At 41.8% G+C, this 72,089-nt stretch overlaps 1 long non-coding RNA gene across 1 annotated transcript; it reads right to left on the bottom strand.

Annotated features, from left to right (window-relative positions):
* Window positions 1-14,927: 14,927 nt before the first annotated feature.
* On the bottom strand, window positions 14,928-31,600 carry LOC131382119 (uncharacterized). Its single transcript, XR_009211303.1, has 3 exons — window positions 31,498-31,600; window positions 28,984-29,037; window positions 14,928-15,006 (listed from the first exon to the last, which is right to left on the bottom strand). It is a non-coding gene; the product is annotated as an uncharacterized LOC131382119 (long non-coding RNA).
* Window positions 31,601-72,089: the final 40,489 nt, after the last annotated feature.

Genomic DNA, 72,089 nt, shown 5'->3' on the forward strand with positions numbered 1-72,089 from the left:
TTTGAACAAAGCCTGTGCCTGAATGAATGTCTCTAGAGAGAAATGTGTTTGTACATTGAACCGGTAATTAAAGGTTCCCAAAAAACTAAGTCTCATTACTCAGCTTAAGGAGCTGCCTGGATAGCATCTGGCATAGTGTCAAGTGTCTGCTTGGTGCAAAGTTGAGCCTGGAGTCGTTCCATAGGCTGGGGGCTCTTGGAGACCTGCATCCCGGGGCTCTCCTGCACCAGACTCATGTTTACATTGGGCTGATCATAAACCAAGCAGGTCCTCACACTTCTCAGGTTTCATTGTTCTCCTTTTTAAATATTTAAACAGGCTGTTAAGAAGAGGGCCATGTCAACTGCCTGATTCAGTGAACATTACAATGGTTAATTGTCGGGATCACAACAGACGTCACAAACTCCATGCAGGTTAAAATCTCTCAGCCTTGAGGAAAGCTGCTGCCAGTCATTCTTCTCTAGACTGCAAGAGTCTGTTAGAATCAAGTTCAGATAAGGTAACACTGATCACGTCAATTTCTTCTGCACAAAATAGAGCATGTGGTTTGTACTTTACAAATATTTGTCTAATTAATCACTTTCACTGAGGCAGGGAGGTAATAATACCTTATCTTTGTAAAATGCTTCCTATTTGCAAAGCAATTTCACCCATATCATCTAATTTGCTCTTTATTGTTAGGTATTATTTCTTAGCCAGACTAGGGATTATCTTAGTTATTAATATTAATATTAAAAGCAACCACCACCCCAACCATAGCAGCTGACTTACTGACAGCTTTCTATGTTCCAGGCACTATTTTAAGTACATTACAAGTAGGATGATCAGTGGAAACAGACACCAAAAGAATAAAAAAGATCATGCATTTGCTTTGCACATATTGAATTTTATGTGCTTGCTGGGTGGATGCTATCCTTGGAATGTTTTTCCCCTCCAAACCTCATGTTGAAATTTGATCCCCATTGTTGGAGGTGGGGCCTAACAAGAGGTGTTTGGGTCACGGGGTGGATCCCTTATGAATGACTTGGTGCTGTTCTCAAGGTAGTGAGTTCTTGCTCTATTAGTTCCCTCGGCAGCTGGTTATTAAAAAAAAAAAAGCCTGCCCCAGCCCCTGGCTCTCCCTTGCTTTCTCTCTCACCATATGATCTCTGTACAAGCCAGCTCTGGCTCCTGTTCACCTTCCACCATGAATGAAAGCAGCCTGGGGCCTTCACCAGGAGCAGATGCTGGCACCTGTTTCTTGTGCAGCCTGCAGAACTGTAAACTAAGTCAATCTCTTTTTCACAAATTCCCCAGTCTCAGGTATTCCTTTATAGCAATATAAAACTGATTAAGACAGAGGTACTCAGGGTGGCACATTTTTGGACAGTTTCTCCTAGGAAAAACCTTGCTCCCTACAACTAACTTCAATTCTCTCCATCATCCTTTCCATGGCTTCCAAGACGTTCCAGGATCTAGCTCCTTTTCTGTAGTATTCTGAATAAGCCAGATAACTATAATTAATAATAACACAACACTAATGGGGCATGCCTATATGCTAGGCTTTGTTGTAAGCAGTTTCAAGGCATTCTCTCATTTAATCCTCACATAGCACCATGAGGTGGGTAGAGTTATTGTCTCTATTTTCAGATCAGGATACTGAGGCACAAAGAGGTTAAGCAATGTGCCTGCAGTCACACAGCTATTAAGTGGTGTGCTGGGACTCTAGCTGACATGGTCTGGCTCTAGTGTCTGTGTTCTTAATCACCACACTGTGTTTCATGGCTGGTAGACCGTGGCATCCCTTTCTGCCAAGATTGGACCTAACTTGAGAAACATGGGGTCAGTGAGCCCAGTTGACACCTCTTTGCTCTAGATGAAACAATGAAGGCTCAAAGAGGTCAAGTGACCTTCTGAGGAAGTCCCTTCTCAATCTTCAATGTCCAAGTTCATTGCTATTTTTACTATGCCGTGCTGTCCTCCTGATATGGTTTGGATTTGTGTCACTGCCCAAATCTCATGTTGAATTAGAGGAGGGGCCTACTAGGAGGTGATTGGATCATGAGGATGGATTTCCCCCTTTCTGTTCTCCTGACAGTGAGTGAATTCTCATGAGATATGATGGTTTAAAAGTGTGTGGCATTTCCCCCTTTGCTCTGTCTCCTGCCACCACGTGAAAAAGGTGCTTGCTTCCTCTTCACCTTCTGCCATGATTGTAAGTTATCTGAGGCCTTCCAGTCATGCTTCCTGTTAAGCCTGTGGAAATGTGAGTCAATTAAATCTTTTTTCTTCATAAATTACCAAGTCTCAGGTAGTTCCTTATAGCAGTGTGAGAACAGGCTAATACACCTGCCAAGTTTTAGCATCCCAAACTGAGATACCAAAGCATAAGAGGCAGGTGTCAACTATTTTCTTAAATTAAGCTCTTGGGAGTTGGATAGCGCCCGCCCCCCCCACCATTAAAATTAATTTTTCACTTTCCTCCATTGAAATGCTTACTTTTGTAATTAATCAGAGAGGAAGAAACCACCAGAAGCCTTCATTTGCTTGGCCTTTCTGGTTGGCCAGCTGTTCTTTGGACATTTGTGTGTTAAACTCCTGGAGGCAGAGTCTGCTTTTCCAAGCTCTCCTGTCCAGGTGCTGACTGCCTGCACTTTTGCTGCCCCATGTTCCTGTTGGCTTGAGTTTCCAGAGGGGAGCTGATCTGGGGTATGTCCAGCCTATTCTGGACAATAGGATGCAACACACTATTACACATGTTGCCCACACACCAATTAGGCAAATAGTCTACTTTTGCAGGAATTAGACATTTCTTACATTGAGGAAAAGTTGATCTGGCTGAGGCCTCCTGGTTTGCTCCAGTGGGAATCAAATTATTGGTTTGTAAGAGAACATTTCTGCAATTATCCCTGAAGAGCACCATCTACCATCTTGTGGGCTACATTTTTTTTTTCCCACTTGACTGTCTCTGTAGTTTTGTTTTTAGTTTAGATTTTTTTAAAAACACAGCTTATTACCACTTTTTAAATCTGCATGAAAGTGGAAAATGGTTTTTCCTTACAAAAGACTGTATCACCCAGGGTAACCTCTACTCTGCCTTCAAACAGGACTGAGATTACTGGCCACACCCACTGCTGACCACTTTTGAAGTGCTTAGTGAGTTGCACATGTGAACCTGTTAGCGCCACACTCCAAGAGGGCCAAACATTTTCAAATGATCATAATGTGGTTGCTAAAGACACAGCCTCTGTGAGACTTGAAATGTCACAATTGTTTAAACAGTCCTGAGAAAATGACCCTGAAATCACATGCACCTGGGCAAAGCCCATTGCCCCCTTCACTTGAAAGCACCGCGGTGCACACACACACACACACACACACACACACACACACACCCCTCCAACATATACAGATGTTATCAGAACTCCAGAAAGCACCAAAACACTGCACTGCACACCACTTCATTTAATTAAAAAATCACTAGTTCTCAACCTCGGCTGCACATTACAATCTCCTGGGGAACATGGGTACTTTTTGAACATTCTGATGTCCAGGACTGACAACCCAGAGGTTCTGATTTAATTGTTTTGGATAGGGCATGGTGACCAACTGTCTCTATATGCCCAGGACTGAGAAGTTTCCAGGATGTAGGACTTTCGGTGCTAAAACACAGAAGATTCCAGGAATCTGGGACTAGCTAGTCACCCTGGTGGAGACCGGCTGTCTTTGTAAATGTCCCTGGTGATTCTATTCTGCAGTAAGGGTTGAGAACCATTGGGCTAAACTTTCTCAACTTTAACCCACATACTGAGGACAAGTAACTTAAGACTTCAGAAAATATTGTTCTTTTGTAGAGGATTTCTTTTTCCATACTACTACTAATAAAGAGACCCTCTGTAAATGAGTCCTGGCCAATTGGTGCCTTGCCTTCCCTTCAAGGGCCCCAAAAGAGTCCCTGTTCCTGGGAGCAGCTTGCTATTTCCTCCCCTCACTGGGCTGAAATCCACACAATGAGCCCCTCTGTTGAAGTGAGGAGGGACTATGGAGTTGATTATTTTATAATTAAAGAAGACTCTGGGGGAGATGTTTTGCTCAGGAGCCCAGCATTCCAAACTGGGTCACTGTGAGCTGGAGTTGTCATCAGCCCTAACCAGCAGGAAATACCAAGCAGAGCAGATATTCTTCCTTTACTTTCCAGTTGGCTTTCACATGACTTGTTTATATCCAGCAAGGCTTGTAGTAATGCCTTGTTTATATCCATCATCTTCCTCCTGAGTTGCCAAGCTGAGAATGGGAGGAGAGCATGTGTACCTGGGAAACTTCTAGACATACTGTGGCTCTCAACCCTGGTATCATATTCAATAACCTGGGAAGTTTTAAGAATCTAGATGCTCAGGCCCATCCCCCATTCAATTAGGTCAGGATCTCTGGGGGTGGGACCCAGGAAATGCTTTCTGAAATCTCCCCCGGGGGGTTATAATTTATAGCCAGGGCTGAGAATCACTGCTTTAGAGTACTGATTCTCAAGGTGTGGACTCAGAACTAGCTGCATCAGCATCACCTGGCAACTTGTTAGAAATGCACATTCTCAGGCCCCATCCTGGACCTACTGAATCAGAAACTGTGAGGATAGGCCCCGCCAATTGATTTTAACAAGTCTTAGGTAATTCTCAGGCACAGTAAAGTTGAGAACTAGTCTGGATGACAAGGCTGTAATATTATTTTTTTTTTAATCTGCTGGGATACTTCCACTGTGAGCTGTTGCCTCTTATTTTCTTGTCTGCAGTAAAATCCAAATTTCTCTTTTGATGACTGTCAGAAATAACATGGTTATTCCTGGCTCACCTGGGATGAAAAAACACAGACGACACACCTGGGTCTCTATGCTTATTTCTGGTCTGGGAACCAACAAAGCAATCTTATGAATAATCGTATGAAGCAGTGGAGGCAAATTATTTGGTTTCCTCTAATTAAGTCATCTGCTTTACTATTGTCTTATAGGGTACAACTTTCTAGTCTTCTGCTGTCTCATCATCTATCGAGCTCAGAGCTGCCAGAAAAAAAAATGTGGCCCAAACAGGTTTAATTAGAGAGATACTGAGTTAAAGTTCCCTAGGAAAACCTATGATACCATAGGTTGGGGTGTTTATTGTGTAGAATTGGGGGTAGAGAACCTAAATTTACTCTAATTAAGCAGGGTTTGTGTAAACACTGGAGGATGGGGAAGCCAGGCAGAGAGAAGAGGGTGATCAGCAGCAATCTGAGCCAAGAGAAGTGAAAGCAAAGATGACATGTTCTCCCGTCTGGAGAGTTACTTAAATTTGAGGATCTAAAATCTTTTGACCCAAGAGTTACTGAGAGGCACAAATGAGTATTTTTGTATTACGGAAGCTCAAAGATTGCCATCTCCTGTCTCTTCCTTCAATATACAGGACCAAATCACAGGAAAAGACAGCTGACTTTGTACATGTCTTTATAAGTCTCTTACAATTCGGGGATCCAAAATGTTATTTTTTATGTTTTAATTTTTTTTTTGAGGCAGAGTCTTGCTCTGTTACCCAGGATGGAGTGCTTCAGCCTCCTGAGTAGCTGGGACTACAGGTGCACACCACCACACCCAGCTAATTTTTGTGTTTTTTTGTAGAGACAGGTTTTCACCATGTTGCCGAGACCAGTCTTGAACTACTGGCCTCAAGTGCTCTGCCTGCCTCAGCCTCCCAAAGTGCTGGGATTACAGGCATGAGCCACCATGCCCAGGCCCCCAAATGTTATTTTTTTTAAATTTTTTTTTTTGAGACAGAGTCGCGCTCTGTCGCCCAGGCTGGAGTGCAGTGGCGCAATCTCGGCTCACTGCAAGCTCCGCCTCCCGGGTTCACGCCATTCTCCTGCCTCAGCCTCTCCAAGTAGCTGAGACTACAGGCACCCGCCACCACGCCTGGCTAATTTTTTGTATTTTTTAGTAGAGACGGGGTTTCACTGTGGTCTCGATCTCTTGACCTCGTGATCCGCCCGCCTCAGCCTCCCAAAGTGCTGGGATTACGAGCGTGAGCCACCGCGCCCGGCCCCAAATGTTATTTTTTTAAAGTAAAAATCAAAGAATATTAGGTGGTGAACTAACATGTATTCAGTTACACATATAATGTATTTTAATCCTTATGACAACACTATGAGGTAAGTATCATTGGCTTGATTTTACAGATTAGAACGCTAAGGATCAGAGACAGTAAGGATCAGAGACACTAAGGATCAGAGGATCAGAGACACTAAGCAAATAACTTATCTGTTAAATGACAGAGCTAAGATTCTAATCCAGTTTTGTCCAAACCTAAGGCCTTTCTTTGCTTCCTTGGACCAAAAAATATCAACGGGAGCTTAGACTTGTGTAGCCAGCTGGCAGTTCTATATCCAACCATGACACAAATAGATTAGTCCAGAACTTCACCATATAAGGAGACATTGTTGGGGGCAATTCTCTATGGTGCTTCTACGTATCTTGTGATAGATTCTATCCCAGACTATGTTTCCAAGGATGTTTATAGAGCAAAGAGCAGCAGAAGATATTAGTCTCTCCAGGGAAGAGGACAGATTGGTTTTCTGACTACGATAAAAAACATAACATATCTCTCTGGGACAAAGGTTGGGTAAGTTTACTAAGGCCTCCCCCTTATAAGTTTGGGGACTTCTGCTTGAGTTTTCTGAGACCCCCTATGTGTACAACACCCATCCACCTAGGCCTGCCTCCACACTGCCCCCACAGGACTTAAGAAGCAAGGGAAACCACTGTGGCCGTGAGTAATAAAGTCTTTTATCTCTAACCTAGGAGTCTCACATCTTCTGCCAGCGTCAATGAAACTGTGGCAGGCTCACTTGTTAGCTTGCAAACAGGGTAAAATCTCAAACCCTTCACAGTCCTTGATAGACATGGATTCCTCCTCTTTAGTGTATGTAGCAGCACATGGAATTCCTTCAGACTTCCTTGGTTCTGAGTGAGCGCAACTAGCTGACTGGAGTTGGTGTGTTAGAATCTTCCCACTATTCTCTTTCTTCCTCTGTCCCTCTTGCTGCGATTACTGAAGCTGAGCAGTCACTAGAATGGACAGTGGGGATTTAGGAAGATAGCGTCAGGCAGATGTTAACATCAAAAAGACCTGAGGCTCATGTGTATACCAAGTTGAAACCCCACTGTCATTGAATCAGATTGAAAGTGACTTTAGTAGTTTAGGCCACTTTCCACTCAAAGTGGCAAACTTAATAGAACCTCTTGTCATTAACCTCTCCAGGATGGAAGCTCATACCTGAAAAGGAAAGTGAAATTGACTCAATATTTACCTCTTTATGGTATCTTCTCTTTGATCTTAGTCCTGTTAGCAGCAGCAAATCATAAGGAGTCTGTAGCAACCTCAATTCTTGCCTCTTCAGAAAAAATAATTCAATGAGGGGCATAAGGCAGAGGGAGAGATGGAGGCAAGTTTGAGAGCAGGAGTGGAAGTTTATTATAAAGTTTAGAGCAGGAACGAAAGGAAGTAAAGTACACTTGGAAGAGGGCCAAGCGGGCAACTTGAGAGATTCAAGTGCATGACGATTTGACCTTTGACTTGGGGTTGTATACATTGGCATGCTTCCAGGGGGTTGCATTACTTCTCTCCTGATTCTTCCCTTGGGGTGGGCTGTCCGTGTGCACGGTGGCCTGCCAGCACCTGGGAGGGGCTGCACGTGCAGTGTGTTTACTGAAGCTGTGCTCGTGATCACTTGAGGTTCTTCCGTTACCAGCAGAGTGTTCCTAGAGGAACACTGGAGGTCATACACCAGGTAAAGGCTGCCATTTTGCCTCTTAGTGTGCATGCTTAAGCCCACTTGCTCAGCTCCTGAGATCTGATTGGGAAGCTGCTGATCACCAGTTTCAGGTGTTTTCTGTGTATTGGGAGACTGCCTTTCCCTGACGCTGGCTGCAACCCATTATTATTTTAGAGAGGCAGTTTAACAACCGCCTGACCATCACCTGATGGTCGCCTGACAATCCTGGTTCAGGGGACCCTTTCCTGCCCTGCTCATGTCTGCTTAACTACCTACTGTGACAGTCCTGTCTTCTAAATAAACATAGACTAAGGTGGATCTTCAAATACCTTCCATCTACCACCCATTTTCCCCATCCCCACACCCCCAAGTCTAGGCAAACATTTTCCAATCTATCAACCACTCCTTCTTAACATGAGGAATAGACCCTGTGCCCTTCCAGGCTTTCTCCTCTAAAGAGGCTCTATTTTGTCCATCTTTTCATCTAAGTCCTTTAAAAAAAATCATTTGGTTCTTGAATAGGCAATACCTGCATGCAGTACAGAATTCAAAAGATACAAGTGTGTTTCCTTCCCTGTCAAACTCCAGCCACCCATTCCCCTCCTCCAGTCACTGTTACTGGTGTCTTATTGTCTTATTCTTCCTCCTATTCTGTATATAGTCAAGGTTCATTGAATAGGCTGAACATACAGGGCACAACCAGAAAACAGCTTTGGGTTGTTTTTTTCCTCATTACTATCTTTAAACTCAGCAGACGGTTTTTGTTTTTTGTTTTTTTCTTTTTTCCAGCATATCAGCCAAAATCTTTTAAGCATTCAAATGCCTGTTTTAGTATGAGATCTAAGTTTTAGTCTTACATTTGACACAATGCTTCTCTCTCCCCTGCAGCTCAGATTGGACCTTTAGACCAGGGACCAGCAGCAAAGAAGTGGAATGTAGTTTGTTACTTCCCTGTGCCTCTATCTGCTCTCCACTATTTCTGATGCCTCCAGGATTAGGGTTGTTAAAGGCGTGATTAGAGGGGAAGGCAAGAGTCTTCCTTCATAAATACTGTTGTTATTCATCCTTGATGCCCTGTGTGGCCATGTGCTAATATATCAATACAGCCTCGAGGCAGAACACAAAATAGGTGCTCAACAAGTGTTAAGTGAATGAATGAATTTATGAGTAAATGGATGATTGTCACTCAGCAATAGGTGTGTCCCAATTGACAAAAGACAGAAAACACCAGCATATACCATTAAAAAGGACAAAAAAAATATGCATGCACAGCTCTGCTTGATATACCAAGGTCCAGGGGGGAGAAGAGATAAACATGTGCATTCAAATTATCACTCTGAACCAACAATGACCTTTTAGAAAATGTAATATCCAGGACTGTGTTAACATAATACTAGCACAAGGATAGTGGAACTCTGTATTCATATTGCTTATTTTGAATATTAAGAATTCTCAGGCAGGTTCTCTCAACTTGCAAACAAGCTGTAGTCATTTTTTAGCCCTAAGCCAGACTTCATATTTATCCTTATGAAATTTTATCTTTTTAGTTTTGACCCATGGTTCCCCTCTCTTGTGATCTCTTTTTAATACTTATCTATTATTTAAAATATAATTGTGTCTCCAAGATTTCTCATCTGAAAATATAGCAAGATCTTTCATGTGTTTATTAAGTGAACTAATAAAAATATTGGCCAAATGCAAAGCCATTGGAAATCCTCCGCTAGTCTGAGACATACTTTTTAACACAATAGCATCGTTTACATTCAGTATCATTTAGGGTTAAGTTCAGCTGCATGTAACAGAAAATAAATAAATAAATAAGATAAAAGTTTAGTTCTTTCTCACTTAAAGTAAACCTGCAAACCAGCAGTACACAGCTAGTATAGCAACTGTGACAGGTACTAAGGACCCAAGGGTTTACTTTCTTTCGGCTTCATAACATGATCTTAAGACCACCCAATGGGTTAAGATAGCTGCTGGAGCTCCAGCCATTACATCCCTAATCTAACCAATAGGAAGGAGAAGGATAGAGGCAAAGGGTGTAACTACTCAATGGATTCTTCCTGCCTAGTGTACAGATAAAATCAGACCATGGCATTGCAATAAAGAAAGTGTTTAATAGACATGAAGCTGGCCACACCACATGGGAGACAGAGTTATTACTCAAAGCAATCTCTCTGAAAATTTAGGGGCCAGGATTTTTCAAAGATAGTTTGGGCTAAGGGGTGGGGATGGGTAGGCAATGGGTGCTTGCTCTGATTGGTTGGGGGTGCAATCATAGCGGTGTGGGAAATGGTCCTCCTATGCACTCAGTCATTCTGGTGGGGCCACAGTAGTGGTTAGTGGGTCCAGGTGGAGCCAACAATTGTCAGACTTGCAAAAAACCTGAAAAGATATCTTAAAGGGCCAATCTTAGGTTCTACAATAGTGATGTTATCTGCAGGAGTAATAGGGGAAGTTGCATGGCTTGTGACCTCCAGAATAATGGCTGGCAATCATTCATGTCTACACCTTAGCAGAATTCAGGCTCTTCTATCCTCCTAGACTGGTGGTGTCTCATTAGCTTTACAAAGGCAGTTGAATTTTGGGGAAGGGCTATTATCATTTAAACTGTAAACTAAATGTCGCCCAAAGTTAGCTTGGCCTAAGCCCAGGAATAACTAAGGGCAGCTTGAAGGCAAAAGGCAAGATGGGGTTGGCTAGGTCAGGTCTCCCCCACTGCCATAATTTTCTCACTGTTACAATTTTTGCAAAGGTGGTTTTAATGGGACCCCTTCCTTTTAGGAAGACTTGAAAACATTGGGATTCTGTCACCCAGACTGGAGTGCAGTGGTGTGATCTTGGCTCACTGAAACCTCTGCCTCCCAGGTTGAAGCAATTCTCCTGCCTCAGCCTCCTCAATAGCTGGGACTACAGGCGTGTGCCACCACGCCCGGCTAATTTTTGTATTTTTAGTAGAGATGGGGTTTCACCATGTTGGCCAGGCTGGTCTTGAACTCCTGACCTTGTGATCCACCTGCCTTGGCTTTCCAAAGTGCTGGGATTACAGGCATGAGCCACCACGCCCAGCCCATGCTATACATTTTACTTAACTAGAATCAAGTCTATAAGAAGAATGTGAGAAAATTTTTGTTAAATTCCTTGTGAGTATTATGGTTATAGTAATAACTAATTCTTCTGATATATTATCTTAACACTCTTACCCCAAATCAAATGAGTTAGACAAAATTTATCTGTAATAAATCCATGTTTGTGTCTAATTATCATCATGTTCATTTTTTCCTTTGATTGTTCATAATCCATAGGTTTAAATTCTATTTGAGAATTTGGGGGGACTAAAATCTGCAAAACAAAAATAAAATCCTAAGCCCCCTAACCGATTATGAATCCCCCTCTGGGCCAAGGGGATCCCAGAGAAGTCTGAAAACCAAATTCCTGGCCATGATGGACAAGGAGGTTGGACACACCTCATCATACTCCCTCCCTTTAGGAGTTCAGGCACTACTGACCAGCATTAACATTAAAACAGACATCATAAGACTGACACAACAGACTCTTTGTGGCAATAAAATTCCAAATTCTAGCCTGACTCTGGTGTAGCATCACATGGCAGACTGAAGGAAATAAAAATATTTTACTACCAAATACATTTCTTTGACATATTTTGAAATGGCCCTGTGAAGCCATCTTTTGTGGAGAACTGCAGAGAACTGCAGAGAATCTCGCTTAATATGGTCCAGCCTTTCCCAGATCTAGAGGAGATTAAGACTCTGACCTCTTTAAGTGTCCAAAAGGAGACATTTACCACCTATTCTCTCTGAAAGCGGTTACCTGGAGGCTTCACCTATGTAACAAGAACCTTGGTCTCCACAACTCCCCTTAGAACTCAAGCATTCTTTTTTACTGACTTCAAGGCTTTACAAAGCTCAACTCTTAACCAGGTGCCAATCAGAAAATCTTTGAATCCACTTATGACCTGTCAGCCTCACTTCACCTTCAAAACATCCCGCCTCTTTAGGCTGAACAAATGTACACTTTTAATGCATTTATTTATGATTTTACTTACAATTCCTGTATCCCTAAAACATAAAAACCAAACTGTAACCTGACCACTTCAGGCATACTTTCTCAGAACCTGTTGATACTGTTCTCCATGCCACGGTCACTCATATTCGCTCAGAATAAACCTCTAAATAGTTTACAGAGTTGTTTTTGTTGTTTTCTCACTGACCCATCAAAATAAGTAGTTTTCTGAATCCAATTCCTCTTTTGGAAAGTAGTACACATGCTCATCTCTTCTATGCTGAGCTGATTTCTGAAATAAAATCAAAAGAAGTTCATCATTACAATTGCAACTTCTTTAGTTCCTTGGGTTATAATCTATATCCACTGGGATTCAAACTGAAAGACAAATACTAGGTGGAATCAAGAATTCATTCTAGGGATTTGACTTCAGGCACTTGTGGACCCTTGTCTTATATCTGGTGTTGGAGTCCGAATTCTGCAGGGCAGCAGGTCAGGGTGGCAAGGCAGAGGCAGAGCAGGGAAGAGAGGACAGACTGGAGCTGTCTTCTGCCTTGTGCTGTCTCCAAGTCTGGCCCCTTTGGCTCAAGGACCTAACCATGTCCTGCCTGGGTCTGAGAGCTGGAGGAATGGATCATCTGGCTGCTTCTGCAGGCCCACAACATGAGCCAGCAGACCAGCAACATGCCCCAGATGCCCTGATGATCCTCTTCCCACCTTCAGAGCGGGGAAAGAACTAGACTGCTGCTTCCCTTTTGGCTTCCAACTGTGGTGCAAATGTCTCTTTGCTGGGCCCTTGGAACCATGCAGGGTAGGGGATTCTGGGAAATGTAGTTCCAGCTGAGCTAAAAGGCCCCACAAAGCTGTCAATTTGAAGTCTTTAAGGTTGAAATCCTCCTACTATCTTGTGACCTATTTTTTCTTAATAATGCTCATCTTATCCTTTCTACTTTGAAGTTTATTTCCCTTGGTAGAGAAAATAGAAAGTGAATAGATAGAATAATCCTGCTTTCTCTCCGTTATTCGCTGGCATTGTGCTGTATGCACCCAGCAGTGGGCTACTCCCCTCTTGCTCCCTGTGACTCTGATGAGAGCTAAAGTGTCCTCTCTGTCCTTGGTAGGTCCCATGAGCCCTTGCTCTTCTGAAATGTCCCCTTCTCAAGCTATTGGATCAGATCCATTGTTGTTCTGAATGAAATTCATTGTTTCCCTTCTTTTGTCTGTGCTAAAATCTAAGAGGGTGTGGGCTCATTGTCTCAAGGCTTATACATTCACACTTCTCTTGCTTTAGAGTCAAAAGTAAGTCTAATGTAGGAATTCCCCTTCTTTCTCAACAATGGGGCACCACACTACCAAGGCCATGTAATAGGACAGACATACCCTTCTGGCTACCTGCTGCCCTTCTGTGATCATTTTTCCCTTTGAGACTGCCCTTTATGCAATTAAAAAAATAATTTGGACAAAACTGTGTATGTGTATGCAAACATGTGTGTGTCTACAGGATATAATTTGCCCTGGTAAGGCGGGCCTACCCAGTAGTTTGACTTCACAAACACTGCATCTCCTGGGGGTGGCTTGGAGCAGTCTGTAGGGAGTATGGAGGTGAAGAGCAGAATTGGCCAAAACCTCTAAAAAGAGAATGACACAGAGAGAGAGAGAGAGAGAGAGAGAGAGAGATGTATTCTTTCCCTCAACAAAGAGTAGAGGCTGACTTTAACCCTTGAGAAAGAGAGAGAGAGAGAGAGAGAGTGTGTGTGTGTGTGTGTGTGTGTGTGTGTGTGTAAGGGCTGCCAACAGCAGGAAAAGCTACAGAAACAAAAGCCTTCACTGCAGAGTCAAAAAATGAACAGGAAATGGTCATTAACGTCCTGCAAATGTTCTGATCTGCTGTAGAGGCCCTGACTCCTAGGTGATTAAATGTGAAAGAATTTTCAAAATCAGGCTGTGAAATGAGTCTCTTTAGTTAGGTGAGAAGGAAAGCCCTATTGGGTAATTCTAACCCTTAAGAACTGAAGGAGAGTCCCCAAATTTCAGTTCCAGTATCCTATTTAATGTAGATCTCCTCTGCTGCTTTCTTCAGACATAATCCCAAATTTCCCCCCAAAGCACCGAGTTAGTTACTAAGTATTTTGGTAGCCATTGCCTCACAAGGGGACAAGGCTCTTTTCTGTCCTCTTGGAGCTCTCTGAATTGTCCCTTCTACCCTAAGTCACCAGAGTCAGAAGACCCTCGAAAATTTTTGAACTAAAACACAAAAGGGAAAACAGTAAGAACAAAGGGTATTTTCTCCTCTTTCTTTATTTACTTGTTTTAATTGGTATTTACATTTACCTATGTGAAACCATATTGCTCTGACCTTGTCACGTGGCATGCATTCATATCTGGAATGAGGTTAAGTCTTCTGGAGCTATGCTACATTTTTATTCTTAACCTGAGGAATATGAGAATTCTGACACCCATTGGTGATGAGCCTCCATTTACTTCTGGATTTAACCTAATACCATGCAACAATCTCAGATCCACAGTGCTTGAGTTAATTGTACTGGACAAGGCAAGTGTGTGTCCAGGTGGTAGACATGTCTGTGAGCTGGATTAAAGATGCAACAGATACAAACATCTCTAATTCAGAGGTGTTTTATCTTGTACATGGTGGGGACAGCAATTGCATATCTAGCATGTGGTATATACATAATAGCAAACATTTAGCATATTGTACCCCTATTTAATCCTTCCAACAATCCTATAAGAATACATATTGTTATATTAATAATTTCAACTTATAGATGAGAGAACTATGTTCTGAGATATTAAGTAATTTCTTTGCCCAATGTCTGGGCAGTTTTAGAACTGGGATTTTTGATCTGGTCATTATAATCCACTGCTCCTCGGAAAGGTATGAAGCAGCTCCACTTTATAAGAGATGGAATTAGGCTCCAACTCTGGTTAACCTGCAGGAGGTTTCTGAACAGGAACAGTTCACAGCTTGCTCAGCTGCCATACTTCTCTCTGTGGTCTTTGTTTTTTGCTGTGTTTTGGTTTTCAAGACTATCATGAACCTCACCACAACTGGAAGACATCTCATCTTTGATGGACTCTGACAGGGCTGATGAGTTGGTTCCTGGACTCTCCATGGTTACTGTTGGGCTTTAGGCTAGAACTCTTCTGTACTTTCAGCTCTTTGAATATGTTTCAGGCAGCAGTTAAGCAGGTCTGAAATTACATGTGAAATCAAATTTAAAAACAACTGATTATTTTCTCTTCCTCAGTCTTTTATCTCCAAAATATAAATTGTGAGTCTCTTTTTTTTTTTTTTAGAACTAAACTAGGGTCTGTTTGCCCAGTGCAGTAAGACTAGATATCCACACCAAGTTTTGCAGCAGGAGAAAGAAAGGTGTTTATTTATCGGGCACCAAGCAAGGAGGACTATGCAGCTAATGCTTAAATCCTGATCTCCTTGATGGCTTGTAGGTTAGGGGCACATTTCAGAAAAGCAGAAGTTACAGGCACAATTATAAATCAACACATGGCGCTTACTCCTTGGTTTTGGCCTAAAGGGGTGCGATATTTTGGGGGGTGGCTACAAGTCATAGGTAGATTCAAGGATTTTCTGATGTGCAAAAGCTTTATTTAAAAAGTTGGGGTCAGCAGAAAAGAATGTTGACTCTAGCTCATGGGTGTGACTTTCTCCAGGCCCCTCAGGAAGAAATTTAGAACAAAGAATGGGGTTCAGATTTCAGTCCCTAGGTCCCCCTTATTTGAGCTCTATGGTGGGCAGATCCCTTTGGTGGGGGTCAAGTTTCTGAAAAGCAACTCTGGAAACATGTGTTAAGATATTATCTTTAGTTTCTATAGGGGAACCAAACATCCCATGATTCTAGCTTCCATGGCTATCGTTTTGGGCTACAATTACCTTCTTGCTTATCAAGTTGTTTATTTCCTTTTCTGGGCTAGCTAGGTACCTAGAATTTCACTTGAAGAAACTCAAGATTTTCCTTTATTTCCATGTTTGGAGGGTGGGCACAGGTCCCTAAGAGGGGAGTCCCTGCTCTGTTTCACGTTTTCATTTTTTCTGAAATCTACAGCACCTCTCATCAACCTCTAGTGTCAGTTTCACAGTGGTTCATATTAAGGCATGGTTGGCTGGAGTAGCTCATCATCATCTCTTTTTAAAAACATAAAAATGTGACAGTCTTAAAGTTAGACTGCTGAGGATAGGATGGGGTCCTTCATCAATATGGAGGCTTCTGTGACCTAATCTCATCAGAAGATCCTTGGCTTGGTTGATTCAGTGGCCGGGATGGGTTTTGCACTGGCCTCTTTGAGCAGTTTCCTCTTTGTGACAAGGCCAGTGAAGGTTAGGCTTGTAGTCTAGGAATGGTAGTTCTGAATCAAGGTCAACTCTTGGTCTAATTAGTGATATAATCTGTTCAACCAGTAAAATTAATAAATGGAATTTGCCCAAGAATAGGTGAAGCTGGTACCTTTTATTGGAGAGACTCCACTGAGGCCCCAGATATCTCAAAATACCTTTCCTTTTGTTTCACCTTGGCTCATCTTTGTCCTATTACCTGCAATAAGATTATTCCCAAGGTCTATTTATACAACAGATCTCAGAAGTTGAGCCACAGGATTTCGATTTTTTGCTGAAGTGTAAGAATGAAGACATATGCTCAGAAGCTCCGAAGAAATTGTCAAGACTTCTTCTACTAGTACATGTTAATGAATTAGAGTAGGCAGCGTAGCCTTAGAGAATGTATGAGTTAAAGTGTGTCCCCCCAAAAGATATGTTGAAGTCCTAATCCCTAGTACTTGTGAATGTGACCTTATTTGGAAATAGGATCTTTGCAGATATCACCAAGTTAAGACAAGGTCATACTAAAGTAGGGTGGGTCTTAATTAGTATAATCATTGTCTTTAGAAAAGGAGAAGAGACATGGAGACAGGGAGAATGCCTTGCGACAATGAACGCAGGCATCAGAGTGCCATGTTCACAAGCCAAGGAACACCAAGGACTGCCATCAACACCAGCAGCTAAGGGAAAGGCATGGAAAAGATTCTCCCCTAGAGCCTTTGAAGAGAGCATGGCCCCTCCTGTCACCTTGATTTTGGACTTCTAGCCTCCAGGACTGTGAGAGAGTACATTGCTGTTGTTTGAAGCCATCTGGTTTGGGGTAATTTGTTATGGCAGCTCTAGGAAGCTCCTACAGACAGCAAGGAGAGGCTGGCCTTGGTATAGGGGTTATGGGTTTCCATGGAATTAGAAAGCAGGCACTGTCTTCCTTGATGGCTATAAGTTAGAGGCAGGAGCCACCAGCAGCTCTGTATGGGTAATTTTTCAGGCCCGGGGTTCATTCCATGTGGGAGAAGCTCCTGCAAGCCAACCACAGTTGTGCTAAGGCTCTGGGCTGTTGCCTACAGGAGGAACCCACAGCACAGTTTGCAAAGGATCAGGTGCTTGGGTGGGTGCCGAAAGAAAGAAGAGTTTTCCCAAGAATGTCTGTTTCGCAGCTGTGCTCGGGGCCAGTTTCCCTGAAAAAAGATAGAACACATCAACTTGCTTCTGTGAAATGTAGGAGTTAATGCACCCAGTGCTTGTTCCTGGCCTATTTGATTCTGCGCCACCTTTCTTAGGGTTAACTGACATTGCCCATTCTGATTTTTCCAACCTAAGCATTTCCTATCTCTGTGTTTATGGCCTGCCAGCAAGACAGTTCAGGGAGCCGATTTAGTTACCTTTAGTCTGCTAATTCCACTAGGTGCTTAATAAATATTGGCCAATAAATGTTTATTTTTGCATCCAGAAAAGCAATGACATGAATGCTGTGGCGCATTATCCAGAATTCTGCTCAGGACTGAAGCGCTTACTTTTCTAGCTGTTGGGAGTGTTGGCTGCTGAGAGCTCATGGGCAAGTCTCTCCTTAAGCTTTGCCTGATGCAGGCTGCCTGGCCCAAAGTTACGTCCTTTGCCGGGCACTTTCTCCATTTAATGACTAGTCAATGCAGGAGTATAAAGGCCCAGTCCCCTTGCCTCAAGTAAGACCTCTCTCAAGGGTCATCCCTCCTCCAGAGCTCCCCATAGGATGGGCTGAGATCTTTATTGAAGCTACACCACAGTTTGATTTCTGCCGAATTCTCCTTCCCTTGCTTTCCTACAGGTCTTGTTCCTAAGAACATTCACTCCTCAGTGCGCACTCACTCCCTCACACAAATCTCAGTCTCGAGGTCTGTTTTCTGGGGACACTGATCTAAAAGATCCTTCTACTTGATCCTATGTAAGTGAGAAATACACTAACCACACTTATTCGATACAGAATCTGAAATGTAAGAGCTACAGAAGTAAAATAAAATGCCTAATGGCTGGGCCTTTAAGGGTCTACAGCTCATCAGGGTTTTCATGGGTTCCGAGCACAGTGCAGCTCTCAGTAGACATCTGTTGAATAAGGTAATGGACAAGTGTTCACGGAATTTACCTTGGCCCTGGAATCAACTAAATGGGCTTTTAAGAAGGTTGTATATCCCTTTGAGTCTGGGCACAGTGGCTCACACCTGTAATCCCAGCACTTTGGGAGGCTGAGGTGGGCAGATCACTTGATGTCAGGAGTTCAAGACCAACCTGGCCAACATGGTGAAACCCTGTCTCTACTTAAAAAAACAAACAAACAAACAAACAAACAAACAAACAAACAAAACAAAAAAGCCAGATGTGGTGGAGTGCGCCTATAATCCCAGCTACTCAGGAGGCCGAGGCACAAAAATCACTTGAACCCAGGAGGCAGAGGTTGCAGTGAGCTGAGATTGTGCCACTGCACTCCATCCTGGGTGAAAGGGCAAGACTCTATCTCAAAAAGAAAAAAAAAAAAAGGTTTTATATCCCTTTGTAATGGGGAGGAAGGTCTTTGGAGTCCATATTAGTTTCCTATGGCTATATTATTATTAAGGCCAAAATAAAGACAAGAGAAATTTATTCTCTCACAGCTCTGGAGGCCAGAGTCCAAAGTCAAGGTGGCCCAGGCCATGCTCCCTCTGAAGACTCCAGGGAAGGGTCTGTCCAGGCCTCTTCCCTGCTTCGGTGGTTTGCTAGCCCTCTTTAGCATTCCTTGGCTTGTAGATGCATCATGCTGAGCTCTGTCTTCATGTTCACATGGCATTCTCCCTATGTGTGTGTCTCTACGGCCAAATTTCCCCTTTTTATAAGGACACCAGTTATATTGGAATGAGGTCCCATCCTACTCTAGTATGACCTCATCTTAACTAATTACATCTTCAACAACCTACTTCCAAATAAGATCACATTCAGAGGTACTGGGAGTTAAAAACTTCAACATATAAATTTTGGTAAGGACATAATTCAATCCGTGACATGGTGCCTCCCACCATTTTCTATGGTGTTTTAAGTTTTGGGTTCTGAATCCCAGATTCTCCACCTTGCCCTGTGGTAAGAATGCTGAGGCTGCAGAAGGAAGATGGCAGAAAAAATGGGACCCACAGCAGCAGGTCCGAGTCAGAGGCGGTCAGGTTCTAGTTGTCAGAGGAGTGAGAATATTGAAAAGCCCGACCTCAACGATGGGGCCTGGCTGGATTGGGAAAAGGTTCTGTGCATTTTGTTGGTGGCTACAAACACAACTATGTTTCATTCTTTAATTGATGTATACTCCTCCCCCCAGAACAGGAAACTTAACTCCTCACTCCTTAAATAGAAGCTATGCATATAATTTCCTTCCAAAGTGTGGAAAGGGGAAAAAAAGAGTCATTTTGCAGTAGAGAAACCTGACAAACATCCCCTCAGCCAGGAGATCAAGGTCAAGGTCAACAGTGAGAAGTTATGTCGATAGTGCGTAGCCTTGATATGATGCAATGAAAATGGCACTTCACCTCTGTGATCTTCCTCCCCCAAATTCACAACCACATATAACCATGAGGAGAAAGATGAGACATGTCCCATCTGAGGGATGGCCTACAAAATACCTAGCACTCCTCAAAACCATCAAGGCCATCAGAAACAAGAAGGGTCGGAGAAGGTGCCATAGCCATGAAGAGCCTAAGGAGACACGATGACTAAACGTAACGTGGCATTCTGGAGAGGACCCTGGAACAGAAAATAGACATTAACTGTAAACTAAGGAAATCTGAATAAAGTATGGAGTTTAGTTAATATGAGTGCACCAATATCGGTTCATGGAGTTTAACAAATGGACCACAGAGATATGTTAACAACAGGGAACTGGGAAAGGAATATGTGCAAGCTCTAGCTCCCCAATTTTGCTGTAAATCTAAAATCCTTTTAAGATGAAAGAGTTTTTAAGAATATAATTTTAAAAGTACCCTTTGATTATTTTCTCTAAGCACTGATCGTTCCACCTTGTGTTGAAAGGATTTATCTTTGCTTTCACTGGACTTTCTTGGCTTCCTTTTATCATAGCCTTAACCACAGGCTACAGTATAATTGTTGAAAAGGCACCCATGCCCTTGTCATGAGTCTGTGCCTCTAAGGCATTGCTGCCTACATGTTTGAGATTTCTTTGGCCAGACATGTCTTTATACGTCTATTCTAATTTGTGGTTCTCAACCTTCCCTCTGCCAAGATACCTCTGCGGAGTAGTTCTCCACCTGGGCAGGACATGGAAACAACTGGGAAAGTTTTACAAATCCTGTTGCCCAGGCCTCAGCCAGCTTCAGGTGATCCAATGTGCAGCCCAGGTCGAGAACCACTGCTGTGTGCTCCTCCCCCATGGCTGTCCTCTGTGTTTCCGGGACTTCCTACCAGCCCCACTCACTCCAGTTCTGCTTTATACTCCTACTTTGGTAAGCTAGGTGATTTTTCATTTCAAAAACTTCAGTAAAGAGTTCTCTCCTTTATTTCTTAGCAAACAGTTTTATCTCACAGCTACTCAAGAACAGAAGGCAGGCTGGGCATGGTGGCACATGCCTGTGATCCTAGCACTTTGGGAGGCAGAGGGAGGGAGATTGCTTGAGCCCAGGAGTTCCAGACCAGCCGAGGCAACATGGTGAAACCCTGTCTATACAAAGATGAAAAAAAAAAACATTAGCCCAGTGTGGTTGCAGGCACCTGTAGTCTCAGCTACCCAGGAGGCTGAGGTGGGAGGATCACTTGAGCCTAGGAGGTCAAAGCTACAGTGAGCTGTGATCGTTCCACTGCACTCCAGCATGGGCAACAGAGTGAGACTCTGTCTCAAAATAAAACAAAACCTAAAACCAAAAAACAGAAGGCAGAGAAGAGTGGCCACTGTAAAAGTTTGTTTATTCCCAGGGATAATATTAAAAAGTGCATAACAAGCAGGACATTGACCAATCTGACCACTGGTGGGGGGTAAACAATTGGTAAGGGGCTTATTGGTTGAATACCAGCCCTGCTTATTCTTCCCCTACCTCTATTTAACCAGAGAACTTAAAGGAGGAGATATGGAGAGGGAAAGAGAAAATTCTTCATTCTTACTGTGCCTGGCATGCTGGGAGTAATGGGGACACTGAGGCACCCAAGAGGCAAAACTAGAGTTCCCATCAACTGCTCAGCCCCTCTCAGAACTTTGAGAAGGAAACAAATGGGAGCTCCTCCACTTTGGATTAATTTGCTCAAGGTGTTCTCCTAAGATTATGACTTATACTCCTTGGAAATTTGTGTAATTGATGCCTTTGGAAAATATGTCCAAGACTCACCTTTCACCCTCTTCCAGAATGAAGGCTGAATCCAGAAAAGCTCACCCTGCTCCCTTCTCAAACATGACACAGAATAAAGAGGGTCAGAGTACATGTCTTTTGTTGTTTTAACCTGAACCCTGGAAGCCAAAGCCTGCACAGGCTTATCTTCCACAAGTATGGGTCAATCACTTTGACCTATTGACTCTGCGTCTGGTCAAGCACTCCAGAATGCCATGGACAGCTATAGGATTCCCCACTGAGCAAATGTTGACTTACCCTGTGGGTCTCCTGACACTATTACAAAGTCGATTCCATCAGAGACTAAGTTGTTAAAAAACAAAGAACTTGGTTTTAGTTTACTGTATGTTGCTCAAGGAGTATTTATGGAAAATTGCAATATTACTACTCCACATGAACTAATCAACATACCGCCACTTTCAAAAGTTAAAAGTAGGAAAAAAGATGGTCTTTGTTTTAGAATGTGCTAATATCTTATTCTTTTCTTTCAATTTTCTGTTATGTGCTTAAGAAGCTCTTGTACTGTTCCTTAATTTTGCTATAAAATATTCTTTACATTAAATATTATAACAAAGACAAAAATTAATTTGGTCTGCATAATACCTTCTCTCTCAACCTAAGTGTACATTAACAGATGATTGGATAAAGAAAATGTGATATATATATATTTGACTTTCAATGTCCTTGTTATGCACACACACACACATGCACACACCATGGAGTACTACTCAGCCATAAAAAAGAATGAAATCATGTCTTTTGCAGTAACATTGGTAGAACTGGAGGACATTATCTTAAGTGAAATGACTCAGAAACAGAAAGTCAAACACCATGTGTTCTTATAAATAGGAGCTAAATAATGTTTACAGATGAACATAGAGTATGGAATAATAGTTACTGGAGACTCTGAAAGGTGGGAGGGTGAGGGGGTGAGGGACGAGAAATTACTTAATGGGTACAGTGTACATTATTCAGGTGAAGGTTACAGTGAAAGCCCAGACTTCATCACTACATAATATATCCATGTAACAAAACTACACTTGTACCTTTTACATTTATACAAATTTTTAAAAAAAGATTTCAAATGATTTTTAAATGAATTACATATATACCCTAACTTGTTTTATTCATTTTCTTTTTCCTTCCAATCTTGGAAAAAAAAACTTTTTATATAATACGAACACATTTCTAACATTAAATATCCTTAAAACCTTAAAGTTGAAGACAAAAACATAATAACAATAAGCAAAGACAATGTTTGATCCGAATAACACATCCTACATTTTTTAAATGAAGGTGTTTTTCATTGTGATTTGTGCAACTGGTTTACTGCATTTTCCAGTATTTCTGCTGCTTGACTGTATCCGCTGACTAAAGTTAATTCTGTTAACGGTTATTATCCTAAAGGTTTTTTTTGTAGTTTCTAAATTGGTTTAATTTGGAGACAGAACATTAGCTGTAGATAAAATAACAGTGAAAGAACATATTTTAGTAAAACTTACGTACATGCCATTCTATGTTATAATAAATGTTTCATCTAATTTTCAGATTGTTGTAATCTTTTCACTATCACTTGTTCATGAGTTTATGCAAAGCAGTAATACTTTGATAAATGATTCTTTACACACTTGAAATTTTTTTGTGCCTTCTGAGTGTTTATCATAATGAACCTTTTAAATAACTACTTTATTAAAGGCAAATTTAACTGAAGAATAGTTTTGCTTATGTTGAGTTGCATTTTGCAATATTGTCATGATAATGACTGGATGAGGCTTTGCTTTTCTGATTATTTCTTGAATTAGAAAAGTAATATTTGCTCATGTTTTCAAAAAGTTTCAAACTGCTCCTGAATCACTCTCTTTTAATAAAGTTTTTAAAAACTGCTTTTATTAAAGTATGGTCCATACAGAAAATGCACAAATCGTAAGAGTACAGCTCAGTGAATTATAACAAATTGAAAGCCCCAATGAACAACCATGAAGGTCAAGGTAAAACATATTACCAGCACACCCAAATTTCTCTTTGCGCCCATTCCAATTACTACATTCTCTTTCCTCAAAACTTCCCTCTCCTCAGAAAACAAAACAACAACAGCAACAACAAAAACCCACAACTGTCCTAACTTGTAATACTTTAGTTTTTTCTGTCTGAACTTTATATGAATGGAATCATACTATATAATCTCTTTCATGCCTGGCTTCTTCACTGGACCTAATGTTTGTAAAATGCATTGGTACGATGAGTGTAGGTAATTGCATTTATTATCTTTATTTTAATTTCATTGTATGACTGTACCACAAGTAAGCTATCTATTCTACTATTGATAGACATTTCGGTTATTTTCAGGTTAGGGCTTGTGATGGTTAATTTTATGTGTCAACTTGACTGAGCTATAGGGTACCCAGATATTTTGTTAAACATTATTCTGTCCATTCCTTGATGAGATTAACATTGCATCATTAGACTGAGTAAAGCAGATTGCTCTCCCTAATCTGGGTGGCCCTCAAGTAATCAGTTGAAGGCCTGAATAGAAAAAAAAGGCTGATCCTCCCCTGGCTAAGTGATAATTCCTCCAGCCTACTGGTCTTCAAATTGAGACATTGGCTTTTTCCTGCCTTTGGACTTGAACCGAAACATCAACTCTTCCTGGGTCTTGAGCCTGCCAGCCTTTTACTAGAACTGCACCATTGGCTCTCTGGGTCTCAGGCCTTCAGGCTCAGACTGGAAGTTGCACCATTGGCTCTCCTGAGTCTCCAGCTTGCCTAGGGCAGATTTAGGACTTGCCAGCCTCCATAATTGCATGAGCCAATTTCTTATAATAAAACTCCTTCTATATATACAAATTCTATTGGTTCTATTTCTCTGGGGAACTGTGACTAATTCAGGGCTCTTATTAATAATAGTACTGTGAGCATTTTTTTTTAAGACAGAGTCTCACTTTGTTGCATAGGCTGGAGTGCAATGGTGTGATCTTGGCTCACTGCAACTTCTGCTTCCCGGGTTCAAGCAATCCTCCCACCTCAGCCTCCCAGGTAGCTGGGACTACAGGTGCATGCCAGCACACCTGGCTAATTTTTATATTTTTAGCAGAAATGGGTTTTCACCAGGTTGGCCAGGTTGGTCTCAGACTCCTGACCTCAGGTGATCCACCCAACTTGGCCTCCCAGTGTGCTGGGATTACAGGTGTGAGCCAACACGTCCAGCCCTGTGAGCATTTTTGAACCTGTTTTTTGGTGTATTTGAGGCATTTTTCTTAGCTATATATCTAGGAGGGGAATATCTAGGTTAAAAGGTAAGCATAAGTTTGACTTTAGTAGATAATAACAGTTTTCCAAAATGGTTACACCAGCTCTTTTTACCATCTCTACCTAGCTCACCAGGAGAGTACGAGTGTCTTCCTCGCTCTACATTCAGACCAGCTTTGTGTTGGTTTGGTTTTTCAGTCTTTCAAGTTTTATCCATTCTGCGAGGTGTGTACAGGTATTGCATTTTGGGTTTAATTTGCATTTGTCTGGTGACTAATGAGGTTGAGACATTTGTCTATCTCCTGTGAAGTGTCTGTTCAAATCTCATTTTCTATTGGATTATCTTTACCTCCATATGTATAATAAATTTTAAAAACCACTTACTGATTTCCTCTTCCCTAAATTATTTAAGTTCTTCGCTTGTTAAAGGTAGTGTTTTTGTCTGCTCATTATCAAAGATGAAAATTTTACCTCACCTATTCTACCTCCAGAATTCTCTTCCTCTACCTCACAATTTGTGTTAGTTATAATTCTTCTAGATTCTGTCTTAAAATTTTAAGTAATACGCTTAAACTTTTGTTTTGTGATCAAATATAGAATCTGTTGATTCCTTACTATATAAAATAAGTCACCTAGAAAAGTCCTTGGCACATAGCAGGGCTTCAGCAAATACTTGCTGAAGAAAGAGAGGAAGAGAAAGGATAAGAGAGTAGAAAGGAGGAGTACATCCGTATTTTTCTCCCCCATTCCTATGCATTTATGTCAGTAATATAATTTTGTTTATATTTAGAAGGTTTGTAAAATTTACATTTTGACCTATATTATGGTTGCCTTCCATGTTTTATCTATAGGCTGGTTTAAAAAATTCAGACTAATGAACAGTATATGATCATGTGATCATGGTGACAGATTGTATCCCCCAAAATGTTTACAGCAGTATTTTCAGTCCCACATGACCTTCCAAAGCCTTGCCACTCTCTCATCAAGAGCTGGAATCTATCTCCCCTTCCTTTGAGCCTCAGTGGGTTTCAGTTGACTACCTGGCCTAATAAAGTCCAGTGCCAGTGATGCTTTGTGACTTAGTCCAGATATAACAGGCAACATAGCTTCAGCCTGATTCTTTCTTGGAGAGCTGAGCCATGTCTGGCTACACTGAAGCTGCATGCTGGAAAGGCCACATGGTCATAGAGAGATGCCAAAGAATTCCCGGTTGTCCCAGCCCTCAGCTGTCCAGCTCTCTTCTTCTTCCCAGTCCAGGCACTAGATATGTGCACATAGAAGCCTTCAAGATGACTCTAGGACCAGCCTCCATTGAACTGCAACCTCACGAGAAACTTTGAGCCAGAACCATCACCCAGTTGAGCTACTCCCAAATTTCTTGCCCACAGAAACCATGAGAGAGAATAAACGATTTTTGTCTGAAGCCATTAAGTTCTGAGGCAATGTGTTATGTAGCAGTAGATAACCAGAACAATCACTTACTATAAAACCAGTTAGTACGGTTGAACCCATAGAGAAAAATGAATATTGTTCTATTCTATTTTATTAAAGTTGTGCCACTCACAGAAAAATATTTTAAACATCAAAATCAAATTAATGCTCTCTTCTTACTCTACTCAAAACTATGCCACATTTTCATTTACTTCATATCTGAAAACAACTGCTTTGTACAGCTTAAAAAAATTTTTTTTTCAGTTTTTATCTGGCTTTCTTTTTCTTTGTAAACAGGAAAGATAGTTGCTTTATATTTTGTATTAGAATTTACCTTCTTCTTGAAGGCATTCTTCACAGAGTTCTCTGACCTATTCACACTGACTGCTACATAGCTGCTATCAAACTGGGATTTTATTTCAGTACTCTCTAGATTAGCACCTAGTATTTTTGGGTCTCTTTCTTGGATTCCTTTGTTCTATTAGAACGTACACTAAGCCTGTAATTTTACCAAAGTTAAGGTGAAGTTCCGAGGCCAGGTTTGAGCCAGCCTGGGCAACATAGCAAGACCTGTCTGAAATTTAAAAATAAAAAATAAAAAAACATTAATTTTTAAGGATGCATAAATCATAAAGTTTCTGAATCATTGCATATCTTGTAATCTTCTCAATTTTGCCCTCACTCTTCATTGTATAGCCTCCAATCATCTAGTCCCCAGTCATTCTCCCTCAATATTTTAAAGACATGACTCCACTGTCTACTAGCTTTCAGTGTGGCAGGACAAGGTCTGTTGTCCATCTTATATTTGTTCTTTGGAGGTAATTTATTTTTCTCTCTGAAAAACTCTGAGATTTTCTCTTTAGCCTTAGTGTTCTAAAATTTATACAGACATGTCTAAGTATGGGCGACTGTCATTTTATTCAAATGCTTGACATTTAATAAATGTCTTTTTTCAGAGCAAAACAATTTTCTTTATTGTGTCTTGGATTACATTCTCCCTTGCATTTTTCCAGAACTCCCTTAAGATAAACACCGGGACTCTGTATCTATTTTCACGGACGTAATTTTTCTTTTATATTTTTTATGTCTTTTTCTTTTTATATCTGGCCTTCTGGGAAATGTCCTTTATCAACCATGTCCCTAATTTGGTCTTCTGCTTTCATTCTATTTAGATTTATCATTGATCTAAAAAAAAATTTGACCATCATTTTAAATTTGGAATAAATTTTTCTTGTTCTCTAATTGATCCCCTTTGCCTTCAAAGCAGCCAGTACTTGTTTTATAGATGCAATAGCCTCTCAAATCTCTCTGAGGATAAACATAAGTTTAATCTTATTGTTTTTTCTCTTTCTTCAGAAATGATCAGTGTTCAGCTCCATATTTCTCTTGCCTCTCATTCATCAAATGCCTGAAGATCCTTTGTCAATCATTCACATGTATAATTGAAGAATTCTGTTGATTACACAGGTCATATAAGATGTATTTCATGAAGAGCTGTGTTTATTTGAAAGGCCATTTTCTGAATGGGAAGGCTGATCATGATTCTGTGTAAGTGGATGGCTCTGCCACAGTCAAGCTTTATCTAGCCAGCAAGTTCAGTGCTATTACAATTGCCCAAAGGGGAAGGACTTTATCTACATGCAGGGTGGAACTACACTTTGGACTGGAGCTGGGTTTCTGTTTATTGTAGAGGCTCTAAAGCCTTTCAGGCGGGACAATACTTCTGTCGCCACTCAAGCCGCACGTCCCTCCTATAGTCTACTTTCTACAGAATATACTCATTGGTGCTCCAGCTGTGGGTAAATAGCTTCTCTATACATGGAGTGGGGAGGGTGGGCCTGGCTGGCCCAACTGTTCTGTGGTTTATCTCTTCTGTGGTTACCTACCCTGATCACTGCTCCAGGTCCAAGTTTGTTCTTTTTTACTCATTGGCTCCAAGCTTGGAGCCTCTCTAGGTGAGGACTATGAGTGAAGCCATCTCACCTGCATGTTGATGGCTTGTATATCACTCTGCTTTGGTATATCGATATGGATCACACGCTTTCTGACTCCTGGAAATTTATCCAAGTCATTAAAGTTTCTGCTGATGACACTCTTTCTGTGTCAGCATTCTAATAGACTTATTCATCCGTTAGCTATCTTTATTCTCATTTCAATAGGCTCTTGGAAGAAAGAGTAGGCAAATACGCATGCTCTGTGTGCCTTGTTGAACTGGGATAGTCCAAAAAATTCCTCAATGTTTTAATTACCTGAAAATATTTTATTTACGCAATAAAGCATTTCTACATTTCCCTAAATTAGAGAAGATAAAATTATGTTACTGTTTCTAATGGAAAAATTGTGGGTTCAAAAAGTCAGAAGAATCATCTTGTCCACTATTGATATGGTTTGGACTTGTGTCCCCATAGAAATCTCATGTCAAATTGTAATTCCCCAGTGTTGCAGGAGGGGCCTGGTGGGAGGTGATTGGATCAGGGAGGTGGATTTCCCCCTTGCTGTTCTCATGGTAGTGAGTGAGTTCTTACAAAATCTGGTTGTTTAAAAGTGTGTGGCACCTCCCTCTTCGCTCTCTTCCTCCTGCTTCAGACATGTAGGATGTGCCTGCTTCCCTTTTGCCTTCCACCATGATTGTAAGGTTCCTGAGGCCTCCCCAGCCATACTTCCTGTACAGCCTACAGAACTGTGAGTCAGTTAAACCCCTTTTTTTCCCTAATAAATTAACCAGTCTCAGGTAGTTCTTCATAGCAATGCGAGAATGAACTATTACAACAATCATCTTTCTAACAATCAGAGTAGCATAGTTATTTAAGAATAGATTCTAGGTTACTTTACTTACTAGTTAGATGACAATGGGAAATTACTTGAACTCTCTGGGCCTCAGTTTTCTCATCTGTAAAATGGAGATTATGATACCTTCCTAGCAGGGTGTTATAAAGATCAGAGTACTCAACAGAGTGCCTGGCATGAAGTAATCTAATGGTATGCAGTAGCAGCAGCTGCTGCAATACTAGCACTATCATCCCAGTTATGAGACATTCTCCCTGTAATTATTCTACCTTCTCCTTGATATTATTGTTCTAATTCACCAGAGCTATAAGACCTTTATGGGTTTCAGTTTTGTTTGTACGACCTTCAATCCCAGCCTCTGCTTTAATTTCCAGATTGCAGAAAGTATGGCAAAGATAAGGGAGTACAAATTAAATACAGATGATGGAACAGCATAAATATAATAATAATGCCCTGTGTTAAATAGCAAAAATTTTCCAGCATTTATCTCACTTATTCTTGCAAAATATTATGATGTATGTAGTTTAGATACTTATTGGACATTTATCCAATAAACTTTTTTGAGCAAGTTAACTTTCTGGGTACCTGTTGTGGGGGAGAGCAATTGTTTTCCCAATTAACACAGGATTTTTAAAAGACACATTTAAATAAAATGTATTTCTGACAATACAGGGGCCCATGTTCTAAATGATAGAGGTACTCAGTTTTAATAACTGGCAGGTGTGCCTTGGAAAGTGGAGCGCTGAAAAGTACTGCCCTACGCTAAGAGTTTCTTTTCAAACATCTCTTTCTTTTAAAAAATGAGGCAGTCCAACACAGAATTTTGATATATAAAATAGACAAGGGAGGGGCTGCTCTGGTTGAGAAGGGGGTTTGGGGACCTGGAACTCTGCCCACTTGGGTATCCCCTTTCCCTTTAGCAGATGCCAATGGGAAGGCTGCAGAACCACATCTTTATCCCTCTAGAGCAGCGATCCCCAAACCCTGGCCGTGGACCAGAACTGGGCCTCACAGCAGGAGGTGAGTGGAACGCAGGTGAGCATTACTCCCTGAGCTCTGCCTCCTGTCAGATCAGTGGTGGCATTAGATTCTCATACGAGCACAAACCCTATTGTGAACTGTGCATCCAAGGGATCTAGGCTGTGCTCTCCTTATGACAATTTAACTAATAATGGCTGATGATCATAGGTGGAACAGTTCATCGCCAAACCACCCCCCATATGGAAAAATTGTCTTCCATGACACTGGCCACTAGGGACAAAAAGGTTGGGGACCACTGCTCTAGAGTTCTAAGGAGCAGCATTTGAAAACCATTGATCTGACTTATTCCAAGGACGAGTTCTCCAGTTTCCATCAAAAAGCTACTAGATTTACATGTCTTCTTTATGTGCCAGACGAATGTCTACAATAGTTTTCTTTTTTTTTTTTTTTTTTTGAGACGGAATCTTGTCCTTTGGCCAGGCTGGAGTGCAGTGGCACGGTTTCGGTTCACTGCAACCTTTGTCTACCGGGTTCAAGCAATTCTCTTGCCTCAGCCTCCTGAGTAGCTGGGACTACAGGCACGCGCCACCACACCTGGCTAATTTTTCTATTTTTAGTACAGATGGGGCTTTACCATGTTGGTCAGGATGGTCTTGATCTCCTGACCTAGTGATCCACCTACCTCGGCCTCTCAAAGTGCTGGGATTACAGGTGTGAACCACCGCACCCAGCCCTACAATAGCTTTAATCTTCCTAGTTACCAGTCCTGGAAGACATTACTATTCTGTTTACTATAATGTAAAGAAACCATAGTTTAGAGAGGTAGGTATCTTACCCAAAGTCCCACAGCTCATAAACAGAGGATTGGGCTTTTCAATCACAAATGTCTGACTCCAAATTCTTTGTCTTTCTGTTGCCTCAAAATGAATGAGAAAATCTCTAAGCTCCTTTCTGGCAATACAGTTCTACAATTTCAAAGTACTTTTTAAAGAGAGGAGTATAAAGCATTGATCAAAACATACACACTGCCAGATGCAGCAGCTCATGCCTGTAATCCCAGCACTTTGGGAGGCTAAGGTGGGAGGATCACCTGAGGTCAGGAGTACAAGACCAGCCTGGCCAACATGGTGAAAACCGATCTCTACTAAAAATACGAAAGCTAGCCGGGTGTGGTGGCAGGTGCTGGTAATCCCAGCTACTCAGGAAGCTGAGGCAGGGAGAATTGCTTGAACCTGGGAGACAGAGAGTTACAGTGAGCCGAGATCGTACTATAACACTCAAGCCTGGATGACAGAACGAGACTCCATCTCAAACAAAACAAAACAAACAAACAAACAAAAAAAACAAAACATACACGCTGAGCCAAAACTGAGATAGAGAAGGGAATCTACTAACAAAAAAAAAAGAGAGAGAGAGAGAGAGAAAATTTGAGTGCAGCCGGGGATGGATTTTGACTAGTCCATTTTCTAAAGTCATTGGCTCTTTCTAAATTTATTGTAGAGAGAAATATTTTTTTAGATGCTTCCCTCCCAGGTAGTTTTGCTTGGTTCCATCATTCTCAGTACAAACCCTGGTTACTTACTCTGCTATTCATGGCCATTGGAGTCTTGTTTAGTTTGTGATGATCTCCTTCTAGACCTGTTCTGTCAGTGATTCTGTTGCTGGATTTCCTGGTCTCTCACTATGTGCATCGTACTGCACTGAGTGCCAGAGGCAGAATCCCCGCCCTTAAGGCAGGTACACACAGGTTAGAATAAGAGAGACATATTTGGAAGGATAACAAGGAAGTCATACTACACATGTCAGTGAGAATCACAGAAAAGAGTATTCTAGAATGCAGAGGTGGGAGTGGTCACTGCTCTTGTCCAGTTAGGAAAGGCTTTGGGGAGGAAGAAGAGCTTGAACTGAGGCTCCAGGATAGATGGAACTTCAAGTAAGAGAGGAGAGGTGAGGTTAATTCCAGATAGAGAAACAGGCAATGGGTAGAATGATTTGGCTGGAGGAGAGGGTTGCGTCTGCCAGCACCGTTATCTACTGGCAATACCAAAGACACTTTCTGTCCACCCCACTTCACCACAGGAATATAGGCCCAGTAAAAGCACCTTATTCCATATGAGCCAATCTTGAGTCTTTGAAAAAATAAAAATAGTGTCTCACCAAAAGGGAGAAGAGATAACTTCTACATATGTCTTCCCTTGTGTCAGCACCTTGGGGCAGGAATTCTGTGGATCTAAATCCTTATGAAATAAAACTCTGGGTCAGGATTGTATTAGTTTTCTAGGGTGGGCATAACAAAGTACCACAAACTGGGTGGCTTAAAACAACAGACATTTATTCTCTCACAGTCTGGAGTCTAGATGTCTGAAATCAGGGTATTGGCAGGGCCACACTCCCTGTGTCACCTGCAGGGGAGAATCCTTCCTTGTGTTCCCTGACTCTGGTGTCTTACTGGCAGACCTTGGCATTCCTTGTCTTTGCATCTACAGCACTTCAATTGCTGCCTTCGTGGACCCATGGCTGTCCTCTCCCTGTGTGTCTCTCTCCACTTCTTCTTCTTCTTTTTTTTTTTTTGAGACAGAGTATTGCTCTATCACCCAGGCTGGAGTACAGTGGTGCAATCTTGGCTCACTGCAACCTCCGCCTCCTGGGTTCAAGCGATTCTCATGTCTCAGCCTCCTAAGTAGCTGGGATTACAGGCATGAACCACCATGCCTGGCTAATTTTTTTTTTTTTTTTTTTTGGTAGCGATGGGGTTTCGCCATATTGCCCAGGCTGGTCTCGAACTCCTGAGCTCAGTCAATCCACCTGCCTCGGTCTCCCAAAGTGCTAGGATTACAGGCGTGAGCCACTGTGCCCAACCAGTCTCTCTCCACTTCTTATAATAACACCAGTCCCATTGGATTAGGAGTCTACCCTGCTCCAGGATGGACCCAACTAGTTACGTCTGCAATGACCCTGCTTCCAAATAAGGTCATGTTCTGAGGTATAGAGCATTAGGACTTCAATGTATTTTTTGTAGGGTGATATAGTTTGAGTATTTGTCACCTCCAAATCTCATGTTAACATGTGATCTGCAGTGTTGAAGGTCAGCCCAGTGGGAGGCATTTGGGTGATGAAGGTAGATCCCTCATGAATGATTTGGTGCCGTTTTTGCAGCAATGCGTGAGTTCTCGCTCTGTTAGTTCATGTGAGAGTGGGATGTTTAAAGGAGCACGGCACCCCTCTCTCTCTTGCTCCCTCTTTCATCGTGTGACATGCCTGCTTCTCCTTTACCTTTTGCCACAATTGTAAGCTTCCTGAGGCCTCACCAGAAGCAAATGAGGCACCATGCTTCCTGTATAGTCTGCAGAACCATTAGCCAAATAATCCCTTTTCTTTATAAGTCACCCAGCCTCAGGTGTTTCTTTATAGCAACACAAAATGGACTAACACAGGGGGATGCTAGTCAACCCATCACAGGAATAAATAGGATGATTATAGGACCTGAGGAGGAGCGTTTTGGCTGGGGAGGAAAGGGCAGTGAGATTTTGAAGACCAGTTAGCATCTACCTTGGAGAGTGGTTTTCTGGATGCCCCCTCTTGCCCCTACGAACTTCTGTTTGACCTCTTGAAGAGTGTTTTTCAAGTGAAACTATGAATGATTTCCTCACATATTTCTGTGAAACTTTGGGGTCATGAGTCAATGAATGAAGCATAAAAGCTGGGAGAAAGAGAGGAAGGGAGAAGGGAGAGAAGAGGAGAGAAGCAACTTCCAAGAAGCTAGGAGCGCTTGTTTGGAGGATACTCAAGAGTGTCACTAGTAGGACTCTGTGGCCACAGAGCAAGATGGAGATTTTAGGCAGACTCCAATCCCATATCACTTGAAGCCTTATAAGATCTGGCCCAGGAAATTGGGAAGAAGCTGGAAAGAGTACACAATTCAATTCATAAGAAGGAGAATATTTGAAAAAATTTCACTTTCACTTGGAGTAAGAGTAACAGACTTCTGCCACAATACTAGATGACATTATCTGAAGCTGGGTCAACTTGAATCCAAAGGGAAAGAAGCAAAATCAGTCCTGACAGAACGATGCCTTATTATCAGGGTGTTCATCAAAAGAGCTTAGTAGGAAAATTATCCTGAACATCTGCAGATATGTGTCCTGGTCAAAAATTTCTAGTGGATAAAAAACATGAACTCACTTAAGGCATACAATAATAGCTTTTAGAAATATTAAAGGGTCTTTGTGGGAAGGTCCCATAATTGCTATGCAGAAATGAGCCTGTGAAAGACAACCTGTGTGTCTCAGCCTCTGGGCACTGAGCTCCTCAAGCATCTCTGCTTTGCCTGCCATGGTATTTGGAGCATGATGGGTCCTTCTTGCTTGCCAAATACATGAAATCTAACTTCAATAAAAATAAAGCAGAGTGTATGCAGAAAGGCAACAAAATAAGAAAAATTAATAAAGACTGGCGCTTCATCCACAAACATAGATAATTATTGACCTTACATTAAGAATGTCATTAAGAATGAATAGGAAGACAAATAGAACAAAATTAAAAGTCCACAAAGTGACACAAGAACACCTTTGCACAATAAAGATGATATCTCAAATAACTGGGGAAAGTTGGGCTTCTTAATAAAATGTATTGGGACAACTAAAAAGTCATTTGGAAAAATATAAAATTGTTTCCAAACTTCACAGAATACCAAGAAAAACCCCAAATGGACTAGCAGTCTCGATGTACAATTGAACCTGTTCATTTTTCCAAGAAAACTTGGGTGAATTTCCAACATAGCAGTTGGAAAGCCTTTCTGTGACTCAGTATTCAGAAGAAATAAAGAAAAAAATCAATATACCTGTCCACGTATAAATAAAACCTTTTTTGTGACAAAATAGACCACAAGCAGAGTCAAAAGGGAAATGAAAAACTGGAAGAAATTTTTGCGCTTATATCAGTAAGGACTAAGCTCCCTAATAGTTGAAGCACTCTAAAAAAATCAAGAACAACAAAACTAATAGAAAAATATGGGTAAAATGCATGAATAGACAATTCACAGGATAAGAAAGGAAATGGCTTTTAAACATGAAAAAAAAAATCAACCAGGCTTATAAGAAAGAGAGATTCAGACTAAAATATACTGAGCTATTATTCACCTACAGATTGGTGAATACTCCAAGAGTTGAACAATGCGTTCTGCTGGCTGGACTTGGAGCCTCTGGCACTTCACGCATTGCAGGTGGGAGAGCAAAATGCTGCAACTTCTGTGGAGGGGAATTTAGCAACAATTACCAGAATTACATACACGTTTATCCTTTGACACAGCTTCTAGGAAGCCCCCTAAAATACATCTCTGCCAGTACAAAACAAGTTTGCTCAACTCCATTAATTGCAGAATTATTTGAAATAGCAAAGGGTTGGAAATACAAATGCCTATCAGTGAGGCATAAGCGAATAGTAAGGCACTAGTACACAATGGAGTCCTCAGAATGAAAAGAATGAGGAAGAGTTGGGTAAACAGAGTGTCCTCCAGGATACACCGCTAAGTGGAAAAAGATGGGAAACAGTGATACAGTGTGCTGTATTTGCATATGAAAGCAGAGAAAATAAGCATGTAAATATACACATACAAACATATTACTTATGCATGCATATATCTATATGTTTCTATGTGAATGTTCTGGTTCTTTTGTAGAAAGAAATACTGGAAGAATAAATCAGAAACTGTAGTCACCTATAACAGATGTGGGGAGATGTGGGGCTGAAGTAATAGGAACAAAAGAGAGACATCTCTGAGAAAGCTTTTTTATATAGTTTTGATTTTGAACCACAAAAATGTACTATACCTTAAAAAAATAATGAAGCATAAAAGAAGAAGAAAATGACCATGCTAACTAGATCTTTAGACAACCATCGGAAATCAGGGAGATTTCTGAGTCAAACTTTTCTCCAAAAATTTATCACCACCACTCAACCCCCGTGGCACCCAGCAAATTCTGGAAAGATTGATAAAAATGGAGAATAAGAGCTAAGCCTGGGTGCCCAATGACAGGCTGACAGCCAGCTCTGGGGATCACCTGAGAAGCAGGATGGTAAGGACTGCAGGCTCCAGAGACAGGCCGACTTGGGTTAAACTGGCCACTTGTGGCTCCCTGAGAGGTGAGCTTAAGAAAGCAACTAGACATCTCTGGGCCTGTTTCCTCCTCTGTAAAGGAGCACAGTAACACCTTCCGTGCTAGGTACTATGAAGCTGAAATGAAATAGTGCACAGTCTAGTACCTGGCCTGTGGAAAATTCGTCTCATCCAACCTGTTGTAGAAGGACCTACCAATTCCAGGAATAAGAGGTGACCATGAGGTCAGGTGACTTAGACTTTGGGAAGGAGAGGGGCTCAGGCAGGAAGCACACTTTTCTTTGTGGCATATCTAGCTCTTTACGTTCTCCTAGACTTGAGGGCAGTAGAAACAGAGAGGTCCCAGAGAGGGCATGGATGGGCATTTCCAAGGGGTGTGCTGTGCAGACTGGGCCCCACAAACATTTGCCTAGGACCTAGAATTTAAACCACTGTCTGCTTCCTTTTCCTTTTCAATGTGGTTTCCCTTCTTCTCCAGAATTCTCCAGAAACTGCGGTGAAGGAATTTAAATTACTTTGTTTTCTTTTTATTGTTGTCAAAGAAAAATGATTCCATGAAGAAATGAGCTTTGAAAAATGCCTGCAGGAGATTGTTAAATATTTGAGCTCAGTGTGGCTGTTATTGGGGACCAGAACTGGAATTATTTTTTTCATTAATGTAATTTTTGTCTCCGGAAGAAGCAGAGACACAGAGGCACCTCTGGGTTCCTGAGACTGTCAAAGATGTCTGCAACTGAGGTACAACAAGGAACGGACGGGGACAAGGGCAGGAAGCAAGAGGTAGCCCTTGGGCCTGGGTTCCAAACTCACTTCCAATAGATACTGATCTGGGTATGTGACACTTTATTTCTAAGTAAGTCCGACTGATTAAGGTGAAAAAACAACAAAACTATAACATTTAGGTAAAATCAGTCTTAAAATCAGATTCATTCATTCATTCATTCATTCATTCATTCTATTTGTTATATAAACACATATTGAGTACCTGTTACATCAGCGTGCATTCTAGCTGGGGAAGGTAGAGCCCACGAAACCTGATTAAGGTAGCTGCTGTGGTTGAAAGGAGAACTAAAACAAAAATCAGGATGGGTTCTTGGGTTTGGAAGGAATCTTAGAGGTCATCTCACATTACCCTTCATGTTGCAGATCAAGAAACTGGGACCCAGGGCAGTCCCACCCAAAACTATCCAGTTAATTAAGGGCAGAATTTCCTAACTTGAAGTCCAGCACAAACTTCATCACAAGCTGCTGGTTCAGAGAACAACTTGCAAGTGCGTGAAAGAGAGACAAAAGCCTAGAAAATATTTAGTTGGTAAAATATTTATTTATTTATTTATTTATTTAGTGAGTTGATGACTTAATTTTCCTCCTTAAAATTCTGGAAGAGAATTCCTGGAGGGCAGGTGCTGGGCAGGTAGGGAAAATGTATTTAATTAATCGTTTCATAATTCACTCACAATTATGGGCTTCTTGGGATAACATCCATTAAGATCCTGAAGGGAGGCTTCGCTGTGCTAATGGAGGATGAGTCACCTTAGTATCTTACATACTGGTTAGCTCTTCAAAATATGTGCCTTTGAATAAAAAGGCCTCGCTATTGCGGCTGAACTTGGATTCACTTTGTCTCTATGGCAACCACAGCAAATCCCCACAAGTCACAGGAAAAGGGCACTTGACATCTTGAAGCACAACAGACAGACCCTTTATATCATAGCCATTCCTCTCACTGCTCGAAGGTAGAATAAAGGGAGAAGACACCATCAAACACGCATTCCAGAGCTGCAGAATCAAAACCTTTCTGCACCCAGCCTGATTGTTTAAGCTGTTGCTGAGTTCACGAGTCATTTATGAATATCGCTACTTAACAAGTGACAACTTCAACTTGCTCTCTGATAATCTCCTCAACTACCCTGACCCCAAACACTTGCAGAGTTGGACCTAGTTATAATTGACATATATGAGAAATTGATTTGGCTGCATAAGACAGACGAGCTAAATGAACAGTGGCTGAAACTTACAAGGTTGTATTCCTTCACAGAGAAAGTCGAGAGGAAGGCAGCCCAGTGCACCCATGGCTTTCAACAAAGCTTTTAAAAAAACAAGATTCCCTCCAGGAAACTACTCCACTCTCTTCCTCATGGTCCCAAAGCCATCACAGTCTCATTTCAGGTAGCAGAGAAGGGAGGGATGATGAAGAAGGAGCAATGTGTGTATGCTCTCTTTTAAAGAGGTTTTATTGAAGTTGCCATACAGCTCACTGACGAGTATTTAATTACTTGGTTATACCTGGTTTCGGAAGAGGTAGAGAAATACAGTTTTTATTCCTGATAGTCTTGTGGTTCTTTAAAAAGCAGGGGTTCTATTGTAAGGATGGAAGGATGGAAGGGAGCATAGATACATAGATACTTAGGTAGCCCACAGTCCTAGTACCCTTGAAGACCTGAACTAACCCCTTGATGCCTCTTGGTTCAAACTATAGCTCAATTTTGGCTCCCAGCTCTAGTCCATAAGTCCATTGGTTGAAATGGTCTTGTTATAATTATGAGCCAATGATCTTAAGGTTGCAATATATGTGGAGGTATTACCCCTTGGTGTAGAAGAAGTTGTATAATGAAGTTATCAGGCAGAGGGATATGGGGGCCTCTATGGCCTGGCTTGGTGCTGGCTGGACCTTGTTGGGGGACATGTTCTCTGGAGGATGTGGGATCCTGAGCTCAGCATTTTGAAGAGCAGCATGGTCAGGCTGGGGAATAACTGGACATAATATGAAGCAGAGAGATGTCATCTCCACCCTTGTAGACACAATGACTGCTAAAAGTCCAAGCTTGGGTGCCAGCTATGGGGTGGAGGGAGGCTGAGAAAGCTGGAGCCAGCACCTGAGGGCCTCAGCAGCCATAGAGCCTCAGGTGCATGAGAGGCTGTATTCAGGCATAGCGTTCTCTGCTGAGTTATTTATGGGAAAACCTCACTTGTCTCTTTCCAGGATTATAAAGGGTCATATTTTCAGGGAGCCTGGACTTATTGCTTCAACGAAGGAAGGCCATAACAGAACAACTTAGATTCAGAATATCACTTTTTCACTTCTGAGGTTCAAAAGAAACTTTCAAACTCCCAGAAGATATAATGAGTTGTCAGAAAGGGATTTTGTGTCTGAAGACCTGGCTCTTGGGTATTAAAAGCAAATATTTCTGCCATAAGTGACAGATTTGGGGAAAATGCTTGATCATAAGGATGTAAGAGCCAATTTTTCTCAGCCCATAAGTTTTGAGTCTATGTGGGGACAGGAAGAAGAGTCAGGGAAGAGAACAATAGAGAAGGACAGTGATGGGGATCTGTATCCTGCTGCCTCAGGCTCAGTCTGGAAGGAAAGGTGTCAGGGAAGCCCCAGACTGGTTTGGGGATTTTGTGCTCTGAATTTCCCTTGGGGCTCTGAGTGGAACTAAGAACCCCTAATATCTCCTGCTCCACTGTGACATAGGCAAAGAAAGAAAAGATGACAGCATGGGAGACGGGTTTGAGGTGGTGTTACATGAACCCTATGCAAACCACCAATTGTGCTGATGGAGATCAGAATATGCCACCCAAAAATATGCCACGTAGGCATAAGGATTATTTTGAGTTGAAGGAAAATGAAAAATGGCAGATGCAGGAAAAGCTCCCTACCCTTCCCCTTTCTGCCTAAAAGCAGAGTATAAATTTCCCTCTGTCAAGGTGTCGCCACTCTCCTCTCTCATAAAGAAAGAGAACTCTTATCACGGGGGATGGTGCCAGCTCAAATCTGCATAAACAAACCTTACTGAAATAACCCGGGTCTTCCATTTGTTTCCTCTCATATGTTTGCCTTCCCACAATTTGTCACCCTAGAAGCCCAAAACCTCCCCTTTGTCTTGTCACTTCTCCACAAATGTATTGCTCTTTGTTAAAATGGTCTATAAGCTCTGAGGCCTCACAGCTTCTTTGGGTTTTCACTTTCTTTTCTGTGAGACTGCTACGCACACATAACAAAAATTAAAATACTAATGTCAAATTAAATATGTATGCTTTTTTTTCTGTTAATCTGTCTTTTGCCAGTTTAATTTGCAGGGCCCCAGTCACTGAACATAAGAGGGTAAAGGAAACAGGTTTCCCCTCCCCTATAGGAACAAGGGCAGCAGTGTTTTCCCAAGGGTCCTAGAGATTGGTTAAAGGCAAGAGGTTGAGTGACAGAGTGTGTGAGTACAGTGCAGCGGGGCAAAGGGACACATCACAGGTCGGCAAATGTGGGTAGACTAGCATGCAATGGCATTTACACAAGCCCACACTGCCTTGATTTTTCATCAACTTCTCAGAATTTAGATGGCACCCTGAGGAGTGGGAGGAACAAGTTCTGAATGGACGGAGTTTAAAGCTAAAAGGGCTAAGAATACTGAATTAATCAGATCGAGTCATTTCTGCCATCAGAAAACATACAGGCTCAAGACAAACACTAAATTCAGGACAAAACAAAGAATGCCCACATTTGGCACTCCTGAGTTAAGAGCATGAGAAATTGAATTTGCTACAGAATTGTATATCATCCAGCTTATTAAAAAAACACTGGGCTTTACATCTACCTGAATGAAATAGTAAAAGAAAGATGCTATTATTTCTGACAGGGTCAAACACTATTCATTCAGGTATTATTCATATTTACAAATAAATAATTGCATAAAAACCTAATGAAACAAGGATCCTCTAAGGAGGAAATAGTTGACTTATCAAGGATTGCCCAAGAGGAGAGGTCCCTCACTGCTAGACCTTCACTATCTTTCAGCAAACCCTAAAATCTCACAGGTTGTTCTCCAAGACAGGTTCTGCTCTGCTGCTTCTCTGCTCAGCAGCTCCCAGAGGCTCCCACAATTTTATTCTGCCTCGCCCTTCATGACATTCTCTGGGGAAGCTGGGTGCCATTGCTCTAGGATAATTACGAGCAAAGTACTGGATGGAGAGTCTTAGTGGTGCTCTTACATGTGTGTTTTATCACCTCCTCCCTTCATTGAATTTCATTCTTTAGCCATGAAAAAGAAGCTATCTGTGAATGCCTTCAGTGGACGTGACCAGATGGTCTCCCCGGGTCTGTTGGGTTCCTGTCTCTGGTCACTTCACTGGGAATGATTCCCTCCATTTTCTGGCTGTCAAGTTTGGGCTCATTACATCACCTCTCTTAACTTCGACTTTCTCATGCATACAACTTGGATATTCACTTTCCACACAGAAATGTTGAGAAATCAATATCAATCTCTGGGCCTGGCACATAGTGGGTGCCCATTAGTGTTTCTTCCCTTTCTTTTTTTTTTGAAACAGGATCTCACTCTGTCACCTAGGCTGGAGTGCAGTGGCATGATCGTAGCTCACTGTAGCCTTGAGCTCTTGGCCTCAAGTGATCCTCCTGCCTCAGCCTCCTGAGTAGCTAGAATGACAAGTAGTCACCTCCTTATGAGTCCCAGATTTCTGTGTGTTTGTCTACATCTTCTTTTTTATTTTTTTGTAGAGACAGCATCTTACTATGTTGCCTAGGCTGGTCTTGAACTCCTAGGCTCAAGCGATCCTCCCTCGTCAGCCTTCCAAAGTGCTGGGATTATAGGAGTGAGCTGCTGCATCCAGATTCTTCCCTTTCTTGATACCTTTTCTGGAGTGAAGAATGTCTGAGCATTTCTTCACACCCAGCTTGTATTGGAATGTTTGAATAGAATTTGCTGCACGTCTTCTGTAACCAGTGCCAGATTTTGAGGCCATCTACAAAACTGTGTACTCATACGTTGCTCTTTAGTTTTAACAGATCTGAATATTTCACATCTATTTAGTAGGAATACTGGGAAAACTTGATTTTCTCAAAGGGAAAAGTGATTTTGTCAGTTGGATAAGTGTGTCCAAGCAATAGGAAATCTAACTGACATACACGAGCCCACTCTTTCTATGGTAAGTATTGAATTATGTTAGACAAAGACCTGAGAACTGTTGCTAAGTTCCCAATGGACGCTAAAAATAGGTAGGATACTGTGGTTTCATTATCTGGAGCAGAGGTGAGGAGACTTTAAAAATATCTAGTTAAGGGCCATTCATAGTCAATCAAGGTTTATTTAAATAAATAGAAATTAAATGTCGAACATTTATACAAAAATAGAGGAAAAATAGAAATCATGTTCTATATTGGCTATTAAGATAAACAACAGAACATAAAACTCTACTAAACAAATACAGTGAAAAATAAAACCACATACTGCAAAATTTTGATTATCTGGAGCTCTGTAGAAAGGAGCTGATCACTGACTTTTCTATATGGCTCAGGGTTTATATCTTCAAGAAATGATTTTTTTAAAGACTTCGAAGGGAAAGCTCTCTAAAATGGACCCCATCCTTCCAAGCATTCTTAAACATAGTATGAAGAACACAATCTAACTTCTTCCTGATATAGTTTGGGTGTGTGCTCCTCCAAATCTCATGTTGAAATGTGACCTCCAATGGGAGAGATGGGCCTAGTGGGAGGTGTCTGAGTGAAAGGGGAAGATTCCTAATGAATAGCTTGGTGCTGTCCTTGCAATAATGAGTGAGCTCTCATGCTATTAATTCATGCCAGAGCCGGCTGTTTAAAAGAGCCTGGGACCTCCTACCCTGTCTCTTGCTCCCTCTCTCGCCATGTAACATGCTGGCTCCCCTTCATCTTCCACCAGGACAACCTTCCCGAAGCCTTCACCAGAAGTGCAGCAAGATACTGGTGCCATGCTTGTAGAGCCTGCAGAACTGTGTGCTGAATAAATCTCTTTCCTTTATGAATTATCCAGTCTCTGGTATTCCTTTATAGCAATGCAAAACAGACTACCACAGGGTCTCAATTAATTCATATTAATATCTATTATTCTAAAGTCCTATGTTAATACAACAACGTCCTCTATATCTGCTTAAGTACATGGAGCTGTTTGTCTCTATTTCTTTTCTTTTCTCTTTTTTTGGAGACAGGCTGTGTAATCCGGAGTGCAATGGTGTGATCATAGCTTACTACAGCCTCCACCTCCTGGGCTCAAGCGATCCTCCTGCCTCAGCCTCTCAAGTGGCTGGGACCACAGGTGCTTGCCTCTTTTTTAGTCCCAGATTTCTGCGTGTTTGTGTGCGTCATCTCTCCTTGCCTGGCTGTGAATTCTCACTGCAGCCATATGTCTACCTCTCATACCCCTTATCTCTGTTAGTGATTGGAAAGTTGGGTCCAAGTTTGTGAAAATTTTTTATTTGTAAACTAAAAATATATTCATTCTGGTGAACATCTGACAGTTTAAGAGGAATGGATATGAGCCTTTTTATTTTTTATTTTTTGCTCTGCCTGTTCCAGATTATATCTTATTATCAATTGATGTATAATACAATAAAAGCTTTTTATAAACCATAAAGCATTCATACAGCTTAAAGTGGTGTGAGTATCTTTACTGATTTTTGTGCAACCTGCATTTCCCATCTAGCCAGCCATGCCCAGCCCTTCTAGGCCCTGAACTGAAGGCACTTGTCCACCTACTGGTTATCTTTATTAAGTGACTGGGCAAATAGACTGAGATGGTGCCAGTAGTGTAGAAATAGATTGTACCAGGATCTTGGATTTTATGTTCAGGAGTCACAGTTGGCTCATTTTTTCAACAAGTTCGACTGAGCATCCTGGCCACTATGCTATTCCAGGCCCCATGCTTGCTGGAAGCATTGGGGCGGGTGTTCAGGCAGAACTCTGTAATTTCTCTAGAGGCTGGTGGGGCCTGGGGCACCTGGAACCCTCAGGGCAGTCTCTTCCTGCTGAGAGCAGCCCTAGTAGTTTATCCCAGTTTGCTGTACAGATTTCATTTGCTGTGTATGTCATGGTGTGAAAAATGCTGAGAAGGCCAGATGTTAGTTGGTTATACTGAGTTGCAAGTTGTTGCATTGAAGGGTATGGATGGTGCATCCTCTGCCCTGCTTGGCAGGCTTTGCTGCGAATGCATTTTTTGTCCTTGTCACAGTAAACAGAGACATCTATATTTGAGAGTTCACTCTCACTAAGCTACTGATTCAGTTCTCTGCGAGACAACCAGGCTGGTCCTAATATATGAAAGTGTTTTAATAGTTAAATTCATTCAGTCTGGGTGTAGTGGCTAATGCCTGTAATCCCAGCACTTTGGGAGGCGGAGGTGGGCAAATCACCTGAGGTCAGGAGTTCAAGACTAGCCTGGCCAACATGGTGAAACCCTGTCTTTACTAAAAATACAAAAATTAGCCAGGCGTGGTGGCGCATGCCTGTAATCCCAGCTACTCGAGAGGCTGAGGCAGGAGGTAGGCTGAGGCAGGAGCCTGGGCTTGAGCCCAGGAGGCGGAGGCTGCAGTTAGCCAAGATCGCCCCACTGCACTTCAGCCTGGGTGACACAGAGACTCTGTCTCAAAAAAAAAAAAAAAAAGTTAAATTCATTCACTGGACATGTATTTCTTGAGCACAGACACTGTAATAAACTCTGGTGACACAGGATGAATAACATATAACATAAGACTCTTCCTCCAGTGGGCTCGGGAGGGAGATGGCTGGGTACACAAATAATCACCATCTGCTGTGATGAAAGCCCCGCACAATTCTGGCCTTCATAAGGGGACACTTACCCTGCCCTTTCTCTCCTGTTCCAAACATGACATGAACATAGCATGACAAGATTCTCAGTCTCGCTAAACACCTCATGGTATGTTTGACCTCCTATGTCATAGTTCTTTGTGGTATAACAGCTTATTGCATGATGAAGACTCATGGGTTTATTACATTGCTTATCCTCACATCCTATCTGCAGCCTCTAGTCCAAGGCTCCCAAGGGCCCCACGACATCTGATGCATCTTAGCACAGAGCAAGCTAATGCCGACTCATGCCACATCCCTGTTACACACAAGAGGTCAGAGAGGAAGCAGGGCAGAGCAGTTTTCCTCTGAGCCAGACCTCAGAGGTGGCCGTGGTATTTTTGTTTTTCCTTCCATCAAACAAAAGGTTTGTTAAGCCTACAAACTTTCCACTGTAAATGAGGTTGAGACTTTTGTTGAGAAAGATCTGGAATGGAACAGATTAGGTTTTTAAAACCCAATTAAGCTTGAAAAAAAAGTTGAGTCAACTATGATGATAAAAACATTTGACCTACAAGAATGAAAGGAAACTACACAAGTAAACAAAGCCACATTTAATGATGGAGGCCTAATTGCTTTGTTTTGAAAATACAGGATTATTTTGAGCTTCAAAAGGAAATGTGCTTTTGCACAGTTTGAAGGTTGTAGTTTCCTTCTCAAAGAAAAATGATTGGAGATTTCACTTGGGTAAAATTTAAGAGAGCTTTGTCCCTTGAGCACCTAAAATCTTCAGAGTTAAGTTGTGATTTGTCTTTTTTGTCTGAAAATGACTACAACTAATGTTAACTGAGCATTTGCCAAGGACTATGCCAATGAATTATCTCTTACTAATCAGAAACACAGCACAGTAGTGGTGAGCCAAATTTTATGCTGCTTTTGTTGTATGATAAAAGATTCAAGAGATACAAAAGAAAGAAAAATAAGGTTATCTCTAAATACAGCATGTGGCATCGCTGTTGTACCGGTGATTATGTGAAGGGCAAGATCACTTTTGAGAACATGCTCATTACTCCTCCAAGACCACATTTAGAGTCTGCGTGATCCAAGGACAGCAGCTGAGTTTGTTATCAATTCAGATTCTACTTTGTACTTTGTGGACCCCAATAATGTACCAGCAAGAAACTCGAGTCTCCTATGTTGAGAAAAATGTGACTTTGGCTGTAAGGAGGTTTCATGAGGCAAAGATTTTTGGTCTCCCTGAGCAAAATTTTGTGTTTTGTTTTTTTTTTCCAGGAGAGGTTCATATCAGTGCTTCGAATAGCTGAAGTACAGGCATTCTGGAATTAATGAATATATCACCCATTCAAGCAAGTCAGGGAGTTGTGTTGAAAATGGGAAGGCTTCTCATGAGCCTGGAGACCAGAAGGCAATTGCAGACCCCTTCCTCTTCCCAGGGCAGCCAGCTCACCAAGCTTCTGTCACACTGGCCTCTTTCTGTTCGTCCAATACATGACTCATCTTTTGCATTGGGGCCTTTGTATCTGCTGTACATTCTGCCTGCAAGGCTCCTTGAACTCAGCTCTTTTTTTTTCTTAGCTCAAAAATCAAGATTTTTTTCCCCTGTCTTATCTAAAGTAGACTTTCTCAAGTTAGGGCACCTATTCTAGTCTACAATTGTATGTTTATGGCAGGTCGTTATTATCTGGCCCCCTTCACCACCATGTAAGATCCATGACAGCAGGACCTGTGTCCCTCTTGTTTACCAGTAGGGTCCACTTGACATATTGTTGTTGCTCAATACACATGTGTGTGTATGTATGTGTGTATATATATATACACACACACACACAAATATACATATATATAATATATATATATTTAGAGACAGCATCTCACTCTGTTGGCCTGGCTGGAGTGAAGTGGCATGATCATAGCTCACTGCAGCCTTGACTTCCTGGGCTGGAGAAATCCTCTTGCCTCAGCCTCCCAAATAGCTGAGACTACAGACATGCACCACCACACCTGGCTTATTATTATAATTATAATTTATTTGTAGAGACAGGGTCTCACTATGATGCCCAGGCTAGTCTTGAACTCCAGGCCTCAAGGGATCCTCCCACCTCAGCCTCCCAAAGTACTGGGATTATAGACATGAGCCACTGCACTGGCTCAATGCATGTTTATTAAGTGAATGAATGAATAAGTGAATTCGTGAATAAATGAATAATATAAATTTAGCTATATTAGCAAAACGGGATATTACAGGACAGCACACAAACCTTATTACTGTTGTTTCTCTGAAAAATATGCTCCCTGAGAATGCAACTTGTGAGTGGGCGAGAGACTACATAAAGTGGTTAAAAAGGGCTAGGGCATAAAAAGTAGAAATAACAATATAGAGAGATGAAATTTGCCTCTGAAGAAGCATAAAGGAAATCTGCTTGCCCTGAATAATCTTTAAGTCTGAAAACGTTTCATCTATCAAAATCTTGTCACTCATCACTAGTTCCCACTCCCAATAACACTTTTCTTGAGAAGATAGAAATGTGCACCCACATTCTTGACTGTATCACGCTTCCTGCAAAAATTGCGGGTGGAGAGGCAGGGGAGAAAAAGCATCAGGGAGGTGTTGAAATAACTCATATTAGTGACCCCTAATTCCACAGTCAGTTTTAAATGGGCAACTCTGTCTTCAGAAGCCTTAGGCTTTTGAATCTGTAGAAATCTGCAGCTCACAATGGAAGCCGTTGGCTACCAGGAAATGAAGTGATGAAATACTAATTTGATGAGTAGAGGAGGGAGGATGTTTGCTCATAGAGTTGTCTGCAGGTTGTGAGAGAGTGCCAGAATTTGGGCTTCTGGAGGAGGGAGAGAAGATTGGAGGAAACTGAAAGAAAAAAACAAAGTCCTTTGGTCCCGAGACCTTCCTCCAGGGATTGAGAGGCTGGGGTAGAGGTTAGGGGCCAGAGGGAGAAGTGAGAGCTACAGTTTGGGGAAGTTCTGGGATCTTCTGCTTCTATCCTTGCACGTAGCAAGACACTGGGATTTTCCAAAGCTTCAGGATAGATGAGACAGTGCAGCCCAGAGTCTGAAGTGGCCTCAGCTATGTAGGCAGAAAGATGTTGGTGATGCCTGAATGTTCTTGTGTGAGCATGAGAGTAAGCTGGCAGCTAATTCCCTGCCACTGAGTCTGCCCCTTCTTGTCTTAGAGTTACAGTCTTGGGTTACAGTGTCACTGACATAATCTCCAAAGATCTGATCATGTCTTCTAATGCGTCCTAAGAACCACTTGAGACGTACCAAGTCCTGTAGAGATTCGGAGGAGGAAAAGTGCACTTCTTGCTGTGGGTCAGGAAAAGGCTCCAGGAAAGAGCTGGCTCGGAAGGATAAGGAGGCTTTTAGTGGATGGGGAAAGAAAAGCATTCAAAGATGAAACAGCAAGAGCAAAGTACAGAGGGAATGCAGAGGTGTTGTCAAAGACTGATGTGGAGACCTGCTGCACATAGTCGGGAGGAGAGGGAGGGGCTAACAGCCACTGGGGGCTATGGATGGAGGCAGTGTTCTCAAGAAGAGTACAACAGTAAAAACAAACAAACAGACAAACAAAAACAAAAAAAAAGAGGCTGATGACAAAAGAGGCACTCGAAAAACACCACTTTTGCCAGGGATTGATTGGCATCACCTTCTCCTGAATGAAGTAATCATTTCTTTGACAATAGATATTTATTAAATTCCCAGTACATTGCCAGGTGCCATCCTGACTTTGGGAATAAAACAAAGGCTAGTAAAGATGAAAACAAAAGTCCCTTCCTTCGTGGAGGTTACATTCCAGTGGGGAAGATAGGAAGTAAACAAATAACAAAGTCAATCAGAAAGTGGTAAATCCTATGGAGAAGAATACAGCTCAGCCGGGGAGCAAGGGTACCGTCAGTGGCACAGGAGCCGTGTTGTCTGGGACTGTGAAAGCAGACACTGCCTCCCAAGGTTTCATGTCCGTGCTCATTCATTCATTCATGCTCTTTGCTTATATTTTTTGCCAGGCACTGGAGCAGAGCTATAAACAAGATGAGCAAAATCTATTCCTCATGGAGCTCAGGGTCTAGTAAGCAAGTAACAAATAAGTAATATCATGATAAGTAGTGGTAGTGGTCATTGTGATAGAGAAAAATAGCAGAGCAAGGCGATAAGAAGGGACAAGAGGGTGGGTGGGGGGTAGTAAGGAAATGATACTTGAGCACAGAAGGAATGAACTATGAATATCCCAGGAGGAGAAAAGCAAGGACAAATGCCCTGAGAAGAACTGAGCTTTGAGTGTCACGGAATGGTAAATTCATGCATGACAGTGTCTTCTCTCTCCTCTTCTCTTCTTTCTTTTATATTAAACACATCTGCTTCTCAGCAAAGGATCTGTGTAAAGCAAGGCATCATCTTACTGCCAGGGGAGACATCGCTGGGGTCTGGTTAGAAGATCCGGCTCTGTTTTCTCCAATGAAGGTCTTTATGGGAAATCTGCATTAGTGCCTTGTCCATGTTCATCGACCCTCTACTTCATGGCAGAAGGGCACTGACTTGAAGGCCCCTGAGAAGCGAAGGAAGGGGAGCCTCTGTCCCCTCTCTAGCTGGCTTCCCTGGCACATGCTGGTTTCCCTCCAATTCTGTGGTGCACGTCATGACCAGGGGAGGAAAGAATTTGGCTGGACCACCTCAAGGCCTGTGTGATGGAGTTGAAAGCTTTGCTGATGTACATGTTGATGGTCAAGGAAGGCTTTCTGAACACTTACCTGGTGCCCACAGAGGCTGTGAGAGCTGGAAGCTGGAAAGAGTCAGTCTGGGGTCCTAAAAGGTATCTTCTCTTCAGTGCCGACATCAGGGGCATGTTGGTGATAGAAACAGGGTCTCTGCGTGGCCACAGGCACCATTAATTGGTTCAGTTTTCTTCCATTTCTTCTGAGCTCACCCTGACCCTACGCACTGCTGACCAGGAGTTCTAACCTGCAGCATCGTGGGTGGGCCCACCTTGCTGCCTCATTAGGGTTGAGTTTGTTACTCTTATTGATGAAGAAACTGAGACTCAGAAGGATAAAGGCCCTGACCCAGGGTTACACAGTGGTGGGGCAAGGACAGGAGCCCAGCTTCTCTCACTTAGAGGAAATCTGCAAGGACGATCATTGTGCTGAAAGAGGGGTGGGAGGGGGTCTGAACTTCTGAGGCAGCCTCACTTCTGCAGCGTTGTCTGTGGTAAGGACACACCACCCTGGCTGCACATTAGAATCACCTGGGCAGCTTTTAAAACTTAACTCAGGCCAATTAAAACAGAATCTCTGGAGGGGAGACCCAGGCATCGGGATTTTTTCCCAAAACTGCCCAAATGGTTCCAATGTGTAGCCCAGATTAAGAACCACTGTTTAATGGCAAAATCAGTCGCAGCTGTTGAAAATTTTTTTAAATGCAATAATCTTGGAATTCTCTTGTTTTAAAAAGGACTAATAGCTTGCTATTTCTTCCTTCTCTGGTCACTCCAGAGTAGTCATTTTTCAAGATAAGGACCTGGGTTAAGTGAGCATAAAAACATGAATAAAAATTAAAATAAATTACTACGTGAGAAATAAAAGCCATGAATAATGTAACAAGGGGAAGAGCTGGAAGAACTAGGGCAGAAAGCAAAGCCAAGAAAATAAGAAGAGGGTCACTGGGAAAGCCTCTGTGGAGTCGGAATACAAATGGAGGAAGGAAAGCTGGTGTGTAAATCCTGTCTTTTTGATACTCGGGCCCAGTAAGTACCTTGGATACCTGAGGGATTTCAGTTCTTGCAGATGATTGACAAGCTCCAGCCACGGGCTGCCAGCATCCCCCAGAAAGAGCAGCCATGCTCAGGTCTGTACAGCGTGTTCTAGACTGAGCAGGGCACAGTGAAGAGCAGTAGAATTGCAGTCACATGGCCAGGCATGGTGGCTCATGTCTGTAATCCCAGCACTTTGGGAGGCCGAGGCAGGCAGATCACGGGGTCAGGAGTTTGAGACCAGCCTGGCCAACATAGTGAAACCCCATCTCTACTAAAAATACAAAAATTAGCAGGGCATGGTGGTGCGTGCCTGTAGTCCCAGCTACTCGGGACGCTGAGGCAGGAGAATTGCTTGAATTCGGGAGGCAGGGGTTGTGGTGAGCTGAGATCAAACCATTGCACTCCAGCCTGGGCAACAAAGTGAGACTCTGTCTCAAAGGAAAAAAAAAAGACCACACACTCATACAGGTGTCCAAAAAAAAAAAAAAAAAAAAGAGAATTGCAGTCACGTAAGCCCCAGGCCTTCGTATTGGAATCCAGGGGGGAGGATGAGGAGGAAGGGGCCTTGTTTTGTTTGAAAAAGCCCCGGTAATTTGGTCACACTCCTTCCCTCTCCCTTCCCTTTTCTCCTCCACCCCTACATTGAGAATTACTGTCCCCACAAGGGCTCACCCGTGTGACCAGGTCTCCTGCAGGTTCAAAACAATCCCAAACTTTGGGTCTAGCATATCATTTGCACCTTCCAGGCAGCTCCTGAAAGAACACACTCCCACTGGGAAGGGTGGCAGGTAATGATTCCCAGAACCTGTCACTTAATGATGGACATTAGTCTTAGTCATGGTTACCACCAAAACTTCCCCAAAGGAGGGACATCTGGGTCCTTTGATTGACCGATAGTATATTCTCCAGGAAGATTTGCTTCCAACAAATTCCCAGCAAGCTCAAGCAATAGATGACAACATTTTATAAACCCAAATATTTTATCAAATGGTAACCAAGTTTTGAGTCTTCAGATAACACATTCTTTCTTAGACACAGTCCACTAAATACAGATCTCATCATGAACGATTTGTTTGTTTGAACTGGTGATTCTTCATCATCAGTTTATTATGGTTGAAAGTTGAGAAGGCACATACAATTGCCAGATATTTGGGGGACAATTGGAAGGCACAGAATTTCCTGAATGACCTCTATGAAATTGTAGTTGAGCTGGGGCAAGACAGTTAGGAGCATATTTGGATGAATTTTGTTCTCAGGTATTGTAAAGAGTTATGTATATGTGTATTTTTACCCCAACCTATTTGACCTGCAAAAATCTTCTCGAGGTATGGGAGTTTTGATTAACAAGTACTCATTACACTATCTGAAGACCTTGTCTGTAAATCTAGAATATATAAACAGTTACTATGAACATAGCTGAAAAGGAAAAGTTGACCTTGCAGGGCCTTCCTGCCTCCTGGATACACTCCAAGTGGCACCTTTCCCTGCTTTGTAAAATGGCATATTCCAGAATGTTATCAAAGTGTGTCTTAAAAGATAGCAACACGCTCAATGATTTATAGTGTCACTATGGTTTCTTGTAAGAAAGAAAAAAGAAATCCAAGTTGGCAAACTGGCGTAAATGGTGCATAATAATATTTTTTTGATGGCCTGGGACAGCCAATGGGTGCCTTTAATGTGAATGGCTGCAAAGGTGCTTTTGATACCTGTGGGTAAAGGTGGAAAGCCAAAGCTTTCACACCACATGGTGTAGGCCCAGCAGAAGTGGCCATAGACTCAGAAACTCCCAAACAAACATGTAACCTAACAACTCTATCAAACTAACCAAAATGTTCCCATTGAATCATCTAAAATAAGATGGGACCTTTCTTGCCTTCACAGAATTAGTCAAGTTCCTTTCCCATATGATTACATCTCTGGCAGAAGCTTCCTTCAGGCCTAACCCACTTTTTAAAGCATGGCTGGTGTTTTATATTTGTTAGTGGGAAAGGGACACCTCTTATCTCTTAGAAATACAATCAGGTTGTGAAAAGGAGAAATAGTCACAGACCATTTGATTGGTGAAGAGAAGGTGAGGTGAAGAACGAGCCACAGGCTCAGCATTTGGGTGTTTGACCAATCCCTGGGCTCAGCTAGAATAGCACAGAGAAACATGCTTGTTGACTAGATATTCAGAATCCCCAAAGCTACCCAACCCAAAGTCAAGCCATGTTCTGGGAGTCTTGCTGATATATTTTAAATGGATTCCAGCTGGGAAAGATCACGCCCTACCGAGAAATAGTATGAGGTGGCAAACTTTTTGTGAATAAGGGACAGATAATAAACATTTTTCTTTTTTTGAGATGGAGTCTCGCTCTGTGCAGTGGCGCGATCTTAGTACCATATCTTAGTACCATATTGTGGCAGAGCATGGAAGGTGCAATCTCAGCTCACTGCAATCTCTGCCTCCCGAGTTCAAGTGATTCTCTTGCCTCAGCCTCCCGAATAGCTGGGACTGAAGGCGCCCACCATCGCACCCAGCTAATTTGTTGTATTTTTAGTAGAGACAGGGTTTCACCGTGTTAGCCAGGATCGTCTCCATCTCCTGACCGCATGATCCACCCACCTCAACCTCCCAAAGTGCTGGGATTACAGGTGCGAACCACTGCGCCTGGCCGATAGTAAACATTTTAGGTTTTGCAGGCCACATGGTCTCTAACACAACTACTCAGTTCTACTATTGCAATGCAAAAGCAGCCACAGACTATGTGGAAACAAATGGATGTGGCTGTAGTCTAATAAAACTTTATTTATAAGGACAGGCCATGTGCCAGGTTTGGCTGAGGGCCATAGTTTGCCAAACTCCTCTCCCTATTTATATTACTGAGAATGATCTGTGTAGGTGGAAGATGGACGTGTTCACCAAATTATAGAGTATGACTTTTAGAGGCCAGTATAGGGTAGTGGTGAAGAATATGGACTCTGAAGCCTGAATTCAGATCCTTACTCCACAAGCTGGATATTATACCACTCCATGCCTCATCTATATGAGGCACATACTTTTGTCTATACAATGAAGTTTTATTCATCTATGAAACGAGGATAATAACAGAACTTAGTGTTGTAATTTGGGTTCATCCCAAAGTGGACTCAGATACAAGGACTTAGATAGAAGTGATTTTTTGAGAGGGGATCCCAGTAAGTACAAGTGAAGGAATAAGGGCAAGTGAGAGTGTGGGGAGAGAAGCTCTTGAAGAGGGCATAAAGGAGCAGTCATTCTCGAGGGCAATGAGGGCACCATCATGTTGAGGACCTTCACAGTATTGTAGGGGACAGGGAACTGGGATGTTTACCTGTGCACGCATGTTCCTCGCTGTCATTCCATGTCAAACTGTCCACTGTGACTGCAGGTGTAATCGGGAAGTGGACTGAGGGCACATGGATGGGCAATAGTGTCTGCCACACGATTTCACAGGGCTGCTATAAAGATGACATGAATTTGTATTTGCAAAGCGCATGGGGAAAAAATGCCTGGTCTTTAGGAAATGTCATTTAAGTGATTGCCAAATAAAGGGTGGGCATTCTTTGAAGCAGTAGGAAAGAATATTAGGCATAACAAAAATTAAATTGTTGAAATTTCATATCTGTAAAGGTAATATGGGTTGAACATTGAAACAAGTTCCACAACAGATTACGAAGGAACACTAGAAATGCCAGAAAACATGTAGGTAGATTATAAGCAGTGGCCTCTTCAACACTGTAAAGTTGTGAGTCAATACCATGTACTACATTAGCTGATGACAGTGATCCAGAGTGACCCTAGGAAGGCTGGGGACACAAGAAAGCAAATAAAATGTATGCCATATTTAACCTATGCTTAGTTGTTATAATTTGGCACTGTAATTAGGCACAAATGATATGTTCTTTACATGAATTATTATAATCTGAATTACTTTTATGCAACCCTATAAAAGGTTTTTCTTTTTTTGGAGACAGAGTCTTGCTCTGTGGCCCAGGCTGGAGTGCAGTGGCAGGATCTCGACTCACTGCAACCTCCACCTCCCAGGTTCAAGCAATTCTTCTGCCTCAGCCACCCGAGTAGCTGGGATTATAGGCGTGTGCCACCATGCCTGGCTTACTTTTGTATTTTTAGTAGAGATGGGGTTTCACCATGTTAGCCAGGCTGGTCTAGAACTCCTGACCTCAGGTGATCCACCCACTGCAGCCTCCCAAAGTGCTGAAAATACAGGTATGAGCCACCGCACCTGGCCCCATTAAAAGTTTTTCTTTTCTTATTTGGTTAGTCCTTCAGTATCTAAAATTAGGAAAAGACTATCCATTTTTCCTAATACAGTTTCATCATTTCAGCCACCTGTGTGCATGAATGTAAGTGTAGAAACATAAGCCACATACTCTGGCCTTCTGTTTACAACCTTCCTGACTCTCAATTCCATTCATTCTCACCCTTTCGGGTCTCTCCCACATGCCCCCATCCCTCCCCTGTTTTTCCTGTGATTTTAAGGCATATGCATGTATTTCCCCTCCTCTTTTCCTGAGTGGTCTCGTTGGTGGTAGACTCTGTCTGGGGAAGGGTGCTCTTATTATCTTAGTACCATATTGTGGCAGAGATGAAAGAGAGAGATCCCTGACCCAGGAGGCGATAGGAGGAGCACAGTAGATATGAGCCCTGGCTCTTTTGTGTCTAGAAGTTCCAGGTAGATGGAAAGTGAAGGGTTGGATTTAATGAGAAATAAGGCTGTGAGAAGAAAGTGCTCAAGAAAGTTGGTTCTTGTTTCCAGGATTTCACTGCAAAAGCCTAGACAACAATCTTTGGCATGGGTCAGTAGCTATAAAGAACTTTGAAGAACCAGGGGAATAATCTTGAGTGGGAAGAGGAGGAAACAGCCATGCCTCCTATCCAACCTCGCCAGGCTCTTGTGTTACTGAAATAGAATAGTCTTCAGAGACACTTCCAGCATGTGTTGCAGTCAAATGCTTTTGGCTGCAAGAAACAGAAACAAAACCAACTGAAAGTGGCTTAAAGTATAAGGAAATTTAGTATTACACAAAAGAAAGTGTCCAAGATTGCTAAATTCATTGGTTCAAAACATGTAATCCAGGATCCAGGCTCTATTCTGCCAACCTTCATGTATCATCCTTGTCCTCGGGCTGGCTCTCCCTGTGGTTGAAGGTGGCTACTGCCTGTTTGTGTATCACAACAAACACAACCACATCCAGAGGAAGAAGAAACTGTCTTCATATGTGCCTCTTTTAGGAGTGAGGAAACCTTTCCCAGAAGTCACCCAGCAGACTTTCTGCCAGAACTCTTTGGTCACAATAGACTGCAAGATCAGTTCTAAACAAGCCATGGGCAAGAGCAGGACCATCATGGCTGGCTCAGATAGATAAGAATTGACTGCTGGAACTAGGCTGGAGCTGGTGACTCCCTTGAGTCACATCAGGGAGGAATAGGTTCCAAAGCAACTTTGGAACTCTGCCAACAAAGAAGGGGGTGGATTGAATGTTGGCTGACTACCAACAGTAGGGTTGTGAAGATGTCCTGGAGCCCCACTGATACTGTTTCTTTTTCCCAGCCTTTCCTACTTATTAGCAAATGGCTAAAGCTCCTTTGAAAAAATATGAGCTCTTTGATGCCACAATTTCAAATGAAAAGCACTAAAGTGTGAATGTGGCTAGGAGGAGTGTGAGTTGGATGAATTTCCCTTTAATTGGAAAAGTCTAATATGCAGTCTTATTCTTCTTTGGAAAGAGGAAGAGTACTAGAAATCAGACAGGTACTTGGTACCTCAAGAGGTTGGCATAACCCTTTGTATACAAATTTATTGTAGTATTTACCATCTATTGTGGTTATTTACATATACATGTCACCCCTACCACTCTCTGAGTCCTCAATGGGCAGGGGACTACACTATTCTTCATCCCATCCCAGAAACTAGTGCAGACCAGCACATATTTCCTGTCCTGCCAAGCTTCACTCATGCTCACCTTGGTAGGAACTGTGATGAGAAACACTCAGCTCCGTCATGTAACCCAGACATACATAAGTCTGGCTCATGCTGGTCAGATGGTTCCAGCTGACTAGGTACCTTTTCTTGCTCCCAGTTCCTGATGACATTTTCTTGAAAGAATTTGTCCATATCTAATTACCCTCTCCCCACACATATTCCTGCCCCCTACATCTTGAATTACTGCTTCTCTCCTGCATTTTTAGTTATTGCCTCTCAATTCTTCTCCCTTTTAGGTCCCCAGCCAGCTTCAAGCTCCAGAAGACACTCCTCTGCTTTATCTTTAACTAAATGCCAGTCTATGGGTTATTTTAACATCTATTAACTACTGTAATACCACTATGGTTTTTGTCTTGGCTGCATTTGCCATTTCCTCTGATACCTTTTTTCTTAGGTTCATGTTTTCCTATTTTCCCCATCGATCTTCTCTCCTGAGACCCATAGTCCCCACTGTTCTATTTCTGCCAATTACCATCTTATCTAGTATACAGGAGCAGCCACCAAACTCCCATTTCCATCAACATGCAGAAGATGAATTATGTGTCCACAAAAAGGGGAACAAACACAAAAGAGGCAGTCCTGGATTTCCAAATGCCTCATACAAATGGGCAGTTGTACATGATCCCCCTGCACCCATCCCATCACCCTCTTTAGTGCATATAAACTAGGAGGCTGCAACATGCATAAATTCAATAAGTGCTTTCAGAAGCCTATCAAGAAGAAATCTAATGTTCTTTCCCCTTCTACAGTTGATCCTAGTTTGTACCCATGCAAATGATGCTGATATTTAGACAACTTTAAAGGGCTTATAAAGTCCACAAAGGACCCTGACACCCAAATTAAAGTTGTATCCTTAGTTCACCTCACTGTGCAAAAGTATTGCCAAATATTTGGTGAAGTTAATCCCCATCTGACCACCTCCACAATCGCTAACCGCAACAGGAGAATTTAAAGAAATGAATTCCAGGCATGCATTATGATTTATTTGCTGTGTGAGTTTTAAGCTAAATCCTTAACTTTTGATATATATTTGATTTTCAGAATAGGCTGCAGAAGAACAAACTTACTGTAACTGCTTCACTGTAGTGTGAAAGACTGTCTCAGGCTCTCTGAATCTGCTATCATTTCTATTGATTCATGAGATTGGGTTATATTTTGCAAATTTTCTTTGATTAGTGTATATGTGTATTGTATATACATTGCAGGTTCTTCTTTACTCCATTGTGGAGATGACTGTATAAGCTGTCAATGTGTATTCCCAGTGGTACATGCTTTCTATTCTGCAACCAAAGAGAGAACAAGTTGATCAGAGATGTAGTGTTAATGCATATGTAAGGGCCTAGAAACCAGTGGTAAGCACATGAGTTTATGGAAACACTGTGTACCAGCCCCTAAGGGAGTAATTACAGATAGACTTTGAAGCTGCTTAATAATTGGCAGCATCATAGATTTTTGTAATCACCTGAGAAGCTGCAGATTAGCCTAATACAGTTCCAAGTACACAGAGGGTGGACAAAAATCACTTGTTGAGCTGGCTTGAAGCTTAAGAAGAAAGGCTGAAGTGTGTGCACGTGGGAGGGGAGGAGCACCTAACTCGTTCTCAGAAATGACCGAAATCTCAGTGCTCTGTCTTCTAGCCCCTTTTGAGTTTGAAGTCAATTTCCCTAAGGTCAGTGTTTGAAGAGGAAGGAGTGGATTGGGGAAAAAGATCAAGGATGAGGTTATAAAGCTAATAACTTGAATTTACTAGGAACTTACTATAGACCAAATACTATCATGATGAATAAAAGGAAACTCTGGACTCAGGAACTTTAAACTAACTCTGCTATTTAATTATGAAATTAATTTATAATATGTCTTCATAGTATCCAATCTACTCTGGCATTTTAAAATAAAGCGAAGCCATTTTAATTTGCTCTTATACTCAAAAACTGACAATGAAACAATAGTAAAGGATTTCATTATGCCAAAAAAAAAAAAGACGACTGTGGATATAACCAGAATTGATGTTGATTTATAAAGAAAAGAAAATTGGCCAAAGTTTAGTACAGTTGTGGACATTAATCACAATATTCTTTTTTTTCTTTTTTTTTTTTTGAGACAGAGTTTCACTCTTGTTGCCCAGGCTGGAGTGCCATGGTATGATCTCAGCTCACTGCAACCTCCGCCTCCTGGGTTCAAGTGATTCTCTTGCCTCGGCCTCCCGAGTAGCTGGGATTACAGGCATGCACCACCATGCCCAGCTAATTTTGTGTTTTTAGTAGAGACGGGGTTTCTCCATGTTGGTCAGGTTGGTCTCAAACTCCCAACCTCAGGTGATCCACCCACCTCAGCCTCCCAAAGTGCTGGGATTACAGGCGTGAGCCACTGTGTCTGGCCTAATCACAATATTCTTGAAAAAGCCTTATTCCAACCAGACTGTCCTTCTCTTCTGTGGCAGGAAGAAGCAATGTGCTGTGGGCCAAACAGCAGAACAGGACTTGCTGTCTCATGTATACCTTAACAAATATTTATTGGGTCTTACTAAGTGCTGTGCACTGTGCTAAACGTGGAGGATATGACAATGAATAAAACGAACTCCCTATGCCCAAGAAGGTCATTGTCTGGAAGGGAACAGTGTAATGTCAAGGTCAATAGAATATGAACATTTTAAGAGAGGGAAAGTATCAAGCATAAGAAGCATATAAAAGGAGCATGTAGTCCAGTTTCAGGGAGGAAAGGAGGAGAAGAAGAGGGCCATCTAAAGCAAAGACCTGGAAGAGCAGCAGAAAGCACAGATGGGGCAGAAACGTTTCAGAGAGAGGGAAGGAACCATTGTGCAGGGCCCCAAGTTCAGGGCCGTAGCCAGGAAGGAATGAAAACAATGGTGGAGTCACGCTGGGAAATGGGATGTTGCTCTGGGCATTCAGACCATGTTCCTAAGGGCAATAGGACAATAACCATTATTCTAAGTGATGTAAATAATTGAAAAGTCTGCCAAAAGAAGGAAGACATTGAGCCTACAAAATGCATCTCATGTGCTTTGGGGCATTAATCTCACTACTTGAGGCTCACAATTTGCACTTGGACATAGTTCACTGTGTGAGCCAAATAAAATGTACACTGGCACCTAATATTTAACAATATGTGCACATGTATATAAGCATAAGCCTATTTACTATTGAGCTGCATGGTAATTGAGCTTCAATAACCATAATCAATAGTGCTGTTACAGAGTTAAGCCAATTTTCTTTTCTCTTCTCACTCTGTTAGCCTCTAAATGTGTATTATCATTAAAATATCATCGACTGTTCTTCACTTCATGCTCAAGTGATTAAATGCAAATTAAAAGGCAAAAATCCACAACTGTTTTTCCTGGGACATGGGTTACCTCCCATCACTCCACATACCCCATGTTGAAATAACCTACATGTGAATGAATCGAACAAGTGAAGTACTGTGTGCTCAAACAGCAATAGCATAATAAGGTGACAAGCAGACAGATTCTGAAACTATAATTGCTTTGGGAGAGGAGCGTTTTAATGGTGAGGCATAAGAAACAATCACCAAATGAAGGTTTCTAAGAAAAGTGCAGACACCATCCTAATTGCACAAAAACAGGAGGGCTTACATGGTCAATAATAGGCTTTTTGTTGTAGTCATTTTCCATCAGGCTTATTCCTTTCTTTTTGTGAGTATTTTCATACTAAAGGAGAGGTGTACCTTTTGCAATGGAATAAATTGTGCAGTGAACAATTATGAACAGAGATAGTAAGTCAATAGAAATAAAGTTGGTGAAACCTTTATTTCAGAGAATGCAAACTCAATGATTGCAGGCATGAAAAGAGAAACCTTTGTGACTTGTATATCGAGTCACACAAGCTTGATTAGGCCAACAGGAGCCACCATGAGACACACGCTGGAGGGGATGCAGAAGCGCAGGGCCCAGACCAAAGCCAGAATGAGCTTTCACCCACCACTCCTAGGAATGAGTTCCACCATCATCCTACTGGTTGGGGAGGGACAGAGGCACATTAATCATGGTAGAACAACACTATCATTGTACTTGAACATTATTTCAAGTGTGCCATGTGTCTCGCTGTGTGTGCTAAGATGGCATTCTCATTCTTCTTCCTTCCTTTTGTTTCTTTCAATACCCTGGTGATCTAAAGTTATGCAATAAATGGCAATCGGCATCAGCAAGAGACAATTTTCCTTGTCTTTTTGATGACTTTTGCTCAAAGTGTGGACAACAGACCAGCAACATTGGCATCACGTGGGTGCTGGATAGAAATGTAGGCCCTTGGGCCCCACCCCAAACCTACTGAATCAAAGTCTGTATCTTAACAAGATCCCAAGTGATTCCTATGCTGCGGATAAGCCACTCTAAAGAATATGGGCCGGGCACGGTGGCTCACACCTGTAATCTCAGCACTTGGGTGGGGTGAGGCAGGCGGATCACAAGGTGAGGAGTTCGAGACAAGCCTGGCCAGCATGGTGAAACCCCATCTCTACTAAAAAAAAAAAAATACAAAAAAATTAACCGGGCATGGTGGTGCATGCCTGTAATCCCAGCTACTCAGGAGGCTGAGGCAAGAGAATCACCTGAACCCAGGAGGTGGAGGTTGCAGTGAGCCGAGATCGTGCCACTGCACTCCAGCCTGGGTGATAGAGTGAGACACTGTTTAAAAAAAAAAAAAAAAATGAAGCATCTTTTGTGGCTCTCAGAAGCCACTATCTCTTCTAGGATGGAGCCAGGAGTGAGGTCTTCACAACCTTCACGACATGAGGCACCTGCTGGATGGAGCCAGGACACTGGGATGAGAGAAGCAGGGAGGAAAGAGAAATGGAGGGAGACAAATGTAGATGGGCCTCTCAGGTGCACACTGAGGCTGGCTCTGACTGCACTGATTGGTGACCCATGAGGTAAATAACACATTGCACAATTCTCTGGACTTTTCTAAAAGTGCATTGACTCGGCCTGTGCTATTTTATGTTGTTATGAGGCACAATGACTTTTCTTTCGAGTTTTCTGACAGTAACCTAACTTTGTTTAAAAATGGTAGTTGGGCACTAAGTGCCCATATTTTGCTGACTCTCACTGTGGCTTGTAGGTGCAAGACCCAAGCCCTCTGCAATGGCTCCCCCAAGACTATTTGGGGGGGTTCTGCAAGTGACTTATACATGTGCTCCCAAACAATTACCATGTGGCATCTGGATGATGTCATGGTCTCTTCTGGGTAGACCCATCATTTCTAGGGAGAGTTGCCCATGTTGGGCATGGCTGTCATTTTTTTTGGGTTCCACTGTGCCCAAAGGCCCTGTAGCCCCTGCTGACCAGATCCTCCACCACCAATGCCAGAGCCCCTAGGGGGCCAGAGCCAGGCCGAGAGGGTATACACTGTCAGAGAGCTACCAAAGCTTGGCTATGGCCAAGTCACTTACTGCTTTGAGGCTTGTTTTCCCATTTGTAGTTCCCATTTATAGTAAAGAACAGTGACTTCTACCTTGCAGTGTGAGTATATAGATAACCAAAGGACCTGGCTCAGAATGGGCACGTTAGCTTGCTAGTGTGGTCATGGTTTTACCTTGAATACATTTTCAATGGACTTTATTTGACTAGGCTCTAGGAAGCTATTCGAAGGCCCTTTTTACTATCAAGAGCATGTGGATTTCTGTGGGCTGCAGGATGTAGGCTGTGAAGACAATCTGAGAGTGACTTCTAGTAACTCCACTGATCACCAGCATGAATGGGGCTAATCTGGCTGGCTTCCTTCTCGTGCTCCCCATGAGACCATTCCTAACTGAGAAAATAAGGCAATGAAGGGAATGGGGGAGCTTGCCCAAGCAATCCCCTCCTGACCTTGCTGTACCCTCCCCCTGCATGCCATCTGTCCTCCCTGAATCAATTGCCTGCCTTTGAAAACTGGAGCTGCCACTGTTCACATCCTACAGGCATCCTCCAACCACCTCCTCCCTTCAGGCCCAAGTGTTCCCAGTACACCATCCTCATACATAGACACACAATACTACACACACACCACCTTTGCACACAGACACACACACATTACCTTCACACACAGGCACACCCACACTATACTCACACCACCCTCACCCACAGAAACACACATGCACTCATGCCCAGGCTGTGAAAGGAGAATAAATCCCGGGACCCCCAAATCACAAAGCCAAAGGGAAAAGTCAAGCTGGAAACTATGTCAGGCACACCTGCCTCTCATATTATTCCTAAATAAGATATCTACAAAGGTAAAAAAGTCACATACCTCCCTCACAATTTCCCCACAAGAAAATTCCTTGTGAACAAAGGACAGACAGAACTCAAAGTCCTCCCTCTGCTCACCTGGGACAAATACATACCCAGTGGCTTTTCTGCCCTATCATTTCACTAAGCCAGACTAAGACATAAGTGACTATTCCTGTATCTTGTGTATTCAGTGAAAGGCTAATCAGAGACTCAAAAGAATGCAACCCTTTGTGTCTTATCTACCTATGACCTGGAAGCTGCCTTTCCAGCCTGCAGTTGTCCTGCCTTTCCCGAGCAAACCAATGTACATCTTACATATATTGATTGATGTCTCGTATCTCCCTAAAATGTATAAAACCAAGTCGTGCCTTGACCACCTCGTGCACATGTCATCAGGACCCCCTGAGGCTGTGTCACTAGTGTGTCCTTAGCCTTGGCAAAATAAACTTTCTAAATTGTTTGAGATCTGTCTCAGATACTTTTGGGTTCACAAGACACACACATACCACATCGTAGGCGTACACATACCACCTTCACACGTAGACACACACACATGCACTTATGCACACACAAACACATACCACCCTCAAACACAGACACACACACATGCACACACACACACCACAGCATACACACACTCACACACCATGAATTGCCTTTCATTGATAATGTTGACCTCCCTTTTATTATTACCAGTCAACCATGGAAATTTGAACATAATGCTTCAGAAAGCTCATAAATAACAGTAATGTAGTTTTTTCCTGGTTTCAAATCCCAATTTTCAAACTTTACATCAGAACTTAAAAAGAATCAATCTCATGATCAAATATAAGACAAATGTGTTTCCCTTAAAAGGCTAGCTCCAAGCTACAAAGGGCCCCATGATATTAAGAACAATGTTCCATCACAGAGTATTTTCCCTTCCACATTTCCAGGGCTCCTCCCGACCCCTCCTCTCTCTCTGGCTTCTGTTCTTTTCCATCATCCACTGGGCAGAAACAACACTACTATCCGTGTACAGGTCATTTGTCTCAAGTTCTTCCATCATTTCCACAAAAGTAGGCAGGAGAAAACTAGGAAGAAATGCAGTTGATTATCTATTTATTTATTTATTTTTTGAGACGGAGTCTAGCTCTGTTGCCCAGGCTGGAATGAAATGGTGTGATCTCAGCTCACTGCAACCTCCATCTCCCTGGTTCAAGCGATTCTTCTGCCTCCGCCTCCCAAGTAGCTGGGATTACAGGCATGTGCCACCACGCCTGGCTAATTTTTGTATTTCTAGTAGAGACAAGGTTTCACCATGTTGGCCAGGTTGGTCTCGAACTCCTGACCTCAGGTGATCCACCTGCCTTAGCCTCCCAAAGTGCTGGGATTACAGGCATGAGCCACAGTGCCCAGCCAAATGAAGTTGATTTTATTTAAGTTATGCCATTTAGAATTTGAAGTCTTAGGTTCTAGACTCAGATCTGCTACGGAGTAGTTGGGAGATTTGGAAAACATATGTAATCTCTCTGAGCCTCAGTGTATTCATCCAGCAAAGAGGGTTAGTAATATCTACTTGACAAGGTTTGGGATATGAAAAATGAAATACTATTTCTTTTTCTTTTTTTTTTTTTTTTTCCTTCAGAGAGAGTCTCACTCTGTCATCCAAGCTGGATTGCAGTAACACGATCTCAGCTCACTGCAGTCTCGACCTCCCGGGCTCAGGTGATCCTCCCACCTCAGCCTCCCAAGTAGCTGGGACCACAGGCATGCACCACCACATCTGACTAATTTTTGCATTTTTTTTTGTAGAGATGGGGTTTTGCCATGTTGCCCAGGCTGTTCTCAAACTCCTGGGCTCAAGTGATCCACCCACCTCGGCCTCCCAAAGTGTTGGGATTATAGGTGTGAGCCATTGTGTCCAGCCATGAGATACTATGTCTACGAGTACTTGAATATTCACTGGCACAGGTGATGTATTATTTGTGAAAGTCCTTTGTCATCTCTAAGCCAACATGTGTACATACACACACACATACACACACACACACATATAATATACAGTATACTACATATTTTAAGTATAAAAATATATAAATTATAATAAAATATATACTATATAGTATATAGCATTTTACTATAACATATTTTTGCTATTTACTACATTTTACTATTATAATATATCATCTATAAGAGTTGTGTGTGTGTGTGTCTACATATACACACACTACCCATTTCGTACATCGATTTCTCTAAGGGTCTAAGTCCACAGTCTAATAATTGCTTGTATTTTGTAAGTTTGCAAAATAAATAGCAGCATTTATTTTAACAAAAATTGTCCATTTTATAACTAGAAGCTAAATAGCCCTGAAATGAGAAACTGGGAATATGCTGTTAGGACTATTCAAATCTTTTTTTTTTTTTTTTTGAGACAGGGTCTTGGTCTGTCGCCAGGCTGGAGTGCAGTGGCTTGATCTTGGCTCACTGCAACTTCTGCCTCCCAGGTTGAAGAGATTCTCCTGCCTCAGCCTCCCGAGTAGCTGGGACTACATGCATGCGCCACTATGCCCAGCTAATTTTTTTTTGTATTTTTAGTAGAGATGGGGTTTCACCATGTTGGCCAGGATGGTCTCGATCTCTTGACCACGTGATCTGCCCGCCTCGACCCCCCAAAGTGCTGGGATTACAGTCGTGAGCCACCCTGCCTAGCCTCAATTCTTACATATAATAAAACCCTTTAAAAATTTTTTTTAAACTAATGCAACTAGAAAAATTCTGCAACTAGAAGTGATTCCTGCCCCTGAATTTCTTCCAGTCAGGTCAATCAGCAGATTACTATATTAAAGCAGATTTCATTCAAATAAATTTAAAATTGTGAAAAGATCAACACGTTTTGGTTTGTTTTTTGGTAATCACATTATAAATTGAACTTCATTCACAAGTATTTTTTTTCTCAAACTTTAAGAGTGAGCACAAACATCTATTTTCTTTTGTTTTGGTTTTTTCTCTTGAATATCCCATGGAAGTAAAATCGATTTGACATAAAGTTCACCCTTTTTGCCACCTCTAGTCTTATAGTCTGATAGACAAGTCATACGTTTCTTCTCTCAGTTTTAAAAATATTGAACCCCAAGATCCGAGAGTTAATTATACATATTTGATTAGAGTTCTCAGAGAAAGAATCTCAACTCAGAATTGATTATTTGGCTATAAAATTAGGTGGAAGGGGAAAACACACTCAGCGGCTCCATTCGGGTGGACCCCACCCACTCTCTCCCTTGCTGAGGTCTCTTTGGCTTCCTAGGAGCAAAATACCCCTAGGTCCCTGGCCAGCTCACACTTCAGCACTGTCTCATGACTTCTTTCTTCCTTTCCTTCCTTTCCTTTCCCTCCCTCCCTCACTTCCTTCCTTTCTTTCCTTCTTTCTTTTTTTGGAGACAAGAGTTTCGCTCTTCTTGCCCAGAGTGCAATGCCGTGATCTCGGCTCACCACAATCTCTGCCTCCCGGGTTCAAGTGATTCTCCTGCCTCAGGGAGTAGCTGGGATTACAGGCATACACCACCACGCCCAGCTAATTTGTTGTATTTTTATTGGAGGAGGTTTCTCTATGTTGGTCAGGCTCGTCTCAAACTCCTGACCTCAGGTAATCTACCAGCCTCGGCCTCCCAAAGTGCTGGGATTCCAGGCGTGAGCCACTGCACCCGGTCCCCATGACTTTTTCTAAGACTAGCATCTGGAAGGCCAGGAGAATGGGTCTTTTAATCAGCAAGCTGTGATTTACATGAGCGGAAATCCACATCGTAGAGTTCCTTGGTTGTCTCACAGCCTAAGGAAGGTTGTTTAGCCTTCTACTATCTTTCTATGCTAAGTGCGGAACTGTAACTCGATTAGCATTTTAATTTCAAGGAATTAGTGATCCTGTTTTTGACCTTGTACTCAGAGACCTGCATAATGAGGGGTTAATTTAGCTGGGAGGTATAGATTTTTGCCATAGTCATAACTAATCTATTAGAAGTCTTGGGGGAAAACATTAAAAGCTGAAGGCATGTAGAATTCATGTTCAGGTACCTAGAGAAAGCTAGAATTAGAGATGACTTGGGGGAATGGGCTGGGTCTTAGGAAATATATCTGCTGCTTCTCGGCTGGAATGTGAGTTGGAGGGCAAGGCTTCAGGGGTCCTTCATTCTCGCTGACCAGCGTGCTTAGGTTTCACTGAGCATGGATGTCTCCTGTCTTCACCGATCTTTCTTTCTATCCCAGTGATCCTAGAGACTACACATCCCATTATATAAAAGCCATCTATTGGGCCAGGCACAGTGACTCATGCCTGTAATCTCAGCACTTTGGGAGGCCAAGATGGGCAGATCAGTTGAGGTCCGGGGTTTGAGACCAGCCTGGCCAATATGGTGAAACCTCATCTACTAAAAATACAAAAATTAGCCAGGCGTGGTGGCGTGTGTCTGTAATTCCAGCTACTTGGGAGGCTGAGGCACGAGAATCTCTTGAACCTGGGAGGCAGAGGTTGCAGTGAGCGGAGATCGCACCACTGCACTCTAGCCTGGGAGACAGCACAAGACTCCATCTCAAAAAAAAAAAAGGCCACCTATTCAGCGTCAACATTAGGCTACATTCTCCATGATTTATGGTATGTGGATTTTTCCATGTTGGTAAAAGCTCTTTTTGATGATCCCTTGCAGATTTTTTAATATACAAAACATTGAAATTTTCTTGAAATAACAAACAGAAGTTGAATGTTAAAAATACCCATGGCATAATAATAGTGTTGCCATTTTTTGCACTATGAAGTGAAATGTATTGCAGTATAGGATGTTGTCTCTGGACTTCTGAGATCATCTCAACCCTCTCACTTTACAGGTAAGAAACGGGGTCCAGGAAACTGTTCATGATGTGCCAGAAGTACTTCCTTGTCTCGAATTCTTCTGACAATTTAGTAATTTCATGTGCCATAATTATATAATACAATAATTTCTCATATAAACATTATTTAATAAATATAAACAAATTTACTATAAGTAGTACTTATTTGATGATATGATTTGCCTTATACACTTTTGACAAAGATAAAAACTAAAAAATGTATTATTACACAAAGTGTCTTTCCTCCGCCCAAAAATCAGACTTGACTGAATGGGTCCTGAGTTGTTGGTTTTCTCCTCAGGTTCAAAGCAACAGGAAATGTCCCATTGCTTAGAATAATAAAGCACCTTATTTTATTTTATTTTTGAGACGGAGTCTTGCCCTTTCTCCCAGGCCAGAGTGCAGTGGCGCGATCTCGGCTCACTGCAAGCTCCGCCTCCCGGGTTCACGCCATTCTCCCGCCTCAGCCTCCCGAGTAGCTGGGACTACAGGCACTCGCCACCAAGCCCGGCTAATTTTTTTTTGTAATTTAGTAGAGACGGGGTTTCACCGTGTTAGCCAGGATGGTCTCGATCTCCTGATCTCATGATCCACCCGCCTCGGCCTCCCAAAGTGCTGGGATTACAGGCGTGAGCCACCGCGCCCGGCAGCGCCTTATTTTTTTAAGAAAAAAAAATTTAAATGGCTTACTAGAAACCTTTTCAAAACTGAGATATCATCGATGTAAATAGTTTGTTGAAGAATAAATATTTAAAATAAAAGATTGCTGGATTTCCATTTATCACTGCAGTATGGTTCTCAGGACTCTGGAAAAGGAAAATATATCTTCCTCCCAAAATCTGGAGATAAAATTTCACTTGTAGTTTTTATGAAAGTTACAAGGTCCTTTAAAAGTTTTGATCAATCCCGCCACTTCCCCTCTCCTGTGAGAGACAATTTAGTGAGGGACAAATGAGGATGATACCCCTGGGGTGAGGGGAGGGAACAGAAGGGCTGAACATGGAGACTGGCTGGCATTAGCTTGAGGAGCCACAGCCTGATTCCCTTTAGAGGAAATAGGGTCAGGGGCTGCAGAGACAGGAAATGGAGGTTCATTGCAGACGAGGGACAGGACCCTCAGGTCTGAAGAGCTCAGTTCTGGTCCCAGTTCCCACACTACCCACCTACTAAGCTTGGGTAAACACCTTCCGTGGACCACAGGCTGCAATGATCTACAGGAAAGGGCAGACTGAATGATCTGCCATTTGTCTCCCAGCTCTCAAATTTTATGATTATGTCTCTCAGTCGCCCATTGCTTTCAAGAATGGGGCTGTCTGAAAGCAAGTCTGTCTGAGGGCAGCTGGGAAATTGGAAGATAGAACAAAGATATTAGTTCTATCCTTATTATTTAAAAAACAAAACAGGAGCTGCCAAGATTGCAGAAACTTCCAGGAGGACCTACATACAGATTCCTGTCAAACTTCTCATTGAGGAAGCCTGCCTAGTTTCATGGTCCCCATTTGTAAAATAGGAACCTGCACTAGATGTTTTTAAAGTCTTTCTGAGTTCTGTGGGTTTTTTCTTCTTTTTAATAATTCTACGGCTATCCTTTGGCTAGAATTTCAAGGGGATGCATCAAAGGAAATGGTAAACTTGACTTCTGGAGTTTAAGTCTTGAATTCTAGAGCTGAAAGGGATGTTTAAACTATCTGATTTAACCTCTGTAACCTAAAGATGAACTAACAGGAGACCCCAAATCTGTGGTTCCTCCAAACCCAGTCTGCCTACTGCTAATTCAAGGCTCTTTTTGATACACATCATTGCTTCACTAACCTCTAACTCCAGGATACCTAGAGCATTTTTGGAGTGAGCAGTTGGGGTGTTGTCCTCCTGCTACTCCACCACTCTTTCTTATTCCCGTCATAATGTTCATCCTATTTGAGAACTTGAAGAAGTTGACATTGATCAACAGGGAGTCTGTTGACCAAGATGTGGTATCATGAGAGATTCTGTGAGAATGCCAGTGGAAGGAAAGTGGGACTAAAAGGCCCAGCTTCTAAAGCTCCGCATTTCTATATACAGAAGCCACAGATAGACCTAAGCTCAGGTCCAAGGTGGAAGGTGCTCTCTAGAGACCACTAAAGGAAACAAAACCAATTAATTATTAAATCATCTTGTCATTAAACACAGATACAAACACCCTAATCAATATATTAAAACATTAACATACAAAAATAAAAAGCAATTATGACCAAAGTTGGAATGATTCCAGAATTGCATGTTTCGATTAATATCAAAATTGATTACCTAATGGATCTAGACTTTATCAATGCTTGCCAACATAAAAAAAGAAAGAAAATTAGACATCGGGTGCTTCCCAATGGAAGAGCACCACACCACTGATGACATATCCATGTCAAAAAATTTTTAAAAATCAAAGCAGAATCAAATCAAGCCTCCAGATTCAGCTACTAATTAAGAAATGCAGAGGAACTAAGAAGCATGTTAAATGACATTCAGGGGATGCAATCAGAAAATCCAGATTGTGGATAATGCAATAGGATATTTGGGGTTTTTAAAACAAATAAATTACAAAAACATTTCTTAAAAAGATGAAGACTGACCTATAGACTAAAAGAGATTTAAAAGGCCCATCAAACAATCCTAGTGTGTAGACCTCATTTGAATCTCTGAATAAAAAACGCAAAATGTAAAAACAAAACAAAATGAAAATGATCTATAAATAACATTTATAAGACAATTGAAAATTTGAATAAATACTAGTTATTTGATATTAATGAGTCATTATTAAAATTTTTTACGTATAAATGGTATTATGTTTTCAAAAAGAATCATACCTTTTAAAGATGCATAATGAATATTTATAGAAGAAATTATATGTTTTATAAAAACAGAAAAGGATGGGATATAGATGTAGAAAGTTTAGTTGTGAGTTTGATAACTGTTAAAATTAGATGATGACTATATGGTACTCATTATATTATTTTGTCCACATTTGTATGTTTTTGAAATTCCCTAATTAGATTGCATAGCTAAATTTGTTATAACTTTTCTTTTGATAGAAGCAAAACTAATCTAATAAAGCTTTTCGAAAATGAAGTGCTGTATGGAGAGATTTCTTAAACAGAATGCAAATAGCATAACTGTAAACAAAAAGCTGGACAAGCTGGACTACATCACAAAGAGGAACTTACGTTCATCAAACGATGAACATAAGGCATGTGACAAAGTAGAAGGAAATAGGTGCTTCATTTAGAATAGACACAGAAGTTCTACAACTCAATAAGGAAGAAAGAAACAATTGCGCATACATATTCAGCTATCTGCGTTTCATTTTGAGAATAAATCCACACCTGCTCAGAATCATTTGAGCTTCCCGGTCACAGTTTGTGTTTCCTACCCGAAGGATATTCCCTACTCCTAAATTCTACCAGGTAGCTTCGAAATACAGAATTTGATAGCATAGTGATAGTAAAGACAAATAAATAGAAGCTCAAGTCACTTCTGTTCTATTATCCCTATTATCTAATAGAATAACTCTATTAGAGTTATTCTTTGTGCTTAAAATTTAAAACAATGAAAGAAAGTGCAAACTACGGAGTGTAATTTTGCTGGGTAAGTGTAAATTTTACCTCTGTACAAACGATTTTTACTGAATTTTAATACTATTTTAATTCTTAGTTTATTTTAAAACTAAAGGACAAATCAAGAAAATTATTGATAATTATGCAATTAGTTCTGAAACTCATTTTGTTACATAAAGTGTCATATGATCCTCTCTAAGTGTCAGATATTCTAGGTATTCTATTGCCTTGGTATCAAAAGACTTCTAAAAAATTTATAAAATGTTATTGAGATATTAAAGACCTAGACAAGTGGAAGTTAAAGAAGTGAAAGGCAATTATTATAAATATATTAATTCTCCCCAAGTCAATTTGTAAAGTCAAAAAAACCTCTCTTTTTTTAATGAAACATAAAAGAATATAAATAAATTTCAATACTTAAAAATTAAGAGTACGTGTTTACCAAAAGTCACTATTAATTTAAAAGATAACCCATAGAATTAGACAAATATTTGAGACATGTATAATTGACAGCTAACTCATAACCAGAATATAATAATAAATCAAGAAAAAAAGGTTGAACAAAAAATCCAAAAAGCTAGACACAAAATAATACATACTGCATGATTCCATTTATATGAAGTATAAAAATAGAAGCAAATGTAAACTCTAGTTTTTTAGGGATGTCTTCTTAAGTGGTAAAGCCATAAAGAAAAGGAAGGAAGCAGTTACTCTAGGAGTCAGAGAGCCGATGTCTTTGGGCTTCTGGAAGCTGGCAACCATCTATTCCTGACCTCCTTGGTGGTTGTATTGGTGTGTGCTTTGTGATAATTTATTGAACTGCACATATGTATACACTCCTCTGGTTCTGTGCTCACAGTCATAACTTTTTTTGCATTAATGGAAGATAATAAAGGTGTGAAAGTGAGTCTATCCGGATTTCCCTTTCAAGAAACTTGGCTAAAGAGTCTGCCATAGCCCCTTGAATGAATCAACCACCCCATGGAAACTTACGCCAATGCCCTGTTGTAGGCCC

This window comes from Hylobates moloch, unplaced genomic scaffold (assembly GCF_009828535.3).
Source record: "Hylobates moloch isolate HMO894 unplaced genomic scaffold, HMol_V3 SCAFFOLD_20, whole genome shotgun sequence".
Lineage (NCBI taxonomy): Eukaryota > Metazoa > Chordata > Mammalia > Primates > Hylobatidae > Hylobates > Hylobates moloch.